At 38.8% G+C, this 60,661-nt stretch overlaps 2 protein-coding genes across 10 annotated transcripts; both read right to left on the reverse strand.

Moving 5' to 3' along the window:
* Nucleotides 1-1,511: 1,511 nt before the first annotated feature.
* Nucleotides 1,512-32,025, reverse strand: CSDE1 (cold shock domain containing E1). Of its 6 annotated transcripts, XM_060772566.2 has the most exons (22): nucleotides 31,917-32,025; nucleotides 26,280-26,670; nucleotides 25,489-25,648; nucleotides 23,280-23,429; nucleotides 21,380-21,578; nucleotides 20,385-20,494; nucleotides 19,935-20,027; nucleotides 19,408-19,505; nucleotides 18,890-18,971; nucleotides 17,365-17,493; nucleotides 17,062-17,187; nucleotides 16,617-16,829; nucleotides 14,567-14,707; nucleotides 14,326-14,484; nucleotides 13,495-13,602; nucleotides 12,776-12,951; nucleotides 11,158-11,270; nucleotides 7,600-7,719; nucleotides 6,708-6,886; nucleotides 5,053-5,216; nucleotides 4,204-4,336; nucleotides 1,512-2,815 (listed from the first exon to the last, which is right to left on the reverse strand). In XM_060772566.2, the coding sequence occupies exons 3-22, from the start codon at nucleotides 25,612-25,614 to the stop codon at nucleotides 2,768-2,770; spliced, it is 2,667 nt and encodes an 888-aa protein (XP_060628549.1). In that variant the 5' UTR covers nucleotides 25,615-25,648; nucleotides 26,280-26,670; nucleotides 31,917-32,025; the 3' UTR covers nucleotides 1,512-2,767. The 6 variants fall into 6 exon arrangements, with proteins under 6 accessions (XP_060628549.1, XP_060628555.1, XP_060628552.1 ...); XM_060772572.2 differs by lacking the exon at nucleotides 25,489-25,648 and having other exon boundaries at nucleotides 23,280-23,371; XM_060772569.2 differs by lacking the exon at nucleotides 25,489-25,648.
* A 7,921-nt stretch (nucleotides 32,026-39,946) lies between these two features.
* Nucleotides 39,947-55,691, reverse strand: SIKE1 (suppressor of IKBKE 1). 4 transcript variants are annotated; one of them, XM_067468100.1, is made up of 7 exons: nucleotides 55,540-55,691; nucleotides 49,371-49,495; nucleotides 45,653-45,821; nucleotides 45,455-45,560; nucleotides 44,200-44,342; nucleotides 43,077-43,190; nucleotides 39,947-42,658 (listed from the first exon to the last, which is right to left on the reverse strand). In XM_067468100.1, exons 3-7 carry the CDS (start codon nucleotides 45,809-45,811, stop codon nucleotides 42,533-42,535), a joined length of 648 nt encoding a protein of 215 aa, XP_067324201.1. In that variant the 5' UTR covers nucleotides 45,812-45,821; nucleotides 49,371-49,495; nucleotides 55,540-55,691; the 3' UTR covers nucleotides 39,947-42,532. The 4 variants fall into 4 exon arrangements, with proteins under 4 accessions (XP_067324201.1, XP_060628547.2, XP_060628548.2 ...); XM_060772564.2 differs by lacking the exon at nucleotides 49,371-49,495; XM_060772565.2 differs by lacking the exons at nucleotides 49,371-49,495; nucleotides 55,540-55,691 and adding an exon at nucleotides 48,449-48,680 and having other exon boundaries at nucleotides 45,455-45,554.
* Nucleotides 55,692-60,661: the final 4,970 nt, after the last annotated feature.

The raw sequence follows: 60,661 nt of genomic DNA on the forward strand, positions 1-60,661 counted from the left end.
CCCGCTAAAATGAAACTGTAGAGGAGAGCCTACTAAACAAGCCAGTACATGCCGCATACCAGTACTGCCATCTGTTGAGGAGTTATGAAGGTGGAGGCATTACTTTTCATTCAACCCTCTTATATTACTGGAATACGTCTATTGATTTTTATTGAAATTGACAGTGGAGTACTCCAATCTCACTGAAATTCCTCTAGAACAAATCCCCCAAGTTGTTTTTGTAAATGCTTTATCCCTGAACAGACTGTAGGAAGAAAATATTTCAAAGCTGTCAAGGGCAGAAAAAGTGGGAAGAACTGGTACATTTTACTTCTATCCCAACAGAACGGTTGAAAATACGTACTGGTATGACTGATAAACCAAGAACTGTCAACAAATAGTTCAAGCACTTAAATCAGGCCCCAAACAGCTTCAGAGGCCTACCAAATTTCAGTCAAGAAGTAGGAAAATAATCAGCATATGTAGTGTTTGAGTTTTAGACTGCAACTTTTAAGTAGGGATTCAAATTCTGGTCTCCAATCACAGAAACCCACTAGATGTGACCTTTGTAGTTCACACTCTTTCAGTCTCATAGGAAGGCAAAAGTAAAACCCAAGATAGTTTTATCTTAGCATCACCATAAGTCAAAAATAATTTGAAAGTACACAAGAAAAAACAAAATTTTAAAAAATGTTTAACCGGTGTGGAAAAGCAGCGATGGTCCTTTCTGAATATTTTATATACATTTTTCAGTATAGTATTACCTCGATAGCCATGGGGGATACATTTCTGAACTCTGGAAACAGAAAATAGTTGAGAACAGCAAATTCTATTGCAGTGAATGACTTCCCCAGGAAGTTACCATAAAGTTGCCTGGGACGGTGTAAAACATTTCTAGAGAATCTCTCAAGGTCTTCCGGGGAAACTATAACTTCCATCAGAAGCATATCACAAAATCACCCAAAGAACCTAGGAATTTCCTAGAGATTACATATTTTGTTGGATGTGAGTTGGTGAAACTGTGGGTACAGGGATCAATCCCTCCCCCCACCTCTTGAATGGCAAAAGAGCAAGGCCTGTTTACTTCATTGATAGAGGATTCTCCACAGAAACCCCATGTGTCATGATCTAATGTCCAGGTTTTGGATTATTATGTCTACCAAGGGCATGTGGTTTATACTACTGTTATCCTTATGAATGGGTAAAAATCCTTCTATTATAGAATTTCATAATTGTGGGAATGAAATCTGACCTTTTGAAGACTATTCAATATATATGTATGTGCCTTCAGGTCATTTCTGATTCATGGTGACCCCAATATGTCCCTATATTAGGAGTATTTCAGCAAGATTGGTTCAGAAGGGGCTTGCCACTACCTTCTGTGGTTAGAAGAATGCGATTTTCCAATGCCATACATTGGTTTCCAAGGCTGGACATTTGAACTCTGGTTTCCCGTGAAAGTCTGTTCAATATACTGTTATCAGTATATTTTAGACCAAGAACTGTTTAATAAAGGAGTTACACTATTGAGCCACTTTTTCAAAATCAGTAAAACTTTATTCTATTTCCATTCTTCGCCATTAACAGAAAAATTGGAGAAAGCAATGTTTGTTTTACAAAGATAATGCATCTCCCAGAGAAGAAAAACCCTAAATTGAGAATAGAGGTAACATGGGAAAAAAACACAGTACTGCCCTCTATTCAAAGAAAATAACTCCTGATCTTTTTTGGTTAAAGTAATACTTAGACCAATCATTCAGTTTGCTTGCTTGATAAAGTGTGGCTGAGGGAGGGGAGGGGAGGAGAAGGGGCCTGGAGGGAGAAAAAAAAAAGCACACAGACATCAACTATTTCACCTTGATGAAAGTCTCAATACAGCTATGGAAAGCCTAAGTATTCTTTTACAGTACACTGGGTGCTGGCTGCAAAAAGAAAAAAATGTATTCACTTCAGGCACAACTTTTTAAATTTTTAATCAGTAAAATAAACTGGGTTTAGAAGCTGCAGTGTTCTAAGCAGCAGCAAATTTGTGCATTGTTTTAAATATCTTTAAGTTATCACACTGATGGCACACCTTATCCTCATGAAATTCTGCACTGTGCATGCTAATTGCAGATAATTACAAAAACTATAAGTCTACTCTGGAAGATAGCTTCAATGAGATCTAGGAGATAAACTTTGCTTGCTATATGGACTTGAGTTTAAATGAGACATAAAAAACATTTTAACATTTGGCCATCAACTTAAGGAACTGGTTTGAGTGCTCATACAGGATTCTACGTAAAGAGTATATCCATCCTTATATGGTCCTCAAAACTGGAGGAGAATGAACAGGAAGTGAACCTCCCCCGTCCTGGGGAGGGTAAAGCAACTGAGAGCTAAGGCATAGTAACACCTTGGCAGAAGTGAATTAAGGAAAATATATGTATATTATATATATATATAATCTTTTCAGTGCAGAATTTCATAAGGTCTACCAGAGTAGAACTGTCTATAATGTTCACTTAAAGAGGCAAAATAGACTTGCAGTTACCAGTTGCGTTAAATGCACCATTCAAAAAGCTTCTAAAACGTGATACTATAAGGCGCCACCTTATGTTCTTCAGGATGCAACTGTGCATATTTTAAAACTGTTTCATAAATTTATTTTTTAAACATAACATGAGGAAGATGTTAAAACGGATGTAATAGCTCCTTATAATTTGGAAGGGGTGAATATGGGGATATTCAGAACCCTTCACCAGACCCCCACCACTTGCTCCTACGTAGTTATTTGCTTTGAGGCCAGTTAGTCAATCACACCCGCTTGACGAATCTTTCTCTCTGCACCAAATCCCTGCAATGAAAGAACAATTTCTTAATTTTAAAATAGAACTGGAAATGATGAAAAAGAGCTAACAATGAAATAGTGTCTCACCACTGAGTCAATGTTCATTCGTGTTCTTGTTCTCCACAATCATTTATGTACATCTAATGCTGTCTCGTGCATCCTTCATCCTATTTTGCATTTTACCAACTGTCCTGTTTTATAACCTTGCCTCATTTGAATCTTTTCACCCATATTCAAAATTGCTAATAATGCTCCCTTGGCTTAGCCTCAATAGTAATTGCCAGCTACTTATTTCTTTCCTCTTTTCTTCCAAATTAACAGGAATTCCTTTTTACACATCCCACAATGATTCTTCTCCTTCAACAGTATTCTCAGGACTTGACAAAATGTGCCCAAGCTTGTTGTATGTATTGCTGACATTCTTGTTAAAAATCACAACACACTTTTCCCTAACACTTCTAAATATTGGTTGCTTTTGCACCCTAAGTCCTTTGGCACAACATTTCATTTAAAATAATCCACATAGCTGTTCTTGTTTGCAGACCCTTTGCTGTATATTGTTTTCTGTTTATCTCAGCTGAGTGATTACTCATTAATAACTGCCCCCTCCACAGTTTTGCTAAACTGAACAGTGCTTCTTGTCATAGACAAGGTTTTTTTTTCAATGGTTTCATCAGCACTCAACGGAATTTTTAACTGCATGCAAACAAGCTCCAAAAATGTATTGCACAGCTCTTTGCTTCTCCATAATGGACAGCTAGTACTGGTAAAATGTCAATCTCATTATAAAAACAAATCACATTTTTACAAAAGTCTGAAAAAACACTGTAGGACACTGTAATGCAATACTGAGGTACCAAAGTGTACTGAATTCTCTGCAAAAAGCAAACAACATTGCAGAAAGAATAAGAAGCTTGGTAGCAGCCTTTAACAACTGGTGTTTCCCAAACATTCCTGTTTTTCCTATACAATAATTTTCACCCTCAGCAATCAGTATTTTTTTTCCCTTTAAACTCTCTCCCCCCCCTCCCCCCCCCCCGCAAAGGATTTTGGCTTTTATTCTTAGCTGCAACCAAATTTGAGCAGCATCTTCTGTTGCACCCTCCACTACCTATTTTATATTTTGTGGAAACATTAAGCATTTTTCAGATTGCTTTATTACTAATGCTAGTTTCTGCTTTCTCATTTGCACCTAGTATATAAGTCACACATGCAGTCAAAGAAATCCTACTCACAATTTTCAAGGAAATAATTGCTCCTAAAATTGAATTTCTAATGTAATTGATATTCTCTTGAAGCTTATTGTTAAGGATCAACTAGTTTACCAGCTTGTTCAATCATTATGGTGACTTTTTATTGCTCTTACCTCTGAGAGCAAATGTCCTATAACATACCTTTGAATTATCCGGTCCCCTTGGCTGACGAAGAACAGTTAAACGAGGAGCACTGGCATCATCCAAATTAATGCTCTTTAAGCGATTAACAAGTCTATCAGGACGTGGAGCAGCTACGGCCTTAGCACCTTCACTGTTAATAGAAAGCAATTAATTCACTGAGATGTGTATGACAAGTATTTCACAGAATTGTAGAACACAAAAGGATCCAAATGTAACGACTTTTAATATATTTTCCTCATGCATTCTAAGAATTACTGCTAAAATTTAACTCTATCAGGGAATCCTATCAAGCCAAAGGCCATTTGCAGATTGATTTTATGACAAAATTCCAAATGGAAATAAAAGTGGTGAAGCAAATTGCAGATTTCTTTAAAACTGGCATATGGACAATAGCTGAAATGCAAAAATCAGGAAACATCCAACTGAACCACAATTGAAAGACATAGATGTTTATTATTAAGATGATTTAAACAACTCAAGATATTTTGTCTTATTACAATTTAAGGCCCTCATCAGGGAATAGACATGATCAACACAACAATTCTCCAAAGTGAGAATCTTCCCGGCATTAAGAACTATATGGCAATATTATTATAGATTAATTTACTCTATTCTTACAACATCACTAAGAATGACAGGCTTTCGGAAGACCACTAGAATCAGAAGTGCTAAAATTGTTTCTAATATCCTTCCATTCATCTGTTAAACAATGGTATTTAACCATATCCCAGTGTGAAGTCAGCACAAGGATAGCTGAAATTTCCCTATGAAGGAATCTGATCTGGATTGCCTACTTTCCCTATTAAAAACAAGCACCAATGTGACCAAGTAATACTAGTTCCTTACCTAACACGCCACACATTACAGGCACTGCATTTTCCTGTGCGTTGATTGAGGATGACAGAAAATTCTACTTCATCACCAGCTTGCAGTTCCACACCATCCTGAACTTCTTTCACATGAAAAAAGAGCTTTTTGCTATCGCCTACTTCATAGTTTATGAAACCAAACTGAAAGAAAAATATTAGATATTACTGATCAGCAAAAAAAATAAAAATAAAAAAATAAAAATAAAAAAGAGTAGTCTTAAAACTTTTCCAGACAGCAACCCTCACAGATTTATACACCTCATGTTCTGGAAAATATCTTAGCCTTTGCTCAACATAAATTCTTTGGATCAGGTCTTCCCTTCTCATGAATGAAATCGAAGAAAATACTATTAAGTACGACAAATCTTTTAACATCAAAATGAAAGTCACAAGCTTGGGTAATTTACTTGTATACGGATCAAACAGTAACCTGTGAAACCTAGCAAGGCTTCCATTTGTGCAAGAGAAATTCAACATCCTAGAAAAATGTGTACCTGTTAAGACTATTTTCCTTTAAGGCAGAGGTCCACAAACTTTTTAAACAAAGGGCCAGTTCATGGTACCTCAGACTGTTTAGGACGACAATGACAGTTCGTTGTTGCTGTGTGCCTTCAAGTTGTTTCAGACTAATGTTTTCTAAGGCAACTCTATCACAGTTTTCTTGTCAATATTTATTCAAAGGAAATTTTCTTCCTCTGAGGTTGAGTGTGACTTGTTTAAAGGCACCCAGTGGGTTCCAAGTACCTCTGATCACAGTACCCTAAACACGGCTGATCTCGGGTTGAAAGCCACAGCTAGAGGTTCAAACTTCATGATTTCCTTCCCTCTCTTTTTCCTACCTACCTTTCTTTCTCCCCTTCCTCCCTTCCTCTGTTTTGGAGAGAGCATTTCCTCCCTTATTTTGGGGGGGAGAGGAATAGAGAAAGGAAAGGAGATTTAAGAAGCAAGAGAGCGATGGAGAGGATTCCTTCCATTTTGGAGGTAGGGAATAGAAAAGAGAGTTAAGGAGCAAGAAGATAGTAGTGGTAGTGGCAGGATGCAGATGGTAGTGGCGGCAGTACACTAAAGCTTGGGGGGGGGTGGGGTGTGTGGATGTATTGCAGAGCCTAGACTTATTTCCTTACAATTATGTCTTCTATATATATTGTAATTCTGAAAAATAATGTTTATGGCTTAGTGCTAGGGAACCTCTGGAATGAGAAGTTTTTGCCTTTGCCATTCCAAAGACTTATCAACCTTGTGGAAGAATATGCATTTTACTTTTAGAATGTTCAATTCTATGTAGCCTGTACAATTTCTTATGAAAATAGATTTACTGGCATGTTGCATCTCACCATTCAGACAACATCAACTCCATCTAGCACTGCAATTTGTTCTTAAGGCAAGATGAGTGGACTAACAACACTAGAATCACCACTACCTGATCTCTCTTATTATCCATAATATATTTGTACATTGGTTAAGAATGTTTGCTCCCTGATAATTCTGTATTTTTCTCAACTCTAAAGGATCTAGTAGAAATTACATCAGATCAGGCTTTCAGGAATCAAGTCTCAATTGAACAAGATAAGCTTTAAGCGAATGATGCATTTTTTTTTACATAATTGCAATTGCAAGTAAGCATCCACTGACCTGATCTTTCACACATTCAACAGTAGCTCTACGGAAAGGCGTAATGTTGCAAGCCATCGTTTGAGCATTCTGACCAAGAATACAAAGCTGGAATTTCACGGTCTCTCCTTTTTGCAGACAGTCTCCCTTGTTTGCCATGCCAACTATTCCGAAAGGATAGACTTCACCTTTCATTTCTCCTAGAGACGGGAACAAATAGCAAAGAGGTGCTGTCAAGAGATCCCAACATAAAGGCTTTTGCAATAATCAAAATAATTAAACCACATTTTACTGATTTATTTTCAACAAACTACAATAATTCCTCCACATTAATGGTTCAAACTGGCCAATTCGACTATTTATGGATAATTTGCTTGTGTCCCAGCAACTGTCCCTTTTGCTAGTACCTGGCTGGAGAGAACAGCAACATCTGAGTGGAAGTCCTGGACGGCACCAAGCACATTTTCATGCTGGGCAAGGTGCCTCAAGAGACAGACTGGATTGTGAAGTGAGGATTGTAAGTCCCTATTTAAAATGTCATAGGGCAGCTGTGGAGGTGGTATTTAATTTAGTGTGTTAAATACAGTTTGGAGGGTCTTACAGATACTCAGTTTTTTTCCCATCTGCAAGAGTCCTGTGCCCCAACCCCCACAAATATGAAAAACTGACTGTATAGGCAATTCCTACATAGAGAGGGTACTTATTAGGTTTTCTGACATTGGGGGATGAGGTCTGGAAATTATTTCATAAGTGCCAAGGGACTGATAATCATATTTTTGCCCACTGGCTATAACCACATCTTTCTTAGTAATAGTAGAGGAATCAACACTTTAGAGCAGCACTGCTGTAAACCAGACAACAACTCACTGAAGTGGAACATTCTATTGTTAAAATTACGAGGCACACAACTCACCATCTTCCATTACTTCAATCATTCCCTGGTATTCAGTCTGGGTTGGATCTACACTCCTGAGAGGGCGAATTACTTTACCCGTGTAAACAGTTGGATCAGCTTCATCCGTGATGCCATTCACTACAAAACAAGAAATTACAAATTTTCATGGAAACTCTTGGGTATTAAAAGTAGCAGATTGCATAACACTTCAAGCACAGCCGATTAATAAAATTGAATAATATAAAAAACATATAAAGAATCCAAATAGTAGTTCAAGTCTGGTACTTTAAGAAAATTTGAGACTACGTTTTCTGAGAACTGGCTGTCCATTCTTATGCTTCATAATAACTTATTGGGAGAAACTTTGGAATCCATTGTGTAGCTCCAAATTTGCAACATGGTTGCACTTCAGATTTTACCTTAAACAGAAAAGGCAATTTACAAAGATCGACACTAACAGCTTTCCTTCCTAAATTGCACTTTCCTTCCTCCAAACAGGCACACAGTAAAACTAACATTATTATATCACCTAATAATACAAATCTAGTTCTCCCTGGGTGCAAAAATTAATGTTGGAAAGATTTTTAAATTCTAAAATGGCAAGTACTTCAATCATTTCTGAAAGCTCAGTATTTGAACCACATGGTACAACCTCTCTATTTCCGACTAATTACAAATACTGTGATGGAATTCTGCAATTCTGTTTTGTATTTACAATTCTCTCATAGATCGTATTATTTCTTCTTACACTCTGACTTTAGCTAGGATTCCTTAGCCTATAAAGGATTATGTCTTAACAGCATTCAGGGAGGACAATTCTCAAAAAGAAGGAAATCAAAAAGACTTACAGTGAAGAGGCCATTTTTTAAATGGATGCTGCACTTTAAAAATGCAGGAGAAAGTTGAAAAGACTCAAAACAAACAGCCAGAGGCTACCATTTGATCTGTTTGATCTGCCCATTGTCTATTCAGTGATATATACTATGCATATTCAAAAGCGGAATACACGTTTATAATTTCTTTAATTTTAAAATTTGACATCCAGACTGCAAAACCTATTTTAAATTACCTGTGCTTAATATCTAATAATCTATATATATAAAATGCTCTGTGCATAATGAGTACCTTAAAAACAAAAGAACCAATGAACGAAATCACACCAAATTTGGCAACAAAACGTCTCACAACACAAGGAGTAACCATCACTCAAAAAATTATGATTTTGTCATTTGGGAATTGTAGTTGCTGGGATTTATAGTTCACCTCCAATCAATGAGCATTCTGAACTCTGCCAATGATGGAATTGAACCAAACGTGTCATACAGGACTCCCATGACCAACAGAAAACACTAAAAGGGTTTGATCGCCATTGACCTTGAGTTTGGGAGTTGTAGTTCACCTACATCCAGAGAGCACTGTAAACTCAAACAATGATGGATCTGGACCAAACTTGGCACAAATATTCTATATGCTCAAATATGAACACAGATGGAGTTTGGGGAAAATAGACCCTGACATTTGGGAATTACTGGGATTTATAGTTCACCTACAATCAAAGAGCATTCTGAACCCCACCAACAACAGAATTGGGCAAACTTCCCACTCAGAACCCCCATGACCAACAGAAAGTGCTTAAGGCCATCCAGTCCATTTCCCTTCACCAAGGCAAGAAAACATAATAAAAGCCCTCCTAACAAAGAGCCATCCAGCCATAGAGATATATAGATATATATTATTCATACACAGATATAGTATCACAGATTTGAAAGGGACCCCTAAAGAAGAACAATTGTATGTTGCATGTTCCCAAGTAGGCAAACCAGACAATCTCCACATCAACACTGACAAAGAGATAACAAGAAATACTATTTCTCCACAAGCATAAAGAAATTAAATATATAAGAAACAAACATTCTCATTCCTTTATTTTCCAGATCACCAGACTGGGCCACAGCAACACGTGGCAGGGGACCACTGGTAGATTATAAAAACTAGAGTGTCACTGGAAACTTTGACAAATCTACATTTATCCCAGGTTTGTAAAAGTTGACTTGAGCAAATTAGCTCCTACCAATCTGAGGATTTTCCCCTTATTCATTGACTATGAAACTGTTCACCTATGCCATGTTTTTCCCAGCCTAGTGTAGGGCTGGAAACCCCATGTTATCTATGAACATATACCCACATTAACAGCAATATTCCCTTATGAACCTTCCCTAACTGGAGTGAAATCAGCACATTCAGGTATCTAATGCTAATTTCAGATGCAACAGGAAATTAATTTTTTGCTGGTTCAAAATTTAAGTAGGTAAGTTTGTTGTTTTAATTACAGGGTATAACAAACAAAACACATATATGAAATACAAATAAAACTTTGAACATCAGGTCCTACAAGTCTTGGGCTTGTATACTGTCTCCTATGACTCTCTTTCATATGGTAATGAACATTAAATCAAAACCCTCTTCTCAGTTTCCTATGGCATCTGAACTCAAATCTGTGGACCAAGAGCACTATGGTTCACAGAATAATACAGGTGGGAAGTACTGCAAGGGCATAGAATTGAGTGCATTCATGTAGAGACAGCGAAGATCATAAATGCACTCTATTTTATGTCACTATTTTGTAGTGCGACTATTCTACTTCGGTCAGACCTGGAATATTGTCCACTTCAGTTCAAAAAGGGAGTTGGATATGTTTTGCTTAGAAAAGAACAAGAGATGACATGAGTATTATTTTTAAATACCTGAATGGGCATCATGTAGACACAGACAAGAGCACAAACCAATGGATTAAAATGACAAGAAAAGGCATTCCACCTAAACATTAGGAAGCTTACTGTAAAAGCTGTTTGACAATGAAAAAGACTATCTTTAAGGAGAAATGAATGGGTATCTTTCAATAGTGCTGTAACTGTGTATTCCTGCATGGCATGGGGGTAGACTGAATGGTCCTTGGGACCAATTCTATCATGTTATGAGACCTTTTGCTGATAAGATTACTTATGCTTTCTGCTCTTAGCTATGTAATGTATAAATGGTCACAGAACTGAAGGGGGGGGGGGGGGCTCCCTCAAGAAACATCTATCACCTAGATGTTCATTACATGGATGTTCCAAAGTAGTTTTGAACCTAAGTGCACTCCCAAGAGCAATATAGTGGCTTGAACACTGGACAACTACTCTGGAAACCAAGGTTATAATCGGCACTTGGCCATAGAAACCCATTGTGTGATCTTAGACAAGTTACATTTTTTCAGCCTCAGAGGAAAGCAAAAGTAAAACCCTTTGAGTAAATCTTACAAAGAAAACCCCATGAAAGGTTCTTGACTTAGGATCACTGTAAGTCAGAAATGACTCAAAAACACAACAACCTTATAAGAATTCGATACAATAAAGGAAAAACAGTCTTACCCCAGAAATGGCAACTGCTACGAAGTGATCCTCCATGATTTATCAGTTTTGCTAATACATAAAGTAGCTCAAATCAAGTAACAGCCAGCCAGTCTCATAACTGTCACTATCAAGTACACCAAATTCTCTTCCCAAACTCTGGGAAAAGAAACTTCAGATGGCTCACCTGCATGTGTTTTGTTCACCTTCTCTGCACTGACTTTGTTTCCTTTGCCTTTTGATAAGCTGTATTCAACCATGTCTCCAAGTTCCAAGCTATCGATATCACCGCAGAATTCACTGCAAAGTTACAGAGAAACACTGAGAATGAACAAATGGGATCAAATAACTAATTTGAATAATAATTAAGCCATCTTTATTTTAACAAAAATCAACTCTGATACAAATACAAGAATGATTGTGATGTCATTTTGTTTTCAAGCAGAATACGAAGTATTAGCATTAAAAAGAATTCATGAAAAAGCCCTACGCCACATTCATATTATACCCTCCTCAATAAAGATGGAAAATAACAGACTTTCCAGGACAATTCTTCCCACATATTACAGTTCACATGACAAACAGCATTAGCAGGACTCAGCTCTGTGTGTGTGTGTATATATATATATGTGTGTGTGTGTGTGTGTGTGTGTGTGAATGTTTCCTCAGATAGCATTCACATTTTACTATTGTTGAAGTCTACATAAAGAAAGTACGTTTTAAGAACAATGGCAGAACAAAATATGTTCTGCTGAAAAAAATCAATTTCTGCAGTCAAGATAATTCATGGTACATATACCTTTAATTTGCAACTGCAGTAATACTGTCTGATACTAAACTATTGCTCAGGTGTAGAACTCACAAGCAACACATGTATAGCAAGTGTTAAAATCTCAATCAGACGGAAAAAAATTGATTCTTTACAGCTCTACAATATACAACTCTAGTAACAACCAATCTAATAAAGAATTCTGTTGTATAGAAAACCGCTATTTTATTTTCTAGGATAGGTAAGTCGGAAACTCAAGATTTTATTTTGCAGATGCTCCAACTGAGCACTGTCTCATCTCTTCCACAGTAGAAAGTACACAGATCCTTATTTGCCTCTATGTGTATAGAAACTGTCACTTCATCTGGGGATCTGGACACCAGTTCAAAACTGGTGTCCAGATCATAAGAAACATAAAATAAAGAATCAGAAATGTCTTCTTCTAAAAACCATATACGTGTAGAAACCATTTAAATTAAGTGCCTACTGCAGCAAACAATCTTAAACAAGTTTTGGAAGAAGTAATCACATTCTAAAAATCCCATATAAACCTGGATATTCACTTCAACTGTGCATTCAGCCCATCCATGTGTCAAACTAGGAATCCTTTCACATTATACAACAAGCACTAGGATTCCGTTCTAACTGTCATGTATGCCCCCACTGTAAGCTTGGGTTCTGTGTCCTAAGTTTCTGGCTGAGACTTCTTAAAACTCTTCCCCTCAATTAGGAATTTCCAGGATTCCATACAACAGAAGTGCTGCAGTTAAAAGTGGAATCATAGTACAGTAAATGTGTAGTGTGAAAAGATTTCTAGTGAGGGAGAAAATGCTCCATCTGGCTCAAGAGATGATTTTTTTCCCATGGTGTTAAAACAATATAGATATTCCTTCAGTGCATCAAGAGCTTTTGGACCATTGCCAGCAACCACTGGAAGTATCCCGAATAATTGAGCTGCTGTATTAACCATGCAGAAGGTGTTCCAAGTCAGCCCACATTTCTACTGCAATGTATAGACTTTACTGCAGCCGCTTGCCTGTAATGGAAGAAGATCTCCTTATCGTGATTAGCTGTTTCAATAAATCCAAAGTTATCCTTTAGAGTTGCAACATATCCCAAAAGTCTTTTTGAAGTGTAGTTTCTACCAAGCATTCTGACAGATGTAGCTGTTTGCAACCCGGTTCTCTTAACTTCACAGACTGTAAATTCAACCTGCAAGAAAAGCATACAATCTGTTACAATAGCTGAGCGTATTTTAGAAGAATTTTGAGAAAACACATGCAACCCTAATTCAACATGTTACTTGCCCTACTGTTCATAGCTGAAAACAGTGTGTAACAGATTTCTTCTATACGTTTCTTTACCTAAGCACCCAGTTCTCACATAATCAAAAACCTCTTATGCCATTAAAAACTTATCAGGTGGCAGCTAATGGAAGCTAACTGCCTTGCCTTTCTCATCTCTAACCAAATACACTCTGTTGAAATCTAACCCCTTCTACCATCAAAGTTTGATGGCAGACAATTTTCAAAACAGATACAGAGCATTTTGGCCAAGTTTCATAAACAGCAATTATAGCTGCTAAAAAGCCCTCATGTAAGCATCATTCTCAATATACATGATTGTTAAACACCTATATAAATATGCTGAGAAATTATTAATCCAAGTAGAGATAGTGATGAATGAAAAACTACACACTAATATTACTGTAAAATAAGAAACAAAAATGTGAAGCATTCTGTATCATGACATTGCCTTATCTCCTATTTGAGGTGAAGTAGATCCTTCCACATCTTTAGCTTGGTAGGGGATGGTCAGCTTCTCCCCACAATCTTCGTAAGCAATTATTCCCTCTTCAGCTTCCTAAAAAACAAAGGAAAATTAACTATTTACCTACTTGATACACAATTCCATTGACAACTTACCTAATTGACACCAGCTTCATATATTTAGTGACAAGAAATAAGATACTGTATTTTATCACATAATATTTGCAACTTTGCCCCCAATTTTGAGTGCTGGGTGCAACTATTATGTGGGGAGACGGGGGTGGTTGAGTGCCAGTGAGTGAGGCTTCCCTCCCCATGCATGCTGGCTGGTAGAACTGATGGGGTTTCCTCTTGCTGCTGGCAGCCGAAGGAAACCCCATAGGCTTTGTTCATCTGCCAGCCAGAGCTAAGATGCCTCCCTCGGCTGCCTCCCACCTCTTGTGGGTGCCTCTCGGAGATATGGGGGATGCTCCAAGGCAAATGGGCAGGGGTGAGACTATTATGCAATGCACGCTAACCAGGACCACCAAAGGAGGGATACGACTATTGTGCAATGGCAACGATTATACAATGAAATATGCTAAATCATAATACAGTTGAAGGAACTGATCAATTTTCACGTGGCCTACTTAAAGACATTTGTATCTTGCTCTTCTCACCCCGAAGGAGACTCAGAGCAACTATAAATCTTATTTCTAAGAAAATATAACATTATAGTGGCTATTTCAAATCCTAGATTTTTCGTGTAATACAGATATATGCTGTCATGTTTCCAACAATTTATTCTATAGAGATATGGAAAACAGAACTGCATTACCTTTTCTTTGCCTTTATTTGGGCTAGTGGATTTGGCAGAAGTGGCTTCCTTTTCTATAGTGCCCACAAAACGATGATCTGATTGAGTGTGGAATGAAACAGTGCCCTTTGGAAGTTTCTTAATCCTGATAGCATGATTTCTTTGAGCAGACAACATATCCTTAAAAAGAAAGACATCAAAATTGTTAACTTAAAACAACAAACGAGTTGATAGCAAAAAATTCCCAAAAAGTTTTACTCACAGGGACCACAGTAAATTCTACTTCATCTGAAATATGGAGCTGGTTGCCATCTAGAATTTCACTGAAGTGGAAGAACATGCGGGCATCTCTATCAACACATTTAATAAAACCAAAGCCATCTCTCATTGCGGCAATCACACCCTATGGATACAACATACAGTCATCACTTTAAGATACAGCGTTAAATAAAGTGGAAAAGACAGAAAAAAAAAAGAAAAGTCATGCTGAAGGTGAAGCATATTCCCCCACTTAAGTTTCTGTGAAGCCTTTTTGTAGTCACAATTTATTTATTTACAGTATTTATATACTGCTTTTCTCCCCCCGAAGGGGACTCAGAGCGGTTTACACATAAGTAATGGCAAAATTCAATGCCAGTACAAACAATTACAATTATATACCACAATTAGACATAAATCAAATTCAAACAAAACATCCATAAGCAATAAAACAGTCATTAAAACAATAAAACAAAGGTTCATTAGTTTAATAAAGGCATAGGAAATCAAGCTATGTGTGAACCATAATGCTAAACTAACTCTGTCCAAGGTACATGTTTTTACTCTTCTCTCCCAGCCTCAAAAGTGGGCTACCCCTGTAATGTGGAAATGGGAAAAAAGGTATGGAAGTATGCAAAATTGGGAAGTAACATCACCTACTAATGGAGTAGGAGAATACAACTGTCCCCAAAGAATCTAAAAAGAGAGAGAACAGCCCACCCTCACTCATCAATCTTCAAAGGTACTTGTGTGGATCTTTTACATCCTCCTATCCTACCTGCCCACATGTGCCTACCTGGCTACAAAAAGAAACAAAGCCCACAGGTAAGGATAAAATGCTCTTGGATCGAGAGTTCCTTACAAAATTCATTCCCAGACCTGTTCTATTAGGCCTTAACAGAACATGTGAGCTCCAAAGCCCCCTCATCCTCCACAGTGAGGTCCCATTCTGATGCAGGCAAAAGGGAGAAGCAGACAGGAGATGAGGGAGCTCCAAAGCCTCCGCCTCTTCACAGCATAAGGATGGACTGAGAAGCTCCATCCTTATGCTGGGAAGAAAGCCAGAGGGTGATCTGGCCCTACCCTTCCTGCTCTTGCTTCTCCAGCCCTCTGTCACACCCCCGCTCCTGGGCTTGCCCCACACCAGCCCCACCTCCTTACAGGCCCAACCCCAGCCCCGCTTCCTCCTGGGCCCACCCTGTCCACCCTCCTGACCCAACCTTCCATCCCAGCCCAGCCCTCCTGGCCCGGCCTGGCATGTGGCCCCAGGGCAAAAAAGTTTGCCCATGCCTACCCTTGTGATTCTTCCTAGCATCTTCCGATTCAACATAGTGACCGGAAGGCATGACTAAACTTAAAACTGCCAGACCCCGCTTGCTCCCTTTGGTGAGACAGTACTGGTAAGTCTATTGCCTTTTTAAAAAAAATTCTTAACTTTAAAGAAGTCTTCTCTGAGTTAATTATTTTCCATCTTGCCACCATGACTTTTGAAACTTGAGCAACACCTAAGGGGCTTTCCATCCATATCAGTCTCACTAGAAAAAAAAAATCTTCACCACAGACTCTGACACCTATTCAGAGTTACTACTCAATACAAAACATAATGGCTAAACCTTTTTTTCTAATGCTCAGCTTTATAGCGTGTAAGCTTGAACCTAATTTTGATATTAGTCTGATTTGGAATTTTAGTGTCTAGCCTTGTTTGGGTTCAAATAAATATTCCAATTGTAGATTGCTTGCTCGACTCTCCTAAGAATGCTCAATGGGCACAGCATGACCACTGACTTTGAGGAGAGAAAAAACAAGGGAGAGGAATAGTATCAAATTATAAAAGGCAACAGTTAAGCTTTGTATCCTATAGTACTTCATGTCTATTGTTCAGGGCACACCGATGTTTCAAGAGAGTTGGAGTTATTCTTTATCAAAAGTAGCTAGAACACTCATTACAAAAATCTGGCATGTACAGTCCTAGGAGTGAAAAAACTATGCGAGTGTACAATATTAAATGACACTTTCCACCTTGTCACTTACATACAGACTGCTTCATCACTTACCATTTCTCTAGCCTCGCTAGTAAATTGGAAAGTATTAGGAAGAACTTCAATATTAGTGGCTCTTTCCAATTTGTCACGCCTATCTGTTGAGATGTTGAATCTAACATGGTCACCTTCCAACAGCGTCACCTTTGATTTTGTATCTTTATCTCCAAATGGAAGCTCTTTTGGAATAACGAAGTCAACTTTTATACGGCCAGGCAGGGGATCATTCTGGTCAAAGCATGAAAGACAAATCAGATAAATTACCATTCTTTTTTATAAAATTCCTTACCATTTCAACTTAGTTTCCCATTAAATCTGAACCCTGATTTGACCTATTCTCCATTACTGCTTTCCCCAAATATTCCCCTCCACCTAGGTCATAGTGCCCAAAAAATATAATATTCATAATCACAGAACCACATAAGAAAGAATCCCTGAAGGTTTAGGAAGACATTGTTACCTGATTTTTGTTGGGTACTTTCGGAATTACTTTGGTTACTGTTCCCTCAAAATGTTCAATGCTGATATCTTCAAAAATAACAGTTCCTTGAGGCAAAAGTCTTACATCAGTTGCAACTTCTTTACCCTATGGACAAAGCAGTAAATGAAACAAAATAATAGTTAACAAAACAAAAGTTAACTGTTTCTGTTAATTATAATGACCAGCAATAACTTGGATGCACAGAAATATTCAATTAAGATATGTAATTATCTTAAGTTATGTACTTATAACTGAAATTTTGTTTATGAAACAAACTCTTACATTTCTGTCTTTGATTGTGAACTCCACATCATCTCCAGGCTGTAAGGCTTCTAGGTCACCTTTAAATTCACTATAGTGAAAGAATATCTCTTTTACAACATCACCCCGTTCAATGAATCCAAAGGCTTCCTAAAAGAAGAACACAAATTTTCAGGAAAGAGAAAGTGCCTTGCCATAAATCCATCCCAATGGTTCCAACTGAAACAAAATGTCTTCGATGGGTAAAAGAATTTAGAAACATTTACATGTATAGAACATGTGAAAGTCTAAATATTCCAAAGGCCTTGGATCCTCTTGGAAGTTAAGCAGAGTAAGCTTTGGTTTGCACTCAGACAGGATACTGCCAATGAGTATCAGTCTCTGGAGGCTACATTTCAGAGGCAGGAACTGTCAAAACTGCTGAGGATTCCTTACCTAAGAAACCCCTATGAAATTCATAAGGTTGCCATGAAGATACATAAGGTAACCCAAAGACACATAAACGCATGGAACATGTGTATGAGACAGAGAAAGTATGAGACATATGTGAAATACATTCAATGCATGGCTTCTGCAAGGCAACATCTAAGTTCAATAGAGCTAACTGTGAAGAACCTTTAAGCTGGTTCATAAGTCTCAGAAGCAAACAGAACCTAGAACAAGTTGATACCATCTGTTACATTCCTCTGTAGTGTTGTTCCTTTCCAAGAAGGGTAAGCAAAGTGCAACTTGTCAGTCATGTGCACCTTACCAAATAATTTTGAGGCCACTGAAGACTACACTAGGGATACCCATATTTTGGAGGGATGTGTGTCTTTTTCACTAAAATGTTCCCAAAGTCCCTAGAGGTCATGGGGGCAATTTTAATATCTTTCTGAGTTCTTAAGCCATTATATATGTAAAAAAAATTATAACATTCTCTCATATAATGATTTTACATTTAAGAATATGGTGAAGTATCCTTTCACTGGGAATCTGCTCAAAATCCCACTTGCAAGGCAATGTGTCCTTCCTAACCTTGCCGGTTGCCCACCCCTGCATTATAACAAAGATCACAGAAACAGAGGTAATAGAGATCACAAAGGCCATCCAATCCAATCCCCTAGATCAGGCTTGCACAACCTGGGGCACTCCAGGTGTTTGGGATGTCAACTCCCAGAAGCCCTGGCCAACTTTTCCAATGGTCAGAAATTCTGAGAGCTGAAATCCATAACACCTGGAGGGCCATTGGCTGCGCAGGCCTGCCCTAGATGGAGAAGTTTCAGTAATAAACAAGAGTGTAACTTCACTTGTAGGTCTTACAGGCAGTAAATTAAGACATACGTAAATGCAAAAATAAAACAAAAAAACTTTACAAACACTGGGAAAACACCCCCAACGGTGTCACAGGGCTAAGTGGGAAATCCCAGTGGGCCAGATTTTAACCCAAGAAGGTCAACCTTGGCCTCAGGATATGATATTTGATCCTAATTTAAGAAGGAATAGCACAAATAACAAGTTATGGTTCTTAATTTTAAGAAATGCAAAGAAGAGAACTGTTACTTACTTTCATGGCACAAACTACTCCTTGACACCGAGCTTGTTTCTTTTTCAAGAGCATAATGTTACGAGCACTTACAGCACCAGTACTAGAGGGGAAAGCAGACAAAGATGAATCAAGGTGAAAAAATTCAGTATCTGACAACAACAGAAGATTACAGAGCCACTTACAGAGAACACTTAAATCCCCCCTTTCTTGTGACATGGTCAATTTTACAAAGGAAACAAGACTACTAGTTTACTTTTAATATAAAAATGTTATAGTTCCACCCCCATCCCCTTCCCAAAAACCAACCACCCTACTGACAATTAAAGAGCTAGGCAGAAGATCACTTGTAGCAAATGTGCTTTACCAATTTTAAGAGCTGTTTTAAAGTACAGCATCTTTAGAAATAGAATGAGAACTGAGAGTACACTTCTGAGTCTGTTAAATAATGCTCAACACAAAACAGTAACAGTTAATTTCTGGAATGCTTTGGTATTTCAGTTAATATCAATTTAGCATATTGTAAGGTGTCAACTTACTGTTTATTTGTATCAATAATAAAATTTATTTTATCTCCAGTTTCCAGCTGAACGTTTCCTTCAACATCTTCAGGGGTATAAGTTAAGTAGAACACTTCCTGTAAATTACAATTTGGTAGTATAAATATTTTGCTGGCAATCTTAAGACAAGAAACTGCAGCATGGGCATATTATATCCTTTTTAGATAAAAATCCTGATATTTATAATTTGGGAAGTGACCAGAATATTTGTTATGTTATTCTTAAGAGTTTCATAACTAAAAAAGTCACAGTAGAGACATCAGGACTTAAAAATTCTCCTTTAATATTTTAATTAGCTTCATTTTAAAACATGAAATTGTGAAAATATTTCAAAATTATAGTCAACACATGAAGTCAGATGTGTTTCTATTTTTGTTGATTAATATTCTTAGCAATGTATGTTTAACTTTTCAAAGCAAGCTTTAACTGTCTACTCTGACAAGCATTTTAGTTTAAATCATATTGGAGGATCAGTCAAAAAGTTTAAGTAAATACGTAAGTTTTACCCCATTACGTTCGTAGCATACACTCCCTGTTGGACTCTGACCCGGGGCAGCTGGAGACTTACTCTCTAAGTTGTGAGGAACAGCACACACAACCTACCAGTCAAAAAAAAATCCATTGCTAATTATTTCCAGAGGCAGCATTACGCATCAGACTGTAAGTTATCTTCTATAATATAAGGGATGCACTTTACAAGTAACCCACAACAGTATGCCATGCTGCAAAGCTTATGTCTCACAGTTCTTCTGCCAAATGTAAGAATTGTTCTTTGTTAGGTAAAACTCTTATTTTTTTTACGTGCTTGTCAAAACCAAGGGGGAAAAATGAAATTTGAGAAAAAAAATATTTCTATGCAACTAAGGAGAGGCATGCTACACTCAACTCTGCCCTTGTCTCTTTGACCACAGCAGATGCAAATGGCATGCAAGTTAAAACTAAGCACGGCCACTAACTTGTCCATTTATTCGCTCTTCAGGTAATGTTTCTGTTTTTATCTTCACCAATTTAATAGCAATTGGTTTTCCAGTTCGCCGGTCAGAAGATACTTCAAATTCAACATCATCTGTAAAGCAAATTAGTTAATTTTAAAAATGCACACAAAACATAATTTAAGGTAAAGTCTTCCTCAAGGTAATTTCTGATGATAAATAAAATATAAACACATATGGACAACAAAGCTTTACATTAGCAATTTAAAAGAAGAATATATTCTACTGGAGACACTTTATAAACTCAGGCAAGATCAACATTTCTGGCAACATTCATATTCTATCCTTTTGTTAAATAGTTTTCAAACTTTGTAACTTCAGGGAAACTTTTTTGGATTCACTTTTCAGGGGGGGAACTTGCACACTAGATCAAACATGAGAAATGTACAGTACAACCCCTGTGTTCATGGGGGATATCTTCCAAGATCCCATGGATAATATTGAACCATATATTTTGACTATACTAGGGGTGGGGAATTTTTGGGGAGTGTGGGTAAGTGAATCTGTGATACTGAATCCACACATAAAGAGGTCATGATTTATTTAATCATAGTCACCTCATGCAGGAACATGAGGTGGAATTAAACTCTGCTATTGTCAGAAAACAAACCTCAACAATGCATCTGACAATGCAAAAGAGAACCTCTTATAATCACTGTGCTGTGGAAGATTTGCAGCAAACATTTTTTTCTTTTCCGAATGACCCTGATAAGCCTTCAGGGACACTTAGAATTCCTCAAAACACACTATGAATTCCCATTTTCTACCAGATACTTCATGTGACATATTAAAATTTAAGATAATCTTACCAATTAAACTTATTTCCACAAATCTAACTTTTCTCAACTCTTCAAAGCTGTTGCCTTAGCGGTTAGTAGCTCAACAAGTAGCTAAACCTCATCATGCAACAGAAAGTCCTCAGTTACAAAGCCAGAGTGTTCCACCAGTTGATTAATTACCTCCTACTTTAAGCTCCTGTAGGTTGCCATTATACTGTGAACAGTGGAAGAACAGTCTAGCTTGGCGTTCTGAACACTGAATGAATCCATAGGAGGTCAGCAGTTTTTCAATAACCCCAGTTTCACGCAGTCCTGCAGAAGTACCATTGGGGTACCCGTTGTGTCCATTGTTATGGAGAAGGTTTGGATCAAAGCTCATCTGAAATCAAAAGGAAATTCGTGAACTCTTCCAAGATCAATGCCTCTCACCTTGGTATTTTGCTTAATAAAACACTGTGTAAATATTAAATCAAGCCTACTAGCCATACAAGCAAGCTTCTAGAAGTTGAAGTATTCTGCACAACACTCACTGGTTGACATCCCTTAGTGCCATACCATATCTAACCTGTTATAACTACACAAAGTGGTGTACTTCCAAATTAGGTGCAGATTATTATTTGATACTGTACCCAAAATTATGTTAGTGTAAACCTGACTCTGTCAACAGAGGCTCATCAAGACAGTAAAGCCAAATTATTGCTAAGAAATATAATCTCAAAGTAATTTCTGTAGTAATTTCCATGGTTTTTACTGTCTTTAAGCTTAGTGTTTTAATGTTTTGTAATGCTTCATCATTGATTCTATACTCCTTTTAGTATAAGCGATCTTTTTTTCAATTTATAAATAGTTCATTAACGTGGTCTACTAAGCTTGGCCTATTACGTTCTCTGTAACATTCTTATAACATTCATCAAAACAGATAACATATTTAATAAACCCTTAATTTGACTACTTTGATTAATTCTGATGAGAAGTTAGTATTACAACTTTATATATACTGTTACAAGAATCAGTACTGTATCGTGCAAGTCAAAAAGTTCAAGGCAAAGCAGTACCAAAATCATGCATTTCAAGATGATGTTTTACACATCCTGCAGTTTCCTGTGTATCTGTTTAAGAAAGCAAATTAAAATTTCTGCAACTTCAACAATCGCTAGTGTGCAAAGGTTCCAACTAACTGCAGCTTTGAATAATCACCATTTAACACCAAGCTTTTTATGACTTTCATCACTTACTCAGATCACACTGGCAGTGGTGTACACCTGATCATCAAACAGAATAAACTTCTGACCTACTATTCAAAAACACTGCTTGTTACAAAGTACACATGCAGCTTCTGAAGATGCTAAAGCATCAATCCACTAAACTCAATGGGGTTTCTGAGTAAGCATATATAGGAACGGACTGAAATAAACACTAATGCGTTGACTATTTTTAATATAACAAATAAAGGCACTAAGTTGGGCTATAAAATAAAATATATTTGGGGCAGGTTGAGGTATTTCTCATCTTGTAAAAAACAAAGAACAGAAAGTTCTCTACCAGCAAACTTTTCCACCCAAAACACAAAGACCACAAACACAAACATACCACTACTCATAATAACATAGTAACATAAAATGCAACAATTCGCTACAAAGAAAATAATGCATTTGGTAATGGAGCTTGCAACTTTTTACGCTTGCTTGTTACAAGTTGTTTCCTATTAAAAGTAGAATTTTAAATCAACATTATCATGGCTATGTAGATGAAAGAATAAACAGGTGAGCTTGGTCGCAAGTAGCAGGCAACTATAAATTCAGCCAACATCTCAGAATGAAAAATATGAAATTGAAAATTTGTAACACACATAACATACACACAGAATCAGACTTTCACCAAGTTTCTGAAACAGATACAGGAAAGCACAATTAAAGAACTCAGCAAGATTCCCAGCTGGTTCAGGAAGAATTTTATTCTTTAACCTGTTGAGATTTAATACCAGTGAGTTAGGAGTGAGAACATACACAGAAAAGAGTTAATTTACTCTAAGGACCCCCATGCTAAGATGACAAGTGTGTCAAGTGCTGCCCTGACTTACAGATCTTTGATAAAGAGGGGTCCTCTTCTGTTTTTTAGAACCGGATGAAGTAGAAGATGAAGAGAAAGGTAAAGGATGAGAAGGAGGGGGAGCTGCAGGAGGGGGGAGAGGATCTGATGACACAGTATAATGGTTCTCCATCTCATACAGCTGTGATAACATAGTACACAGTATAACTAGTCAATCATTAGCACATCTTTAAATACACTCAAGTAACTATTAAATTCCATGTCTCAAGAGATTTAGCTGAAGTCAAAAGCAGTTGACCCAATCTTCTTTTTCTTAATTTTTAAAATAGGATTACGTTTCAAATGGTATAAGCAAGCACTACTCCTAAATTAAGCATTTCTCTCTAACAATGTTCTGAATACTAGTGGAGCCTGACTAGTTCTTGTGCAAATGTAATCACAGGGGAGAAGTGTCATTGGAAGAAAAAAGTATAAAATGGACTGGAATAGCTTTTAACTAATGGTGACAGAAACCTACGACATGCACTTTATAATCACATTTAACCTCCCTGGGTATTTTAGAATGCTTAATTAATTTTGATAATTTTACATTCAATATGGACCGATTTGGGATCATTTTAATGGGTTTTTTATATTGTTATGGTTGTAAACTGCCTTGAGTTCTTGGAGAAAGGTGATATAAAAATGTCCCAAATAAATAAACAACTGTTATTTTATTTATGCTCTTGCACTGCTGCAAAGAATATGCTCATGAAACAATTACTTCTCTTTTTTCCATTTTAAAGGGACAGAAGAACTCCAGATTTGCATAGCACTAGTACTTTAACAAGACAAAATACTGCTTCTTGTTACATAGGTTATGTTTTATAACTTGTCTTTCAGCCTTTGAGTAAAAAGCTGACATATTTATACTTCTGATATGTGCCAGCAAAGCCTCCAGAAAATATAGTGAGTCTGCAAGTTAAATCTCGGGTTTACTAATCTCTTTCTCAACACTAAGACTTGATGTATTTCTGTGATTTGGAGGACATAGTATAGCATGTCATTTTCAGATAGGCATATTTTAGCATATGGTCTTGAGGTAGCATCACCACAGTAACAAATCAACAGCAAGACTCCCATGAGTTATTGAATATATAGAAAGCAAATATTGCACAGAGGTGAACTCCAGTGAAAATGCTATAGCACTCATTTATGGGCTTCCACTCTACTGAATATGTCACACCATAATTATATTCAGGCAGTTGCTGACTGACTGTTTCAGATTTTAAGGGCTGTCATGTAGGAAAAAATAATCCAAACCTAAAGTATATTTTCAGCAATTTTCAGGGCAATGAGCAAGAAGTCTTATAAAGTGGAATTATCCTTGTTGTAGGTATATACGGTTGCAATTCTGAGTCAGGCAATAACTTCATCTAGCCCATCAACTGTGCATGATTTTTCACAGGCTTTCAGAAGTAATCTAACCTATGCACTTTCCCTGGACTACATGTAAAGTTCTCATAATTTTTAGAAAGCAAAATTTAGAAATTGGACAGATATGCTTTGATGGTTGGGCAATTATTCTGTTTCATTATTTAGTAATAAGTTTTTTGACAGCACCTTCTGTTCCATTTAGGCACACCAAACATGAGAACCGAAGTAGTCTTTAATTTCAGAGACAATGGCTTAAACTAAAAAGGGTGCACACTGAAGAAGTCATTTGCCAATTTTGCTTCTTGGAGGATGCATGAGTACTCTATTTGGAGGTGGATATTTTGTACACAAGAATGTTTGGCAAGTCTGGGTATTTTCAACACAAGTCTCAAAACTTGAATCTGCTTCTTTCAGTAGTGAGAAGATATAAACTTTTATCTGTTGGACATTTCCACAGATTTCTTTTTTTTAATAATCCAACTGGGTATGTTTTATTTTTCAACAGCTGGAGATGTAACTTATTTCCTTAGAACAGGAGCAAGGCCTGGTACAATGACCAATGGAAAGAATGATTGGGGATGAGGGGTGAATGTGAAATGATTTCAAACTGAAACTGTCATCTTAAGAATATTTTAGTCTGCCCACTGTACTCTGGCAAGACTACAGCATGCCATGGAGGTCCCAAAATGAGTGGGTATTTATTTTTTCTAGAACTCTACAAATTGGCCACACTTTTCTTGCTCCAAGGAGGTTGCTGCATCATACCATCTGAGCTAGTTTGGCTTTACCCTTAAGAATATTGCTAGTATGGCAAAAGAACTTACTGATTGGCCATAAGGTGATAAATTCAGTCCGACTGGAGATGCATTGCCCAGGTTGGCACTAACGTATGCAGTAGGGGGAGAAGACGGCATGGAAAATTCAACAAATTCTTTCCAGGTGCTTGCCATATTTTTACGCCTGTTTCAACTTAATTTTATAATGCTGCATATAACAAAATCAAACAAGACAACCTTGTCAATGTATATCTGCCACTTATCCAGTGTCCATAAAAAAAGGTACCATTCTGGCAGCCTCCTAACATATTAGACAAAAGGGGATTAGTGTGCTAGTTAAGGAAGCATTTAATATATTTATTTTATTTCACAGGGGTTCTGAAATGGAAAGCAGAAGGTGACTGCTAACTGAACTCATGGTAACTATTAATTCAGCTATCCTTATAGTTGATAATTACATTTAAACCTATCAGCTTATGAAATGGAGACTCACTGACCGATACCAGTAACTGGGAGAAGGATATGGAGAAAGTTGAGATCCAGATTTATAGCATTAGAGTAAACTGATTTCAAAAGTGAGAAGCTGGAAAATAGCAGCAGAAGGTTTAATGAAATAACTACACTTCTAAGACTGCATTCAATGGTTAGATCAGCAAATATAATAGAATAGCAATACTAAAGAATATGAATCATTTAAGAATAAGTGCCATAGCCTGATACTAGCTCTGCTTTGATAGTCTGACCAATATAGGCAGAGATTTAAAGAAAAGCAATATGTGGAATTTAAAGAAAAGCAGTATGTGGTATCTATTACTGTATAATTGAGTACATGCACCAACCTCGCAGTGATATTCTAATATTGCACTTTCAGTAGTATTCGCCGATTCTTCGTTTCAGCACACGTTCCAAAGTTTGAAGATTGCTATTGTTAAAAAAAGAGATAGCAAGAGACAAGTGATCTATCAAGCTAATAAAGAATAACTCGTGCTGTACTGGATTGTTTCAGCACAACACGGAAGAAAACAAAGACTACTAGCAGCGTTGGGACGTGCTCTTTTGAAGCTGTTGAGTAGGCACAAACTTCTTGTTTCAGATCAAGTGTTGTGTCTTCAGTGTAAAGTTTACTCTTCTTTGGTCTTATTTTGTAGTTACGATGTGGTATGTTCCTTTCCTGATCTGAACTTGAAGCAGCAGTTTCAGGTGGTAAATTCTGTTCTGTTACACTTCATACTGGAGAAAAAAAACAAACAAAGAACAAGTCTGTTATGCTAGAAGTTTTATGTAGTCTGTGCACTTTACAAATGTGATTGCTCCTCATAACAAAAAAGCTTTTCACAAGTACTCAAGATCTTAGTAATGATTTTTAAAAGCTTTCAGCTGTTCAACAAACAATTTCATTTGATGCAAATGGTCCTTTCATTGCAGGCAGGGGGTTGGACTAGATGGCCTGCATAGTCTCTTCCAACTCTATTATTCTATGATTCTATGAAATGTAATTAGAATACTGAAATATATAAAGCCTAGTGACCACACAAAGCAAAAAAGTTACAAAAAATCAATTCTAATTTTAAAATGACAATCAAGACATCTTAGTGACGATCAATAATTTTAAGTATAGATTGGCTCATGTACATGTGTCAAACTGATATTTAAACCTGTGCTACAGATTCAAGACACCTTTACATGGACTAGAACAACCATACACAAAATCTTAAGCACCTATTCCTATCCACAGTGAGTTTCTCTATAATTACACATTACTGTGCTAATATTGACAAGCTATAATGTAATAGTTGACAAACAGCAATACGCCAAGCCAATTACAAAACATGCATAAAAAGCATAATTATACAGAAGGCGGCAAAACTGGATATAAGTGGCTTCTCCAAGTCAATCCCCGAAGTTCCAATGGGTCAAAAGTAATGTTCAGAGCCAATATTTTAGGAGTGTAAATATGTAAGTATATCAATTGTTTCCAATTCTACCATTTCAGGTAAATGCACCAAAAAGATTTACTGTTACCCTTAACTTGTATATTTAAACTTGTGTCCAAATCCTGTGCATCAAAAATGAACAGTATCTTCCATATGCTACTAACATTCCTTTAGGGTATTTGCATGCCAAAATATGGGTCCAAGGTCACTGTGACCATAGCCCTATTTTGGGGGATTCTAAAACTGAAAAATTGTGCTCCCAGAAGACTCCAAAGCATTTAAATAGCCCTTATGACCTCCAATGGGCTTGCCTTGGGCCTTCTTTCAAAATTATACATGCTTTCTTAGTTTTTTAAAAAAGATTTCCATTGGCCTGAAACAAGCCAGAGATAGTAGTCTGAAATGGCCGCTCACATCCCTTGAAGGCTTCTGAGATGGTCACCAAACAATTTTTAGGGCCAGGGAGCAATATAAAATGTGGTTTTGCAAGGCGCAAGGAACTCGTCCCTCCCCTTAAAACCTGGAAAGTGTGTAGTCCTCCTTTGGGTATTGCTTCAATAGCATTTCATTCAGGCCTCCTCTTAGGAGCAAGGGGGTGCCTGTTTCCTTCCTGTATCTGATGCTCAAGATGTAGTGAAGAACAGATGAACCTGACTCCAGATGGAATTTTCCCAACACCCAACTTTCACTGGTCATGGAATGCAGAATGGATGATGTTGAGCAACAGCTGAGGCATTTGCCATAAAGGAAGGAGTTACTTATGGATCTGTTACGGAAATAGGTACACCCAGAATCAAAAGCTACAGAACACTAGGGAGGGAGAACAGCACTGTATTCTAGTTTTTTAAACATTTGTTTCCATATTTATTTTATTTTCCTTAGCCTATTTTATACTTTAGGGAATGACATCTCTCACTAAAAAGTGTTTTCCTGTACCACTTAGTACTAGTGGCATAGTTAAAACCCATAAGAAAAGCACAAGCAATTTCGTTTTTAAAAATTGAATGTTTTTGACATCAAAACAAGCCAATAAGATTATGATGGGTAGGAATCTACAATAAGAGACTGTTTTAAGCATTTCTGTAAGAAAACTGATCAGATTTTAATTATGAAATTAATCAAACATACACAACTCAATTTACTCAAAACATGTGGATTGCTTGGAACTAGTGGCCATTTCATTAAATATGCATATATGCTTGGAAACAGAGGCATACAAATATAGTTCAAGAAATGCTGAGCACTGTGACAGCATAAATCAGTTTATATGCACACATTTCCTATATAAGATGGTAGAATCATGTGGTTGTGAAAGAGCCTTAGGCATATTTTCAATAAAATCAGTACTGTGTACGCCTGTGGTCTAAATTCTTTACTTTTCATCTCAGCTGCTATAAATACTCCTCCCAACAGTAAACACCCAGTGCAGCTGCTGAGCTTTCAATGCAGCAGTCTCAACACATGGATTCACAAAGGATTAGCTCAAGTCAAACACAGTAAGGAGAATGTTCAGTTGTAATTTTCCCCTAATGACTTAGTAGTGTTTTTTAGTTTGTTCTGCTTCATGTCTCACAATTTTTGTTTATGTCTGAAAATCTGGTTTAATAAATGGTAGCTACATAAAGAACGGAGGCATTGACACGATCCATGAACAATAGCATGGTATTTATATAGACACCTACTAAAGGTTTTTATCCAAATTAATTTGAATATAGGCTAGCACCCTAAAATTAGCTGAATGACATAGGTAATTACTATCAGGAGATATAGGGAATTAATAGCCAGAGATAACAATACATAACAAAAGTGGAGCTGGTAATAAAAATAATTTGGTATTTATTTTTTTGTAAGTCCAACTTCTCTGAACTGGAAATTTCTCTGAATAGTTTCTCAAAAGATCACACTAAAATATTCTAATAATGGACAAAATTTAGAACAACTGAATTCAGTCGAAGTTCCAGTATAAGTTATAAAACAGGGGTTTAATTCAAACAAGAATAATGGTTTAGTAAAAGACAGAAGTAGACTTCTTTGCCATTCTAGACCAAACAAGCAAATTAATTACAAATGGGCATGGGTCAAACCAGACAAATACAAGGCTCATCAACCAATGGTTTAAAATATATATTTTAGTATTTTAAGGAGCATACTGTATCCAAATAGTTGTACAAGGTGGGTCAAAGGTCACAAAGGTATCTGATGTTTACTTTATGAAAATGTTTTTAAGAGAATTTTTCACACAATGTAATTTATTTCCTATATGTATCAGAGCTTTCCAAACATTTAATATTTGTGATACATGTTCCAAACATGCATCATTTTGCAACACAATAATTCAGTTTTACTAGCAAACCAGATGTAAAACCAAGGGCCCTTCCAGGATCTGATCCTAAGTTTTCTGTTTATACCAGATTATCTGACAGTGCAGACTCATATAATCTAGAAAGCAAAAAATCTGGGATGTGATTCTGGAATATTGGGCCTGTCTGGAAGGGCCCCAAGAAATATAAAGACACACAAAAACTGGAATAACGAACCGTTATGGGGACATATCTTTAATTTGTATTTCTAAAATATATATGATTTATTGCTTATTTCACATAGACTCCAGAGGTTTCTCATTACATTCATGTGACATACTAACATGTCGCAACAGACAGTTTTGATATCTCTGCTGTATATGGTATTATAAATTAAAAATAAAACAAAAATGAAGGCATTGCTACATATTGAAACCCACATGTAACTTTTGGCACGTTCAATAGTGCAGGCATGTGCCAACTTGGGCCTTCCCTCCAGGTGTTTTGGACTTCAACTCCCACAATTCCTAACAGCCTCAGGCCCCTTCCTTAAGCTTAAGTGGCTGGGGGAGAGAAAAAGGCCTAAGGCTGTTAGGAATGTTGGGAGTTGACGTCCAAAACACCTGGAGGGAAAGCCCAAGTTGGCCCATGCCTGCTCTACAGAGTGGGGCAAAAGTTTCATATGGGTTTCAATATGTAGCAAAGCCTTCATTTTACTTTTGTTTTTAATTTATAGTAGCCTATACAGCAGGGATATCAAAACTCTGTTGCGACATGTTAGTATGTCACACAAATGTAATGAGAAACCTCTGGAGGGAAAGTCCAAGTTGGGTTGTTGTAGGTTTTTTCGGGCTATGTGACTATGTTCTAGAGGCATTCTCTCCTGACGTTTCGCCTGCATCTATGGCAAGCATCCTCAGAGGTAGTGAGGTCTGTTGGAGCTAGGAAAATGGGTTTATATATCTGTGGAATGACTAGGGTGGGACAAAGAACTCTTGTCTGTTGGAGCTAGGTGTGAATGTTTCAACTGACCACCTTGATTAGCATTTGATGGCCTGGTAGTGCCTGGGGCAATCTTTTGTCGAGAGGTGATTAGATGTCCTTTTTTGTTTCCTCTCTATTGTTTTGTTGTTGTAATTTTAGAGGTTTTTTTTTAATATTGGTAGCCCAAGTTGGCCCATGCCTGCAGTATGCATAAAAATATGACAATCCTGTTTAATTTACATTGTTTTACTTGTCACCAGTCTCAAGAAAGCCTTCTGCGATTTGAAAGGGCTACCGCCGGCTTCTCTGGAGGTTAAATCTAAAGGTTTCCAGTGACCAGAGTGGCCCTGTCTCCGTCTCTACTCGTTAGGCCTGGAGTGGCCATTTCGCCCCGCAAAATGCAGCATCACACTGTCAAGCGCCGAGGCACATGGTCCTTGGGCAGCAAGATGGTGGCTCCTGCTCCTGCTGAGGGGAAATCAGGGTGGGGGTCCGCATCGGAGGGAAAGGGACGCCGAAGCCCGGGCTCGGCGCGCAGGGACGCCACAACGCCGGCCTCCGGACGCCGTGTGAGGGGCTTGCAGGCGAAGGCGTTCCGGTTCTCCCTCACAAGGGCCTGGGGCGTGTCCCTCTCTGGCCAAGATTGGGGGGAGTGAGTAAAAAAAAAGGAAAATGGCGCCCGCTCCCCCTCACACAAAGGAAGATTGACCTGCTCTTCCCCTCCCTGCATTGGCCCGCTGCATGCCGGGAGAGAGAGTTCGCACCCCTCTCTCCGCACCGAGAGGCGGCGGGAGCCGGAACTCCATCCCCCAGCAGGCCAAGCGGCGAGGCCCCTGGCAGGCACACTCCGCCGCCGCTTTCAACACCACGGCGCCGCCAAACTCCATCCCCCATCGGCCCCCGCGGGAGGGGAGGGAGAGAGCAATGGGCAAAGACCCGCAGTGCACGCCGGGAAGTGTAGTGCTGCCAAGGCTCGGGCCCACTGCGAGCGCTTTCTCTCCCCGGCTGAGGCGAAGGGGAAAGAGGCAGCACTCCCAGCCCGCCGCGGCCTCCCTCTCCTCCTCTCTCCCTCCTTCTCGGGGCAAAAGGGAAGCGAGCGCGCACGCACGGCGGGAGGGGAAGGGGAGGGGGAGCAGCCCCTCCGGACCGTTGGCGCCCGGGACCGCCGTGACAGGAGGCCTACCCAGCTCCCCCGCCCTTTCCGGCCTCCCCCCGAAGCCAGGGAAGGCGCCCCCCGCCCTCGAGGAGCCCCGCTTACCCCAACAGCTCAGCGCCCCCGCTCCAGCGCCGCCATGAGCAGCACGGCACAGCACGTAGGAATAAATCCCGGCTTCTCGCGAGACTCGCGGGGCCGGGGAGGGAGGGGGAGAGAGAGAGAGAAAGAAGGGCGGGTGGGCGCATGCGCGGAAGAGCGGGGCGATTAAGAGGAGGGCAAGGCGCGGTGAGGCTTCGGTCGAGTAAGAAGGCAAGGCGCATGCGCACGCAGATTGGGCCAGAAAGGCGGGAGGGAGAGGTGCCAGGGAACGTGACATGAGTTGTGCCTCTTGAGCCGATGCCATATAACAGCGTTTCTCAACCTGGGAGTCGGGACGGGGGGGGGGGGGGGGGCATCAGAAAACACAGTATTTTCTATTGGTCGTGGGGATTCTCTGTGGGAAGTTTGGCCCAAAGAATGCTCTTCGATTGTAGGTGAACTATAAATCGCAGCAACTACAACTCCCAAATGTCAAGGTCCATTTCCCCCCAAACTCCACCAGGGTTCTCATTTGGGCATATTTAGTATTTGTGTCAAGTCTGGTGCATTGTTTGAGTCCACAGTGCTCTCTGGATGTAGGTGAACTACAACTCCAAAACTCAAGACCAATGTCTACCAAATCCGTTAAGTATTTTCTGTTGGTCATGGGAGTTCTGTGTGCCAAGTTTGGTTCAATTCCATCGCTGGTGGAATTCAGTATGTTCTTTGATTGTAGGTGAACTATAAATCCCAGGAACTACAACTTCCAAATGTCAAGCACTTTTTTATTCATTTATTTATTTATTGTGTCAGGGGCAACCAGACAGTTGTATTACATTTCTAACAGAACAAAACAAACAAACAGACAAAACACAAAATGTGCAAGCTTGGTAGGAATCCTCTCCATTGCTCTCTTGCTTCTTAAATCTCCTTTCCTTTCTCTATTCCCCTCCCCCCCCCCCCCCCCAAAAAAAAAATAAGGGAGGAAATGCTCTCTCCAAAACAGAGGAAGGGGAGAAAGAAAGGTAGATAGGAAAATGAGAGGGAAGGAAATCATGAAATGTGATATAATGGTTTGAACCTCAAGCTGTGGCTGTCAATCCGAGATCAGCCGTGTTTAGGGTACTGTATTTATTTCGTGTTAGGGCAGCCAGTCAATTATATTACATATTACATTTCTAACAGAACAAAGCAAACAAACAGACATAATACAAAATTTGCAAGCTTGGTAGTTTATTAAATGTCCTTTGACCAGTATCTGGCCACTTGGGGTGCCTCTGGTGTTGCCACAAGAAGATCCTCCATTGTGCATGTGGCAGGGCTCAGGTTGCATTGCAGCAGGTGGTCACTGGTTTGCTCTTCTCCACACTCGCATGTCGTGGATTCCCCTTTTTTTGCCCCGTTTCTTAAGGTTGGCTCTGCATCTCATGGTGCCAGAGCGCAGTCTGTTCAGCGCCTTCCAAGTCGCCCAGTCTTCTGTGTGCCCAGGAGGGAGTCTCTCAAAAAACCTCTAATATCAAGATCTACATAAATAAAAATTTAATGTTTGTTTTTGGGATTAAGATAACTCAAAAACCACTGGGTGAATTGACACCAAATTTGGACACAATACACCTATCACACCCAACAAGTGACCGTCACTCATAAAAACACTGGAAAACATAGCGGAAGAGACTTAAAAGCCAAAAAATAAAAATACATTATAATCTTCCTAAGATTTAGGTGGAATCTCTTTTCCTGTAATTTGAATCCATTGCTCCATGTAGCACCTCCAAAGTAGCAGAAAACAAACCTTCTCCCTCTTCCTTATGAAATCATTTGAAATATTGAAACATGGTGACCATGTCCCCTTTTAGCCTTCCTTTCTCCAAGCTTCCTTTCTCCTTTCACCCAGCTCCCTTGGCCACTCACAGGGCTTGGCTTCCAAATTTTGATTATTTTGGTTGCCTTCTCTGAACATGTTCCAGCTTGTCAATATCCTACTTGAATTAACAGTGTTATTTCAGGTGAGGTCTGGCCAACTATATGTTCAAATATATATGACCAAATATATATATTCAAAGCCTGCCCCATCTCAGCTATATGAAGGCCATCTCAATGCTCTAAGAATTGTGGCTGCATAACATATAGAGCTGCATCTAGTAACAAACAAGCCCAAATCTTACTCCAGACATGAATTAACCTTAGGTAAACTGTTGTCTTTTAATCTGCTTCCTCCAGACTGCAACATGGGCCTAATACCAGGCTACCTGGCAAATTGTAATTATGCATGTTGTTCATTCGTTCAGTCGTCTCCGACTCTTCGTGACCTCATGGACCAGCCCACGCCAGAGCTCCCTGTCGGCCGTCACCACCCCCAGCTCCCTCAAGGTCAGTCCAGTCACTTCAAGGATGCCATCCATCCATCTTGCCCTTGGTCGGCCCCTCTTCCTTTTGCCTTCCACTTTCCCCAGCATAATTGTCTTCTCTAGGCTTTCCTGTCTCCTCATGATGTGACCAAAGTACTTCAACTTTGTCTCTAGTATCTTTCCCTCCAGTGAGCAGTCGGGCTTTATTTCCTGGAGGATGGACTGGTTGGATCTTCTCGCAGTCCAAGGCACTCTCAGAACTTTCCTCCAGCACCACAGTTCAAAAGCATCGATCTTCCTTCGCTCAGCCTTCCCTAAGGTCCAGCTCTCACATCCGTAGGTGACTACAGGGAATACCATGGCTTTGACTAGGCGGATCTTTGTTGCCAGTGTGATGTCTCTACTCTTTACTATTTTATCGAGATTGGACATTGCTCTCCTCCCAAGAAGTAAGCGTCTTCTGATTTCCTGGCCACAGTCTGCATCTGCAGTAATCTTTGCACCTAGAAATACAAAGTCTGCCACAGCCTCCACGGTTTCTCCCTCTATTTTCCAGTTGTCAATCATTCTTGTTGCCATAATCTTGGTTTTTTTGACGTTTAGCTGCAACCCGGCTTTTGTGCTTTCTTCTTTCACCTTGATTAGAAGGCTCCTCAGCTCCTCCTCGCTTTCGGCCATCAGAGTAGTGTCATCTGCATATCTGAGGTTGTTAATGTTTCTTCCAGCAATTTTCACCCCAGCTTTGCATTCATCCAGCCCCGCACATCGCATGATGTGTTCTGCATACAAGTTAAAAAGGTTGGGTGAGAGGATGCAGCCTTGCCGTACGCCTTTCCCAATCTTGAACCAGTCTGTTGTTCCATGGTCAGTTCTTACTGTTGCTACTTGGTCCTTGTACAGATTCCTCAGGAGAGAGACAAGGTGGCTTGGGATGCCCATCCCACTAAGAACTTGCCACAATGTATTATGATCCACACAGTCAAAGGCTTTAGAATAGTCAATGAAGCAGAAGTAGATGTTTTTCTGAAACTCCCTGCCTTTCTCCATTATCCAGCGGATATTGGCAATTTGGTCTCTCGTTCCTCTGCCTTTTCTAAACCCAGCTTGAACATCTGGCAACTCTCGCTCCATGTATTGCTGGAGTCTTCCTTGCAGGATCTTGAGCATTACCTTGCTGGCATGAGAAATAAGGGCCACTGTACGGAAGTTTGAGCAGTCTTTCGCATTTCCCTTTTTTGGTATGCATATGAAATAATAAATGCTGCTATGTTATCTTAATTGGTTTATGTTTTAGAAGACTTCCATTCATTATGGTAGAACTACTGAATTAAATAGATCAATTGTCTGGTCCAGAGTAAGAAAGATCTATGGGTCTGTGCATAAAGGAACCTATCCAAATTTATTTCAGTCAAATTAAACATAACACACAAAAGTATTGAAAACATAAAACTGCTGTCAAGATGTCCAAATTATATAACCCTCTATCCCAGACTATTTCATGTCAAAAGCATTGCGTAAATAAAACAAGTATAAAACTGATAAAATAGAGGGAGCACAAGCAGCTACATAATTTTAGACCAAAAATGGGCAACAGCAACCACATTGTCTGCAGCTTTAAACAATTCTTCCTCTGTGCATGAGGCAGAGCATTGTGGGCAAGCATACAGATGCGGAGTTGTTTGTTCTGCCCCACAGTCACACAAGGTGGAGGATTCTTTTAGGTAGTGCCATTTTGTCAGGTTGTCTTTTGATCTGCCCACTTCACTTCTGTGTCTGTTCAGGGATTTCCACATTGCCCATTCTTGGTTTGCCCCCAACTAGAATAGATATATATTGTTCTATGAAATAATGAAAAGGCTGAAACTAGAAAGCATCTCCAGAAATATAACTCCTAAATAATTGTGACTCTTCAGTGTGGAGTGCTCCAAGGCTGTAGAACACTATCACTCAAACATTAAGCTTCAATAACTCCCAGGCGAGGAAATTAATCTACAGTCAGACTTACTGCATTGAGGCAATACCCATAATGACAGGAGATCAGGTGAGTGATTTGCCAGGTCAAGCAAGTTGTAACATCTCTATTAGGGCAGTGTGACAATGTGTGGCATTTAGGGAATGACATTACTGCCTTTTTCTTAAGACATGTACCCGGTAACATGGCTGAAGAAACCAGTTGGACATTTATCTTAGAACTGAACTGAAGGGGATTTCCTCTCCCCAGAATCGTAGAAAAAGCCACCGAGTAGGGCTTTTTGCTAAAACACTGATTTCCTGGAAACCATGCTGTGCCTCCTAGGCTTTGATGTCTTTTGTTGAAACACTGCTTTTTAAATCACTGGCAGGGCTCCTTTAATGCTGGAGTCAAACTAGAGTTACTCAAAATCACACACTGAAATTAGTTTGCTCAAAACAGACTTTGTTTTGAAATCAGGTTGATGAGAGCAGCCCCCAACATCTGGGGATGGGGACAGGAACAGTTTTTGTGTAAGAAGAATTTGAACTTGCTTCAGTCAATGATCACCAAATCTTAAGTCTGAGTGTGTGCATTCAGACAAACCCTTAACTGTCAACTACGTTGCACCAAACTATCGATATTGCATCTGAATCTGGCACATAGATTTCTGTGTCGGATTAATAAAAAGCAGGGCTTAACTAGATAACAATGTCTCTGGAAGTATTGAGATTTACATTTTTTATGGTTTGCATATAAACTCCTTGAAATATTTTGGGTTTACTTCTCCTTACCTTGTGTTCTTCCTTCTCTCCCTCCCTCTGATTGTATGTCATAGGACCATCACACAAGGGAGGCAAACCAGCCTTGAAGGACATATTGACTCCCCCAATTAACCAATTTCTTGCTACTAGGGGCAAATTCACTAGGAAATACTAGGTTAATTTAAGCTGACCCCAAGAGTAGGAATGAAAAGTTCTTGTTAATACCACGAGTTCTCTGGAAATAGTTGTGGATGGAGAAAACATCACGTACAAAAATAAATGAAATCAGGTTGTACAGAAACAATCCTGGGGCTTTTGGAGACTTTTCTTCATGTCTGGAGCAACTGGCAAATTAGATCTCACAGGTTTAAAATCTACCCAACCCTAGCCTAGGGTCACTCAAAAGTGTTTTCAGCTTTCCCAGTTCAGTAACATGTATTTCTGTTTCACTTCCCACAATTCTTTATCTTCATTTACTTTGTTTCCTTCCATATTTCTTCATGACAAAAAGAAAAGAAAAAACAGAGTAAAGATAGACTTGAGACACTTCATTTGTTGACTCTTGAGAAAGCACATGTTTTAAAATAATACCCTGATCAAACAGGTGGATATTTTCACAACACATACAGGTAGTGTTGCTGGAGTGGAAACTGGAGGGGACTCGACTCCTGTACCTTTAACAGGTGTGTAGAAGAGGAAATTTCAGCAAGTGTTGCTTGTCACAGAATAGTAGTCTGTACTCATGGGCTTTTCACTTTTTTAAATTGAGGTTTATACTTTTTTTGATGGGACAATAAACACTTCCTACCCGAGGAGATCAAAATTATGTTTTAAGAATGAACAGAATCTTTATTCTGCAGAAAAAAACATGTATCAACCATTCATCTGAGCCACACCCTGAGATGGTTCTCAGCGGGTAGTGCAGGATCCCCCAGTGGTGCAATGGGTTAGACCCTTGTGCCAGCAGGACTGCTGACCAAATGGTCTGAATTTCAAATCTGGGGAGCGGGGTGAGCTCCTGTCTGTCAGCTCCAGCTTCTCATGCAGGGACATGAGAGAAGCCTACCACAGGACGGTAAAACATCCGGGCACTTCAACACCCAATTTATGGTCTGGAATTTTAGTCTCTCTCTCTCTCTCTCTTTTTTTTTGCTGTTGAACATGTATTTCCAGATAGCATTTTATGTAAATGTAACACCCAACTTATGCTCTGACATTCTATTCTCTAGTTCTTTCATGCATTTCCAGCTATAATTTTATGTAAATACCTGGAATCAAACTAATTTTTCCTAGAAAATTCTGTGTTCCAAGATATGCAGACTACCACATCGCAGAAAAAATTGCGTTTGCACACAGAAAAGCTGCTTTGGTGACTGAACAGAGTAAAAATCCCTCAGGTAAATAAAATTAAGAAGGCAAGTCTGACTAGTTTAGCCTGTTACATTGCATTTGAGTTGCTACCCAATTATAATAATCATTGCATATCACTAAAATGTGGTATATGATTAACTTAATTAGATCTAAAATAATACCAAAGTCATTCTCTGTTATAGATTTGCATTACATTACCTGGTAGTGTTTCAAGCAAATGTGCTGCCATAGAACGAGTCATTTTTATTATATCTGTAAGATGCCTTGAAACAGGGTTCAATATCAGTAAAACACCACAGTTCTGTAATATAAATATATAGTGACTTATTATTTCCGCTTCCATATTGCTCTAATGACAAATATGGAAGGGAACAGGATAAGGCACAATATATTTAGCTAGTACTCAGACAGTGCTTTTGGTAAACAAAACATTACTTTGAATCCAAATCCTGTCAGCCAGGTAGCAAAACGATTTCTGCACATTCAAGGGCTGTGTTTCAATTCTTGCTCATGACTTCCATGCTCCCTAAGTTAATTGTAAGATTTTTTAAACTTTAGGAATGAGAACGGTATCACCCAGAGGGGACTAAAGAAGCTCCTTTTTTATTATTATTATAAATAAGCAATTATGGCTTTAGCCATAACATCTAATGCTGTAAAATTTGGCAAAACTAAATTGTTATTTTGGTCCAACCATGGGATAATAATTGAAAAGTAATGTCCCATTTATGGGCACTATGTGAAAACCATAGGCAAATGTGCCTTTGATTCACGGAAGGAAGGAAGCAGGGTATTGCTTAGAAGACTTGACCAAAGAAGGGGGTTTGGGAAGCTACATAACAGGGTAGAAATTATTAAGTACAGAAAAAGAGGAAAGCATAATAACAGCTTAGGTGATGTCTCTTCACCTATGATGTCCATATTTACCAGGACAGCTTCTGAGCAGCGATCGAGGGAGTAATGTGACACTTGCAGAGAATCTCTCAGAGACAGCAACAGTGGCACCCTAGCTAAGATGGTATTGTGCAGGAGGCGGAGAAAACTCTAAGAAAACTCTATGATGAGGCAATCCAAAATGAAACAAGAGATAGTGTCAGAGGATGAGACCCATGTAGAAATGCACTCAACCATCTACTGGAGAAGAGCAGAAGTATGATTCCAGTTGCTAATGATGCCACTGGACTCAAGGCAAAAGGACAATCTGGTATTTACATATTCAGAGGCAAAAGGAAATTCTGGAAATTTACCAGCATAAATCACAGGAAGCTAGATATCATAAAACAAGAAATTATACATATAAACACTGTAATACTTGTGGTGAGAAAGCTAAAGTGGACAACAATGGGATATTTAGTATAATTAGAAAGTTATACTGCGTTTTAAGAAGTGAAAACCTAAGAAAAAATGTGGTGGCATTAATGGTAAGAAGACGTACCAAAACTACTAATAGAGACATAATACAAAGTATGACTGAATCAAACCGGTAGGACTTTAGGGAAATACCCATTGATATAATCATAATCCAAATTTATGTTCCTATTACTGAGGGAGAAGAGAAAGAAATGGAAAGAGTCTATAGAGGAGTCCGGGAGAAAATAGATCACACGTTAGAAAAGGACATGTTGATAATCATAAACAAATTATTTTCTTTATCATTTAATGTATGATAATGACTGGCTACAATATAATGTACTTTTGCCAAATTAAACATAGGCATTGAAACAAGAATACTTAAATGTTTAAATAATTGCCACCATTTCACCAGATTGTCCGTCACAGTCAACAGAGAAATTCCAGCATGTGGTACTTATTGCATGTTCTCACTCAATAATCTGTAACAAATCAGAAAACAAAGTTTTCTGGCTAAACTTTAAATGTATCCATTAATAATCCTCAGTATAAAAGTGCCACAACATATAGTACTATATTGCCTCAAAACATTTATTTCAACAAAATAATGAATGAATACACAAATTTAGTAACCTGAGAAGTAAAGAGAACACTTTTAAATTCACTGATCAGAGCAAGCTGACAGGCATGAATAACACCGCAAAACACCTCGGTGCCTTTCATTTATATCATAAGGTCCTATAGGATATTTATAAAACAATCCAGAATCTATGTACAAACTGAGCACATGTTGTTGCTCATTACAAGAGCTTGTTGATTCTGAAGGTGGCACTGATGGCATACATTTAAGGCATTACACTGCAAAGTGATGGTGTGCAGCCGAATCTATCCTGGTGATTGAGCTATATTTGCATAATGCACGAAAGCAGCAGTGCTTTTTTAGCTCAATCCTCTTCTTATGGTGCTTTAAATCCTCAGATTCAAAGTTGAGTCTGAGGATTTAAAACACCAAAAGAAGAATGTGAGAAGTCTGACTAGTCTTCCCTAACTCTCCTTTTGCAAAGGTAGCAGTGAAAGGACTTGTGTGACTGTGTTCTTTCTGTGCCTCAAGTCAACACTCATAACAACAAGCGCCACAGACAATGCCTGTAAAGTGTGCAGAGCGCACTCTGAAACCCTGCCTGCTTACAAGCAGGAATACTTAAAATTATCCTTCTGAAGCAGGGGTTTTAGAAGAGAAACATGTTCCTAATTACAGGCTATAACATCTTGGACAGAATATCCTGAAGGAAACCTGCTAAGAGATGAAGACATTTACACAGACATGTGACTACACAGACTAAATAAAACTCTGTTTTTATCTGCATACGCATAAACACATTGGTGAAACCATTATGGGATGTATCAATTACAGAGATATATGAATCTGCAGGCAGAGCTAAAAATGCAAGACAAACAAAAGATAACACACGACACCTTAGAAGGCTGTAAATGAAAAATAGCGCTTGCATTGATTCGTACATCATTTATAGCTTATCTTTCCTTCCAACTCTTCAAGTCTGTCCAGAAACCGCTTTTCTGAAATTATTCAGGATGGAAGAAGGGTTTTTTTCCTCCAGTGAAGAACACAACTGTGTGTTATCTGCAGCACCAAGCTGAAGCACTATAAAGTTGCCAAGTTCAGAAATATTTCTTGAAACAGTGGGTTGTTTTCACCATTAATTTCTCATGAAGACATTATGTTAAAATACTGTATTCATTTCCACAGTCTAGTATTTTTAGATGGATAATGCGTTAATTATTATCTGGGCAATTTCAATAATATGTAGTCAAAGTAGCATGGGACATAAATCTTCCCATGAGAAGTGCAGGGCCTCAAAAAAAAAAAAAAAAGAAGGAATATTCACAGCATGTGATGCAGATCTATTTTTCCTCTCACTCCTGGTATCCAATGAGACAGGCTGCCATGTGGAATCTATAGCCTTTATTGGCTTCTTTTATTGAGTATAAGCTGAAAATCCTTGTTTCACATGTTTGTATGAACAAAGGACGCAGGAGATGTGTACAAAAGTAGATGAGTGTAATATATGCACAAATCTATTTTGAATCAGGTATTTGGTAAACTTATGTTCACACATCTTTTGCCTGCAGGTGCTGAATTAATATGAATAATATCCGTGTATATAGTGCAACCTTACTTAACCTGGTGCCCTCCAAATGATTTGGACGGCAACTTCTATTAGCGCCAAACACAATGATCAGAGATGTTAAAATTCCTTTTAAATCCAGCAGGTGGGGAAGGCTACCACAGAGTTCCAGATTATACTCCCGCAGACAACTATTATTAGGTGGCACTAAGAAGCATATAATTTCATAGTTTATATTGAAGTGATGCAGCAAATATGTCTAAAATACTACTTGTACCACCAATTAAGTCAAATTAAGAATGGGAGCGGCTGCACTTTGCACAAAAAGACCTGTTGTAAGTGTATTTTCTTGGACATGAATTGCAATGAAACAAACAGGCTTGCAAGTAAAGAGGTCTGTTTATAGACTTTCCTATTGCTCTTTCTGGTGTTTTTTTTTTACTTTGCAGAAGTTAAAAAATAATTCAATAGTTTTGTCCAACTGAGATTTCTAAACAAAGCATTTGTTAAGGAAAAAGACTACATAGAAACTTCTTTGCATGATCAAACATGACAAACTTTAGCCAGCAGAAGGTGCCACTTGAAAGCTATGGATAAAGCATACAGTACAATACAGCAAAAGGCTGGAATGATACCCATAAGGAGACATGAGGGCAACGAACAATGTGAAAAATAAGCACACACTTTTCTGCAGTACAATTCCAATTTGTCAGATCAGCTGTTCAAACGGCGATGGCTTTTTAGCTTGAGATGTGTCATCAGATAGCTCTTCTTGCCTTACTTCAACAGACTCTTTGCTGATTGATAGCAGTTTTCGCAACTCTTTATTTTCAAGCTGTAAAGGCAAGAAACAATTTGAAACAAATTAGTAGAGGCAGAAACAACTATTGTAGCACATCTTTCCCAATAAATGTAAAAACAAATACTTCGTCCTTACTAACAAATAAATATTGCTACACAATGTTCTTTCATCAAATGACTCAAGCAATGCAACAGATTTTTCAGTGCTGAAACATCCCATACTGCAGGGTTGCATCATGTTACTGCAGCTTTTACTTTTTTGATGCTAAAGTAGCCCCTGCCTCCCTTCCTCTCCCATCAACTGCAATGAAGGCTGCAGAAAAACTTCATCAAGACATTAGCTTTAAAGAAAACAACAACCTTATTAAAGCTTGCAGGATGAAAAAAGAGAAATGTATCATACAAGCATTCTTCTCCGATACCCAATATTTCCCAGTTGCTCATTATCTTACCTCCAACTGTGCTAGCTTTTCTTGTATTTTATAATACTGGTCATTGTCCGCACGAACTGCTTTTCTCATCACCTCTCCCATCTCACAAATCCTATCTATCTGATTCTCAATTTCCTGTAGACAGATTTCAAAACAAAGTTATTTCCAAAGAGAAACATATGAAAAGAAAAACACTTAAGAGCAGGTCAGTACCATAAGGTCCCTCTCAATCAAGTTACTGCCTTGTTCAAACAAAGGAAACATAGGGATAACACAACTAATTTCAGTAAAGCTTTTAACTACAAAAGACTAAGAAATGCAAAGTAGAAAAATAGCACAATATGGATATGAAACTGGCAAAAGGGATAGATAAGCACTGGAATGTGGCAGGAGGCACTGCATGGTTTCTTGCAATCTCCGAAAGTTGAAAAGGGAAAGAAAAGACCTCAGCTTACAATCTAATATCAGTAATTTGTATAGTAAATGCTACTAGAACATGGGGAGGCAAGAAAAGAAAGCCCTCGGCGGCGCAGTGGGTTAAATCCTTGTGCCAGTAGGACTCAACACCAACAGATCAGAGATTTGAATTTGAGGAGATCACAGATGAGCTCCCTCTGTTAGCTCCAGCTCCCCATGCAGAGATATGAGAAAAGCCTCCCATGGGATGGTAAAACATCCAGGCGTCCCCTTGGAAATGTCCTTGCAGACGGGCAATTCTCTCACAACAGAAGTAACTTGCAGTGTCTCAAGTCGCTCCCGAAATGAATAAATAAATAAATAAGGAAAAGAAATTTTTGAATCTATCTTTTTTGGATTTTTAATTCATCAGCTGTCGTCTCGCAACATTTACACTATTGAAGTCATTAAAAAACCACTGCAGTTTACAGGGAACAGCAAATCATCTTCTTTACATGATTTCTTTTACAAAGGAATATTGTGCATATGTTGCAATGGTTTTTTCTAGATAAGAAAAGCTCTAATGGGAAGAATATACTTCAGAAAAGACATCAATATTAAAATAGCAAAAAGAAACATTACTGTAACAAAATATATCAGTGATCCCTCAAGTGTCATTTTCATTTCTAGTAAATTCATTTTTTCTGAGAAGAACACTAAAATACAATATAGCATAAAAATTCCTCACTTCAGATTGGGTTTGATGCACTTTTAGAACTGGTTGGGAATCTACATCTTTTCTTTTGATCATGAGTTGTAGCATACGTTTCCTGTATTTGCTCATAATAAGTTCCAAAGCATCTTGGTGTTCCTCCAAAGAGATCCACAGTTCTGAAAACAATAAGAATTCCATGCCGTAATTAGAAATATATTTTCTGATTCAGACAAATATGAGGAAAGTAAAAAGTTGCATGGAGCGTTAACAATTTCTCCACACATTAACCTGCTCAAGCTTTCATTCCACAATTTCTTTTCAAATATAGGCTAAATCAGGCATGGGCAAACTTCAGTGCTCTAAGTGTTTTGGACCATAATTCCTACCAGTCCAAAGCACCCGGAGGGCCAAAGTTTGCCCATGCCTGGGCTAAACTATGTATATGCATTTTCTACCTTCTTTTGCAGATTCTTCTAAATATAAAAACCAATGCATTCTGAATGCACTAGAAGCATTACTCTGATTATTTATTAAGCATTCATAGTTCTTCTGAAACATTGCTGTAAAACATTATTCATCTTATTATTTGGCATTGGTTTCAGTTATAGGCAGTTCTACTGTTGATGCATAAAAAGAAAAAACTCCACAAAAGAGATCATCTCAATTTTTGTGTAGAAAGTATGTTTACAGCTTTCCCCGTGTCCATAACATAACCTCAGTTTATCATTAACTTCCTCATCTCACCAATAGCCACCAATACCCCTTTTATGTAATATGTACAGAATAAGTGTGTAATTAAACAGAAATATAAGCTAAAAATCTGTAAGTAGCTATAATTTATTTGGTCCCTACTAACCATATTAACAATGTACACTTAATGTACTAAATAGAATCCCACAATCTAAGCCACACAAATCATGGTTTTGTATAGCTACACACACAGGGGGTTAGCATCTAGAAATAGTAATAGGCAAGACAGTGTGGCTTAGATGTTGTGAATTTTATCTAATGTAGATTGTTTTCATCTCTATTATCACTCCTGTGAAGAAATTGGGCACACTGTCTTGATGACTCTTAGCATTATATTTAGCATTCTTATTAAGGATTTACTCCACTTTTTAAAAAAAGCAATTGAGCAATCCAAATAGTTGGCATACAATGCATCCTAGAGATCTGCAAACACTGTTCCTCGGGACAATAATAAAGAACAGGTTCAGGAGTGAAACCTTCAGGTAAACTTGTGCACATCACACAAAGATTTCCAGGTTTGTCATTGTCAGAAACTCACCTCTGTTTTCCTGTTGCAGATCTCGAATCTGAGTGTTTTCCTGAGACAGCAGAATGTGAGGTTTGTATTTAGACATGTCCTTCAGCTCAGCTGTATCATCCTGGTACTTGCAAAAAACAAAAATATAAATTGTTCATATGAACTCACAGAAATTGAACCAATGCACCAATCCATTCTGAAATGCTGATTTTCACTCACCTTGTGTGAAAGAGGTGTGCCAACTTCTTTCATAGTCACCATCCGCTTGTGCAACATGGTGGACTGGTCAATGAGAGAATCGGCTGCAGTGTCATGCTCTTTCAGCCTTTCCAGCAGGGCCTTTACATCCGTCAGGATCTTCTCTATAGTACAGGCCATTATCAGACAGCTGAAAGGTTGGCAGAAGAGGGAATTAGGTCAACATGCCAGAGCTGTCAAGACCCCAGGCATATCTTCACTGATCTCTTAAAGTGGGTCGAAGGCAACTTGAAAAGGTGGTGCTTAAATGATGTAATCTGTAATTTCTTTATGTGTTTTATTTGGTTTATGATGCTGTGCTTTTATGTAATGTAATTGTGTCATATAATTTCAGTTGTTTTTAACCACTGTACGCCATTTTGATCCTCACCCTTGGGAGAAAAACAGGACAAAAATAAATAAATAGATAATTATGTGGCTTTAAACCAGGATAAGCAAAGTCGGAGGATATGCCAAAACAGAGCCTATAATGTGCATCATGACACCTAAGTGTGAACCACATCAAATGGTGAAACTAATTAAAGGATGACTGGTCTGGAGAGCCACACATGCACACTAAAGCAGGGAGAAGCGGGGGGAAAACAAACTCCAATTCCCCCTCAATAATAATAATAGGTCAACAACAACAATACATGGCCATGAAGCCACAAATATTGTGAAATCGGGAACTGGGTCGATGCCAACATCAGACCTCAATCTGGTTCCCAGGCTCCATGTGTCATCAGCTCCATGTTGAAATCCTCTGTCAGTTTTACCCTGCCTTAAGCAGTGAGTGATGTGGCCCTTTGAAATATCTCTCAATGGGCTCCTGGCACTTCAAAGATATTCAGAGTCCAACCTTATTACTATTGTTCAATGTCTTGCTGAAGGCTTTCATGGCTGGAATCACTGGGTTGCTGTGAGTTTTTCGGGCTGTATGGCCGTGTTCCAGCAGCATTCTCACCTGACATTTCGCCTGCATCTGTGGAAAGCATCATCATCTGCCCCCTTCCACACAGCTGTATAAGATCCCACATTATCTGCCTTGAACTGGATTATATGGCAGTGTGGACTCAGCCCTTTCACACAGCCATATAACTCAGAATATCATGGCAGATAATCCAAAATATCCGCTTTGAACTGGGCCCCTTCCACATAGCTGTACTGGATTATATGACAGTGTGGACTCTGATAATCCAGTACAAAGCAGATTTGGTGGATTTATCTGGCTTGATATTCTGGGTTATATGGTTGTGTGGAAGGGCCCTGGGTTATCTGAGGCCCCTTCCACACATCTGAATAAAATCTCACATTATTTGATTTGAATTGGAATATATGGCAGTGTGGACTCAGTTAACCCATTTCAAAGTGGATATTGTGGGATTTTCTGCTTTGATATTCTGGGTTATATGGCTGTGTAAAAGGGCTGAGTCCACACTACCATATAATCCAGTTCAAAGTAGGTAATGTGGGATTTTATACAGCTGTGTGGAAGGTGCTAGAGGGTGGTTGCCACAGATGCAGGTGAAACGTCAGAAGATAATGCTACTGGAACATGGTCATACAAGTTGAAAAACTCACAGCAACCCATTATTATGTTTCTTATTTTTATTTATTTATTTACGACAGTTATAGGCCGCCCTTCTCACCCCGAAGGGGACTCAGAGTGGCTTATAAGACATATTTACATACAATATATTATATTATTAGCATAGTATAATATCAGTATTAAATATTAGTATATTGTACTATACCATTATATTGCAATAATACTAGTAATATTACATGTAATATAAATATATAATTACAACATCATATTATTGGTATTATATTGCATTACATTATAATATTATAAACATTATATGTATATACATTATAGTATATAAGTTTTGTCACATTTACTTATACCTTGCTTTTTCTTTCCACAAAGGCCCCTTTCACATACCAGTATAAAATCCCACATTATCTGCTTTGAACTGGGGGCCCTTTCACACAGCCCTAGATCCCAGAACATCAAGGCAGAAAATCCCACAATATCTGCTTTGAAGTGGGTTATCTGAGTCCATACTCGGATAATATGGGATTTTCTGCCTTGATATTCTGCGATATAGGGATGTGGAAGGGTTCTTGGTTAACTGGCAGCGTGGACTCCGATAACGCAGTTCAAAGCAGATATTGTGGATTATCTGCCTTGATATTCTGGGTTATATGGCTGCGTGGAAGGGCCGAAAGGAGATTTAGCAAGAAGGCAAAAGAGGAAGACGGCTTTCCAGATGGACAGACTCAGTCAGGAGAGTAAAGGCTGACCTGAGAACGAAATACCCGTTGTAAATAGGATAACTTGGTTGGCCTCTCATTCATGGGGTCAAAGTTGACTTCCTGGCAGTTTGACAACAACAATTACAGGGGACAACAGAGGGAAAGAGGCGGCAGCCCCAGAAAACCAGACCAGTGTTGTCATCCAAGGACAACAGGTTGCAACTTACTTAATTCATTCATTATCGTTATATTTTTAATTGCTGGCTATAGCAGGCACGGGCAAACTTGGGCCCTCCTGGTGTTTTGGACTTCAACTCCCACAATTCCTAACAGCCTACCGGCTGTTAGGAATTGTGGGAGTTGAAGTCCAAAACACCAGGAGGGCCCAAGTTTGCTCATGCCTGGGCGAGAGGGAGAGGGCCTGCTGGGCCGATGTAGCCTGGCTCTCTTTCTAATGGAGGGGGCCGCGAGGGAGGCCATTCCCAAGCAGGGAGCTCTCCCCTCGAAAGAGCTGCTCACCTCCGCCAGCCCCCGCTTCCCGCTTCCTCTCTCGCCGGGTCTCTGCTCGGAAGGTCTTCGCTCGGCAGAAGGCTCGCTAGGCGGCGCCCGGGTCACAGGCACCGCGCTCCGACCCTCACCGGCCGCCGTAGCTTCCGCTCTGAAGCTGCTCCACCTGAGGAGTCAAAGGGGATGCGCTCCTCGTGTGTTTTCATCTAAACTTCCGGTCGCCGAGCGAGACAAGGTTATGGGCTGCTTTTCGCGGGAGAAGTTCAGCCTCCGCTCACCGAAGGAAAGAAGGAAGGAGGCCAACTTGGGCCCGCCCTCCAGGTGTTTTGGACTTCAACTCCCACCATTCCTAACAGGCTCAGGTCCTTTCCTTTCCCCCCTCAGCCGCTTAAGCGGAAAAGGAAGGGCCCTGAGGCTGTTAGGAATGGTGGGAGTTGAAGTCCAAAACACCTGGAGGGAAGGCCCAAGTTGGCCCATGTTGGGTGTAGAATGGATACAGATTAACACCTTGCTTCAATGCTAAGGAATCCTGGGAGTTGTCGTTTCCCAAGGTCTTCTCTGGTAGAGTTGCTGCACCTTCGTACTATAATAATAATAATAATAATAATAATAATAATGATAATAAAAACTGGGAGCAGTGCCTAAAGACCTTGGCCTGTACTTAAACACAATCAGCACTGGCAAAATTACCATCTGCCAGCTGCAGAAGGCCACCTTACTGACCTGAGGCTGACCTGAGAATGGCATCTGGGATCTGAACTCATTATTGGAATCTGACTGCATTATTTGCTGATACATCACAGTCCTAGACACTGTCCGATGTGTGATCCAATACAACAGCCAGCAGAGTGTCTGCTGTGGGCTCATCTTAATGTGTTTATAACAACAACAACAACACCACCACCACCAACAACAACAATAGATTACATCTCACCTGCTCCAAGAAGATCGCGCAGACAGATTGCAAGCAGAGGCATAACGCCGTTGCTCAGATGATTCATTGGAACCTGTGCCACAAATACCCTCTGCCTGTGACAAAGAACCAGTGGGATCACAAGCCTGAAAAAGATACAGAAAATAAACACATCAAACTCCTCTGGGACTTCTGAATTCAGACTGACAGAGTTTTGGAGTGCAATACTCCTGACCTCACTATTGTGTTAAAAAACAAAATATGGATAATCTGTGTTGCAATCCCAGGTGACAGCAGAATGGAAGAGAAACAACTGGAAAAGATGACACGATATGAGGATTTAAAGATCGAACTGCAAAGACTGTGGCACAAACCAGTAAAGGTGGTCCCAGTGGTGATCGGTACACTGGGTGCAGTGCCTAAAGACCTTGGCCTGTACTTAAACATAATCGGCGCTGGCAAAATTACCATCTGCCAGCTGCAAAAGGCCACCTTACTGGGATCTGCATGTATTATTCACCGATACATCACAGTTCTAGACACTTGGGAAGTGTCCGTTGTGTGATCCAATACAACACCCAGCAGAGTGTCTGCTGTGAACTCATCTTATTGTGTTTCTAATAGTAGTAGTAGTAGTAGTAGTAGTAATACAATAGATCACATCCTCAGCTCCTGCAAGAAGATTGCACAGACAGACTACAAGCAGAGGCATAACACCGTTGCTCAGATGATTAACTGGAACTTGTGCCACAAATACCATCTGCCTGTGACAAAGAACTGGTGGGATCACAAGCCGGAAAAAGTTACAGAGAATGAACATGTCAAGCTACTCTGGGACTTCCGAATTCAGACAGACAGAGTTTTAGAGCACAATACTCTTGACCTGGCAATCGTGTGAAAAAACTAAGTATGGATCGTGGATGTTGCAGTCCCAGGTGACAGCAGGATTGAAGAGAAACAACTGGAAAAGATAACACGATATGAGGATTTAAAGATCGAAGTGCAAAGACTGTGGCACAAGCCAGTCAAGGTGGTCCCAGTGGTGATTGGCACACTGGGTGCAGTGCCTAAAGACCTTGGCCTTGGACCTCAGCGCTGACAAGATTACCATCTGCCAGCTGCAAAAGGCCACCTTACTGGGATCTGCACACATTATTCGCTGATACCTCACACAGTCCTAGACACATGGGAAGTGTCCGACGTGTGATCCAATACAACAGCCAGCGGAGTGTCTGCTGTGGACTCATCTTGTTGTGTTTCAAATAATAATAATAATAATAATAATAATAATAATAATAATAATAAACATGCAAAAATACTGTGGGACTTTTGAATCTAGACTGACAAAGTTTTGGAACACAATACCCAGACATCAAGATTGTGGAAAAGAAAAAAGTCTGGATTATTGATGTCACCATACCGGGTGACAGTCACATTGAGGAAAAACGACAGAAAAAACTCAGCCACTATCAAGATCTCAAAATCGAACTGCAAAGGCTCTGACATAAACCAGTACAGGTGGTCCCAATAGTCATTGGCACACTGGGTGCTTGCCAAAATATCTCAGCTGGCATTTGGAAAAATAAACATGGACAAAATCACAATCTGTCAACTGCAAAGGCCACCTTACTTGGATTTGCATGCATCATTCGAAAATACATCACACAGTCCTATATGTTTGGGAAGTGCTTGACTTGTGATTTTTTTTATACAAAATCCAGCATATAGATCTTGTTTGCTGTGACATACTGTGCTTTTGTGTCAGTAAAATAATAACAATATATCACATCCTCAGCTGCTGCAAGAAGATTGCGCAGACAGAGTACAAGCAGAGGCATAACACTGTTGCTCAGATGATTCATTGGAACATGTGCCACAAATATCATCTGCCTGCGACAAAACTGGTGGGATCACAAGCCAGAAAAAGTTACAGAGAATGAACACGCCAAACTCCTCTGGGACTTCTGGATTCAGACAGACAGAGTTTTGGAGCATAATACTCCTGACTTCACAATCGTGTTAAAAAACAAAGTATGGATCGTTGATGTCGCAATCCCAGGCGACAGCAGGATTGCAGAGAAACAACTGGAAAAGCTGACACAATATGAGGATTTAAAGATCGAACTGCAAAGACTCTGGCACAAGTCAGTTGAGGTGGTCCCAGTGGTGATCGGCACACCGGCTGCAGTGCCTAAAGATCTTGGCCTGCACTTAAACACAATAGGCGCTGACAAAATTGCCAGCTGCCAGCTGCAAAAGGCCACTTTACTGGGATCTGACGCATTATTCGCCAATACATCACACAGTACTAGACACTTGGGAAGTGTCCGACGTGTGATCCAATACAACAGCCAGCAGAGTTATCTTGTCTGCTGTGGACTCATCTTGTTGTGTTCCAAATAATAATAATAATAAACTTTACCTGTACCCCGCCACCATCTCCCCAAAGGGGACTCTGGGTGGCTAACATGAGACCAAGCCCAAATTTACAGTAAGCAAAATAAAATACAAAGAAGCAGAAAATACCATCAAAATAAATACATGAAATAACAAAATAAAATAAACAATTTCAAAATAAAATGATAGAGAAATAGATGATTCCACAGCATCTAGCCATGACAGTTAAAGTGGTGTCAAACTGTCAATTCCAGGGAAACGCTGCAACGCTAGAGACTAGGATTCAAATCCCCTTCTTAGACATGGAAACCCAGGCCCCATCTGCACCACCAGACTCCTATAATCCAGTTAAAAGACAATAATCTGGATGCAGAAACTGGATTTTATATGGTAGATGGGGTGCGCTTGGGCCAGTCTCAGCCTCAGAGGAAGGCAATGGCAAATCCTTCCTAAACAAACCATGCTAAGAAACCCCTGATAGTGTTGCCATAAATCAGAAATACAGATTGGAGGAGGGCAGCTTATGGATGATGGGACTTGAAGTCTCTCCACTCACTTCCTGAGATCACTGTGATCCTCATCCAATGACTGATCAAGATCAAACTTGGCACACAGAGCCTCATGACCCACTCTACATCGTGGTACTGTTTGGAGGAGGATGAACCATGTATGATGGAACTCGCAGTACCTTCACTAACTTCCTGAGACCACAGCGAGCCACATAAATAACTGATAAAGACCAACCTTGGTACACAATGCCTTTCTCAAATAACACGGGCAGCACCAGGTCCCCAAGCTAGTTAAAAATAAAGTTAAAACCCTTAAAACTAATTAAAATATATTCATAGCTAAAACAACAGCACTGCCTGACATGATCGTAAAAACCTCCTCCTTTAAAAACCTGTCTGAATAAAAATGGTTATATATTTGTTTGCAGCCTTATTTCAGAACTTATTTAACCTGTCTTGTTTTATTTCCTGGTAAAAGGTTTACTGATCCTGTGGTATAGATCACTGCCTCTAACCAAAATGGCTGTTATCATTTGCCCTAAATCTGGCTTTGGCTAATGACAAGTTAAAAGGGAATAGTTTTCATTCTGTATTTTTCTGGAGACCAATTGTAGCTTCAGAGCCTTGTCTTGCCTTTTTCTAGAAAGCCAATGCATATATTATTTCTAAATTTTGACACAGTACTTTGTTTATGAAAGTGTAAGAAGATGATGCAAACAATGAATCAGACCTATGCCAAGAAATAATACATTTTTATTTTTAAAGAAGAAATAAAAATGATATCTGAGAATACAATCCACTGAGAAGGAAACTCCAGTGAGATCAACAGGACTTACTCCTAGGATTCGGAATTATTCATCACAGGAGGTGGGAGAAAGGCAGTAGAAAAACTCAAACTGGTTTGAATGTCCTTTAATAAATAAAGCAGATGCTGAAATCCATGGAACAAATTAGAGACACATGAGAGTAATATGTAAGAATGGGAAGTGACACTCCCATAAGTTACTGAAAGCAGAACGCAAACCAAACAAATTCCCTGGCTACACAAGAATAAATTTAGGATGATGAAATAAACCACAAAATAACTGTGGAAATCCCATTCTGGTAGCTGTTTTATGGCAATAAACTGTATTCTAGAAAACATGCCAGAGCTTTCTATCAGTGCATACTAATTCTTGAGCCACATTGAAGTAGCACATATAGAGCTACACCTTAAGCCACAAACCTTCCATGCAAACTGCTATACAACCCATTCATGAGGATTATAGTTTTAAAACATAGAATTTGAACTTCTGATGAGGAGAAACCAACTCAATTTACAAATTACACACTGATAAATGACTGAAACTTTAAGCTGAAAGAGGCCCATAGAAAACATTTTCCTCTATCAGTTCCAAGCAATAGCCATATTACCTAAAATGACCCAAAGTACTACTTTTGGTACAAAAGGATCCAGTGTTTTAAGTCTCATTGGATTACGATACTACCCCACAAAGTATGCTCCAGCATGTGTTCTGGACAACATATGGCATCTTGGGGGAAGATGGGTTGTGCCTGACGGGCTAAATATCCTACACCATTGCTTCTTCAACTGGATCCTGACCCCTAATGGGGTCTCTATAGCTCAATGTTGGGGTCATGAAATTTTTGGCAACAGTAAAGGGTTCCTGAATGTTATTGAATGGCTGTTTTAGACATTTACATGAATTTGTTAGCAACAACTTTGACTTTGCAGAAGATGCTTCAACTGAATTTTATAAAAAGGAAAAAGTTTGTTTAGCAAGCCTTGCAAATGCTGTTTTATTATAATTAAATGCTTGATTTTATACCTATTTCATATATAGCTGTGATCACATAAAATTATTGGGTCAAAAGGAATCGTGAGTGGGAAAATTTAAGAAGCACTGCCCTAAATCAGCACAATTGTGGTCTATGAACTACTAAAAATTCAACAGAGCTGCCCAGGAGTTAACAGCTTTTGGGCCACAGGTATACAGCCTGGTTTTTATGCATATTTACCTGGAAGTAAGTCTACTGAGCACAGTTAGGTTTATTCTCAAATAAATGCACATAAAACTTAATTGCAGTGACATAGAACTCTCTACACAGAGCTTTAAATTATTCTGCCCAGCAAACACTGGGAAATTTCCCTTGTGTACTCCCTAACAAGGGGACTTATGTCTTGTCTACTCTCATATTTATATTAATGTGAGCTATCTGTGGAAGGAGCAAGCCTGATGATGTAAAGAATGTTGGTTTTCTATCATGAGTAATGCCAAGAAACCAACATTTGGCAAATTACACATTTCTGTAAACAAGGATCTATAAACAAACCCCGCTAAGCAGCAGTGCTACTGACATGTGCAGCAACATATGAGGGATTGATATGGCAAGTCTCCTGCAAAAAGATGGTCCTAAAATCTTTCCAATGCTCTGACTATTAGAGATTGTGTACAAATAGCTGGTGTTTGGTGAATGAGTTTGTAGGGCCAAAAATGCATTTTTCTAAACAACCAAATATTTCCTGGAAATGAATTGGAGGGTCTTTTTCTTCATCTTAAAGGAATTAATTGCATATATTTTCTCCTCAAAGAATGAATAAACACATACCCCTTTGACTACAGTTTCATGATTATCTTCACAATTCCTTGTAGAGCAGTTCGTTTCTTATTACATTGGAGCTGTCCTAGCTGGGTCTCTATAGAAGGGGAAATAGCATAGTAGAAACTGGGAAACTATGGTTGGTCAAGTGGAAGCAGAGGAAGTTGGTAGAGCTTGGAAATTTAGTTTTTTGTCTGGGGATTCTTCCATGGACCCCAGAGTGGCATATCACTTTATTTCCTACATGATTCTCTGCAGCAATTATGTGAAATTGATCATATGGAATAATGTTTTCAGACCTGAAAGAAAATGAGTATGCCCGCCATCATAATCCTATAGTACATCAAGGGAATCTGTCTTGTTAGATGTTCTTCAAGTATTCCTGTCACCTTTGACTACAAGCTGTATTGGCTGGGGATGATGGGAGTTGGAGTTCAATACCCAGTTGGTTGCATGTTTATTTATTTATTTATGTAGAACTTTTCTATCCCGTTTTCTACCTCCATGGAGGGACTCAGAATGGCTAACAACTGCAAAAATTCAATGCTACACCATAAATAACATTTTAAAAACAACATACATAATAAATAAGTTATAAAATACATGTAAAACACACTTCGCCAAGTTAAAAACATAATCCAACTTAATCCAAGCATTGTGGTCCAATAACTCTTAGTCTTTACCGTTTCAACCCATCAATCTGCAAATGCCTGATTCCAAAGCAAAGATTTCAGTTTCTTCCTGAAGGTCAGGAGGGAGGGGGCATCTCTACCATGGGGCACCGTGCATATGGTATCTTAAAACTCAAACCAAATGCATTCCTTCCCTAGCTCCCAAAGTTCAAGCTCTGCCTTTCTTGCTGTATTGTGAATGGCTGGACCAGGTACTTGCATGAAGCCTGGCCTGGTCCTTGACCTTACAGACCAGTGGTTATCTATTTAAATACCAACTTAAATAACGTTTAGTGCATTCCAGGTTGAGATTTGTCAATATGCCGTCTTATCTAGTATTCTTGTTTGTTCTTTTCACAGTAAACACTCTCTAAAAAGAAAGAGGAAAAAACCTAGACATTCTGTTGCAGGGACTGGATACTCTGTTACTTATTTGCTAGGAGAAAGTACAGTTAGTGATATTTGATGTCCTTGGTCCTTAATTTGACTTTGTTCAATTGAGCTGGTGCATATGCATGCAGATTCAAACCCTTTGGCTCGTGAAGTTGGTGTGATTGATGAAATCCTTTAATCAAAACTGCTCTATCTTGAGTTTGCAGCTTAAACAACATTTTAAAGATTTTTAAAAAGATTTTTGGCAGCAGAACCTTTTGACATTTAGATATGAAGAACCACCCAAATTGTCTACAATACGGTACTTTCATAACAACAGTCTATTTATAGAGCTTCTCGTTTAATGACATTAAAATCTTTTTAATGTACTATTTTTTATTAAAAAGTGAACAAAAAAAAACCCAAAGACAATACAAAGAAAGCAGATTGTAATAGTATATAACATCAAAACTATTACAAATTATAAAAGTAGACCTAAGATAGGCACACTAAGCTTGTACCTACCTATGTTAAAATCTGAAATAAGTTTCATTAAAAAACACTGGTTGGATGTGAACTGCTGATCTATAAATACAATAACAACCAATCATATTTGTTGTCTCTCAATTCATAAAACTGTTTTTTTGCATTTAACAATAACTAAAGGTTTCTCCTGATGTTAAGTCTAGTTGTGTTCTACTCTAGGGGGTGATGCTCATCTCAATTTCTAAGCTGAAGAGCTGGCATTGTCCATAGACACCTCCAAGGTCATGTGGTCAGCATGACTGCATGGAGCGCTATTACCTTCCCAAAGAATCGGTACCTATTGATCTAATCGCATTTATATATTTTCAAACTGCTAGGTTGGCAGAATCTGGGCCTAACAGCAGGAGCTCACCCCACTCCCTGGATTCAAACCTCCAACCTTTCAGTCAGCAAGTTCAGCAGCTCAGCGGTTTAACCTGCTGCTCCACTAGGGGACCCTACATGTAATGATATTGGATAGAATTTCTTGTAACTAATAGGGAGTTAACATTTATTATTTATTATTCCTGTTTCAGTAAATTTTGGAGGGATGCTTTCCAGTAAATGACTGTGACACTTTATGCAACCAGGCTGGTTGCAGTGTTATTGTGATGGAAGTGATATCTGGGATGGGGATTGTATTATCTTAGTGACAAAATATTGCAACATGGGACTTTATTGTACAAAGCTGCTATCTCACAGCAACTGCGTGATCAACCCTCACAATTGCATCTCTCAGCATTTATGCAACTGCATTGATTTGTGGATCCTGCGGTTATGTTGTCCTGTACATTTTCTAAAAAGCAATTTTGTAATTACAGCTAAGATTAGTAAAAATATATATATATAAATTATCAAATGAAAGAATGGAAGAGAGTGGGAGCAAATGAGAATCCTGCCTCCTGATATCTTGTCAGTGCTGGCATGCCAACGCAGAAGCAAAATAACTTCATTGCACCAGGTAAGTGACAGGTACAGGCTGTGATCTGCAGCTATTGACAGGTTCACTGGGAGGAGCAGACTGGCAACAGGTCCTGCTTTGATGTCAGTTTGCCTCCTTCAAGCAATAAAGTCCTTGGGTACTGGGAATGTGTGATTAAGGCTGCATCCAGGCTAATTTATTTTCGAAATCCATACATGTTTTGTCCATCCCAGAATATTTTCTGTCAGTTTATGATAGTGTGGGATTTTTTATACCAATTCATTAGGTCAATTTATTTTAACCCAGTATACACTTAAAAACAAAACAAACAAACAAACAAAAACAAACAGACATACAAACAAACAAAAACAGCAGGAACAAAAACCGGGTTCTCCCTGCCAAGAAGCAGGAAAATCACATCCAAAGTGATTCTGAAAACTAAAGCTACTTAGCACTGCTGAGTAACTTATTTCATTCTCCAGCATAAGTGTTTTGTGCATGGATGCATTTTGGCACCTTTAACAATTCTGTGGACAGCATTAACGGCTAAAAAGATAAATAAATGCATCTTAGATCAAATTATGCCTGAAATCTCTTAAGAAGTGAAAATGACTAAATTGAAGCTGTAGTACAGTAGAGTCTCACTTAACCAACATAAATGGGCCGGCAGAACGTTAGATAAATGAAATGTTGGATAATAAGGAGGGATTAAGGAAAGGCCTATTAAACATCAAATTATGTTATAATTTTACAAATTAAGCTTCAAAAGATCATGTTTAACAACAAATCAACAGAAAAAGCAGTTCAATACTTGGTAACCTTATGTAGTAATTACTGTATTTACAAATTTAGCACCAAAACATTGCAATGTATTGAAACAGCTGTGGATCCGGGCAGGAGGCAGATTGAGTTGGATAATACAGAATGTTGGATGAGTGAAAGTTGGATAAATGAGACTCTACTGTAAAGTTGAAGGCAGTAGAGAAAGTGGAAGATCACACTACAGGGGGATCAATTTAATCAATGAAGCCACAGTGCTGAGTTTGCAAAACCTGAGCAGAGTAGTTGACAACGTGGAGACCTCTCATTCATAGGGTTGCAATAAGTCAAAGCCGACTTCACAGCAAATAACATCAAATATGTGACAAAAAGAAGCATGTATATTGTGTAATTATTCCACCCTCTAAGCTGTGCTTTTGAATGTTTTACTAGGTATAAAGAAGGCAAAGGAAATGATGAGTGGTTGTTTCATAGTGCTGTCGTCTTCCTAATTCTTTTGGCTTCTTATCATGCTGGCTTTGTGTAAACTGAAGAGAATGTATAAAGTTGACTTCTCCAAGTTTTCTGTGTTTAACTCTGGTTCGATTAAACACTTATGGATGTGTACAAAAGTGAAAAATGGGGTTATGGGAGGTTAATGCTTTAATGCTTTTAATAACTCTTTTAGCCACATGGCTGCATTTTGTCAAATAAAGCAGCAAGCTGTCCCAGCAGGAAAAGTACAGATAGGAACAAACTAATTAATCCCCCTCCCAAAAGGACAAAACTATTACTTTGGGGTGGGTAGTGGGTGGGGATAGATAGGCTAATAATGGGCTGAGCATACTTAGCGAAGATTTAGCCAGATCTTCACTGCTTTGCTTTCTGTCTTGGAGCATTCCCTTAGCAGAGATGCTATTCTTTTTCTTGTTCCACATTTACCACTTCCTGCCTTCCAGAGGACTTGAAGAAATAGATTAAGAGCCACTTTTCTTCTTCTTTGTGGTCCTGAGAGAATGTGGTTTTGAATAGGAGCTGAATTTTTTTCACAGCAGAAAAAACCTCAGTGGCCATTTGCAACTGCATTATTGAGCACTTATTCAAATGAATCCCACATCCCTTCATTTGGGAAGAAGGTCCACTGAATGCAGTGAGATTGACTTTCAAGCCAATATGGAAAACATCAGTTCATTAAGATGCCTTCTAAGTCTCACTGAATTCAATGGGGTGGGCTCTTCTGAGTGGAAATGAACAGGGTTGCAGAGGACATCTGATGAGCAACACTTGAAAATGATATTAGAAGAAAAATACATTAAATATGCATGCATGTCAGTGTGGTTTTTCTGTGCAATTTATCAACAGGGTAAAATGGAAAGGTAAATGCACTTTTCAGTACTCTTCATGAAAAAAAACACCTCAACAACCTTTTGCATAAATCCTCATCTTCGGTAACATATCTTGATTACAGAGCAAATACTTCTAGCTAAGCATTCTATTGGTATTGGCAGAAAAGTAGAAATGTTAATATAGCTAAAAGAGAATTTGAGTCTAAATTAATTCTGGTAGTTGATAGGTATATTTTAAGCTAGTTGGCTAATTGTTTTGAAACCTAGATATTCAAAAGGACAAAGTCTTTTTCCTGCACAATTTACAGTTGTTGTTTTTTTTTTTTAAAAAAAAAAACACAGAACCTGCTAGCTCCTGGAGATTCCATTACACAATTGTCAAATATTTCCAGCAATTCCATTCCTCAATTATATGGACTGGTTGTTTACTTGATCAAGGCATAAAAGTCGCTAAGAATGCAAATTTGCCATTTTTCATGGCAGAAGTTAGAGATATCTCCATAACTAACCATCTCAGTCAATTTATAAGTTTCAGTAGCTACATTCAGAAGTTTTCAGAGTGTTCCAAACATCTAATGGTTTAAGGCAGGGGTCCTCAAACTTTTTAAACAGGGGGCTGGTTCACTGTCCCACAAACCATTGGAGAGCCGGACTGTAGTTAAAAAAAACTATAATCAAATTCCTATGCACACTGCACATATTTTATTTTGAAGTAAAAAAAAACCAAACGGGAATAAATACAATATTTAAAATGACGAACAAGTAAAGTTAAATCAACAAACTTACCAGTATTTCAATGGAAACTATGGGCCTGCTTTTGGCTAATGAGATGGTCAATGTCCAGTTCCATATTTGTCACTGCTGGTCATAACAAGTGATGCAAGTGTGCATCAGTTAGTCTAGATCTGGTTGGAGATTTCAGATGTTTCATTCTGGAAAAAGTCTGTTCACAGACATAAGTGTTGCCAAAGATGGTTGCCATTTTGAGTACATGGTTCCAGAGGCTAGGATATGTCTCAGAGGGGAGAGATGCATAGAAATTAGGAAGTCTGTTTGACTGGAATGCGTCTTTCAGAGAGTCACAATTCTGCAGTTCAGCCAGTTCTATTTGGTACATTGTATCCACATTTTCAAGGTGTATAGAAAATGGGTTATGGAATAGCTGTATGTTCAATTCATGGAGATGAAGCTCTTAAATTTAAAATCTAAA

The sequence above is a fragment of the Anolis sagrei genome, chromosome 4 (assembly GCF_037176765.1).
Source record: "Anolis sagrei isolate rAnoSag1 chromosome 4, rAnoSag1.mat, whole genome shotgun sequence".
Taxonomy (NCBI): Eukaryota; Metazoa; Chordata; class Lepidosauria; order Squamata; family Dactyloidae; genus Anolis; species Anolis sagrei.

Coding starts and splice junctions, on each gene's coding strand:
- CSDE1 (XM_060772566.2), bottom strand. CDS start 25,614: ATGGCAAGCACCTGGAAAGAATTTGTTGAATTTTCCATGCCGTCTTCT. Junction 11,271..12,775: donor GAGATCTTCTTCCATTACAG/GCAAGCGGCTGC, acceptor GTAACTTTGCAG/TGAATTCTGCGGTGATATCG. Junction 7,720..11,157: donor GGTGAACAAAACACATGCAG/GTGAGCCATCTG, acceptor CTTGTTTTGTAG/TGAATGGCATCACGGATGAA.
- SIKE1 (XM_060772564.2), bottom strand. CDS start 45,811: ATGGCCTGTACTATAGAGAAGATCCTGACGGATGTAAAGGCCCTGCTG. Junction 43,191..44,199: donor TGCATCAAACCCAATCTGAA/GTGAGGAATTTT, acceptor ATCTGTCTACAG/GAAATTGAGAATCAGATAGA. Junction 42,659..43,076: donor AAAAGCTAGCACAGTTGGAG/GTAAGATAATGA, acceptor TTGCCTTTACAG/CTTGAAAATAAAGAGTTGCG.